This window comes from Thamnophis sirtalis, unplaced genomic scaffold (assembly GCF_051295495.1).
Source record: "Thamnophis sirtalis isolate CommonGarterSnake01/CBP01778 unplaced genomic scaffold, rThaSir2_p1.2 scaffold_1, whole genome shotgun sequence".
Classification (NCBI taxonomy): Eukaryota; Metazoa; Chordata; class Lepidosauria; order Squamata; family Natricidae; genus Thamnophis; species Thamnophis sirtalis.
The window spans coordinates 102154068-102226156 of NW_028261381.1; the positions used below are offsets into that span (position 1 = coordinate 102154068).

Consider the following 72089-nt stretch of genomic DNA (forward strand, 5'->3'; position numbering starts at 1 on the left):
ATCTAATGGAAGCCAATATTTGGATGTTCTATAGACTTTCTGGCATCATTTTACATTTTAAGAATGTGATTCTTGGTACACAATACTTTCAGTATACAGAAATATAATAGCAGTCTTTTCATTTTACAACATAGTATATAATAAGAAAAGCATTATTTTTTTAAAGAGCACAATTTTAAATCTTATCCTTTGGACATAATAAATAAATACATCTGAAATAAATAGGTCTTACAATATCAAGTAAATGATACAGTAAAACTTTAATAAAACCTAAAATAATGTCATTGATTTATTTAATATATGTTTTTATATAGAAAAGTACACTCTAAAAATATATATAATATATAATTTAGACATGCATTCTGTCTCCTTGAACATGTGTACACATACTGACAATTAGTAAACTAAGAAAAGATCTTTCCTGTTCTCCAAATATTTGGGGATGGGTTATGGGTTGTTATTAATTTAGAAATAAAAGTGCTACATTATCCGGGTAATCAGTGGAGGCCATAGCCAAGTAGATTTGAGTGTAGACTTTTTTAAAATTCTAGAATCTATTCTGCTATTTAAACTTGACTTTCAGATAGGTTTATGTTAAACAATATTCTAGAAGCTGGGCATTTCAAAACATAGCCTTCTACTGCCCTAACTGTACTCTTAACAATTTTGGTTTGGTAGCTCTATTTGTTGAGAATTTAAGGAAAGCAGGTGGACATTTGCAAAGAGTCCATTAACAAAAGGCAAGACGTGAATCAAATATAAACATCGTAGGCTGTCTGTCCTGTCTTCCTGATACTATAGTATAATAGCTAAGTAGATGGCTAATATCACAAAAAGAGACTTGAACTGAATATATGCTCATTGAACACACTGAGTGTAATCAAATGGCCCTCTCCTATTAGCCAGGTTTCTTACAACTATTTGTCACATTTTGTAAGACTTCTTGTGCCTTAGTAAGAATAGAAACTTAAACACATGTCTTATCTTGCTGAAAAAGACTAGTGTAACAGGAATATTGCATGCTTATAGTGACTTTCTTTTATGTCTAGAAAATGGATCAATGAATGCCCTCTAAACCTCACTGAGCTGTTGAGGTTCACTATAATTTTATATGTGCCACTATTAAAAGCTGAATTTTAGAATTCAGTTTACATCCATCTTAGACATTATGGTGACTTCAGACGTTTTCAGTGCAGTAAAATACAAAACAACCCTCAACTTTTTGCTTTACATTTCACAACAATTGAAACCATTTCTGGAATAACAAAATCATTCTAATCATAAAAACCTAAATCAGTTTCATTTTTTTTTCAGTTTCAAGCAAAAAAAGGCCAGAAGTGAGCTCCAAATACAAACAAAACTAGATGAATTCTTATCTTCAATTTAAAAAGTTTATCCATCCCTGCTAATTAGATATTGTTAAATGCTAATCAAAGAGAGAACCAACCTACACGGAAATGTCCTGTTTCCTACTTAAGCAGGGACTTAGACTAAAAGATCTCCAAGGCCCCTTCCAACTCTGTTATTCTGCTATTTAGTAGTTATTAAAAGTAGTGACTCTGACTAATGCAAAAGTGGTCACTGATAATGTTAGGATGCACATCTTTATGGAATGCATGCTAGAATTCTGCAACACAGATTTACTTACATTGGTTCTCATTTTGGTTGAAGATTAAGGCTCATATGCCAATTTAGACAATAGGTCAGTGTAGGGTTTGAGGTGCACACATGTATACCTTCAGTGTTTGACTTGAATTGTCTGTACAAGTCCTTGCAATTTTCTTGACAAGTTTTTCAGAAGTGGTTTGTCATTGCCTCCTTTCTAGGGCTGCAAGTAAGTGATTGGGTCACAAATCACCCAGCTGGCTTTATGTCTAAGGCAGGACTAGATCTCACAAGTCTCCCATGTCTAGTTTGATGCCTTAACTCGTACATCAAACTAGCTTTTTTACATAAAGATTATTGTCACATAGTGATTCCAAGTCTTCAACAAAAGATTTTATTGAAACTTACCTGTAGGTGCCTTGGATCAGTACTTTCATATGGGGTCCCCAGGTTTGGTGGAGATGTAGTTCTCTTTATACAACATTAGATATCTGATTGATTGATTGATTGTAATTTAAGTAGGAATATTTATGAATCAACTGACAATATTTATGAGCAGGAAATAGCTGCGTTACTTTCTGAACAACTGGAAGCAATTTTATTATTTAATTACATGTATATTGGTTTTTTTTGTATATTGTGTATGCCCAGGCACTAACAGTTGCATGCAAAATATAAAAATAAATGCAAAATAAAAATACTCAACAATTAAAACACAATATAGAAAATCATAAGTGGATATATAAGTCATAGTAAATTAAAGGCAGTAATTAAGTTCAATCTAAATCAGTGGTTCCCAACCTTTTTTGGCCAGGCCGCCCCACCCCTTCCCCCAGTGACATATAATTCTTACTATTCAAAAAGTGAACTCCTACTCACGCGGAGGAAGCCTAAAAGTCCATTAACTTGGTTTAAACAAAGTTCCAAAGAATATGGCGTCTATGAAAGAGAAAAATAAAGGAACGAAATATAATAGAAGTACTGAGGAACTTTAAAAATAATAGTACCAAGGGATATGAAAAAACTGCAAATAAAGTTTCAAAACATATAATAGAGAACTGAAATGCATTAATATAAAATAATTCTATTTTTTTTAAGTTTTTATTTTACACACATAAACACATCAACAAAAACAAACACATGACTTAAGACAACATAGGAACAAGAAGTTCCATCATATATCATACAGCAGTTCCGTATCGGTTTCTTTGCAGTTAGTGTTTTACCTTTCTGTACCTATATAAAATAATTCTAATGAAAACTATTTCTGTAATACTTTGATCATATTACTATACATATTAAAATAAAGGTACCTAACAAATTCAAAATTCAATTTGAGCTCACCTCAAGATCATATTTACAACTCAATCCTATGCATGTCTATTCAGAAGTAAGTACCATTGTCTTCAATGGGCTTACTCCCAGGAAAATGTTGTAGGATTGCAGCTTTAGTCTATTTAAGTTAGTGAGATCCTTGTGCTTGATGCCTGCTGCAGAGCAATTTTATATTAGGCTCCAATTTAGTCAGCTTCATTCTCAAGTGTCCTTATTCAGTGATAGCCAGTAAATTTCTTTTCTTCAGTAGCAAATCATTTACAGCACTAAAGTCGCATTCAGCTAAATATGAAGATGGGAATCTGCAGCTTAGTGGAGAAATGCTTTGGTAGTTCAGTAGTTGGAGGTGAATCACACAGGCCTGGCAAGGCCTATATATGTGTGACCCAGCCCCAGATTGCTCTGAGAAGAAAAGTCTTGTAAAAGATAGCCTGGGAAAACACAGACTAAAAATAACTCTAAAACTAACAATTTCTTACTTAAAATTGGGTCTTGTTTCTGTATCCTTACTGCTGGGTTTCCCCCAGCAGCCATCCACTCTATCTTCCCACAGAGCAGCTATCCCTGCAACAGAAAAGCCCACTGGATAGAAAGAGAGATTCTGCCAGATCCAAGATTCTTACTGGGAACACATCTGATTGGCTGGCAGTTGCTTTCTAACACCCCCCCAAAAAAACTAGGATATCCTTTTCAGACCAGACACTAGGAAATGCACTTTAACAATGACAACAATTGGTAAATTAAACAAAGCTGTTTCATCACAAATATACAAGAACAATTAGCAGGCTTTCAAAAATTCAGTTAATCTAATTTTCGAATTGCCCCATTAAAAATCAAATTGTCCCCCTGTGGGACATGGGGCCCACATTGGGAACCACTGGTCTAAATATGTCTGAAGTGTAAGTGAATTGCTGATCAAGGATTAATATTTTAGCTATTTTACTAGAAATAATAATAAATCTTTTTTTATATTTTCTGCTAACTAAGTATGCAAGTATTTTGTTTTGAGATTTTTAGTCCTGTTATTGAACTTTTGTTGAAAGTCAATGCACAATAAATCTAAACTAAAGCAATAATGAATAAACTTAGAAAATATACAAAAACATTGAAAAATAAACCAAGTAATGTTAAAGAACTGGGTTTTAATTAAAATCTGTCAAGAGAGTGGAAGAGATCAGCAATTATCAGTCTCGATGCAAATGCTTGTTTGTCTGGGGGGGAAAACCCCTTTCATATATAATGGTATGGTCAAAAAAAAGATTGACTGTGAGTTCTATAAAGGAAATGCATCTATGTAGCCTTTGGGTTTCTTTAAAAATAAAGTCTGTGATGAAGGAGGGGTGGAATTGATTTCTAGCCATTCCATGTTATGTAACTGTAATTAGAGGTTTTTCTATATAAGAACTGGGAAAAATTCAATGTATGTTCAATATAGGTAATACTCAAAAAGGCTAGATTTTGTGTGTACAAATTTACGATGATGTATGACTGAGCAAAACACTTTCAGGGAACTTTTTATGAATCAACTCTTTTATGGACAGTGGTCTCTTTATTTTAAAAAAATAATCTCCAATCATTCATTATCCAAAGACACAACTTTAGTGCAATCATATCTCTTTTTCTCCAAGTATCATAAATTAGTAACCCTTCTAGGTCAGGATACACCTACAAAACTGCTACAGGTTCTTTTGACCTATAGTTAGAAGGTAGGATGCCACTCTGTTTACATGCTGTTTGATCTTACTCTGTTTGAGCTGAAAATTACCCACAAGTAACCCAGGCGGCATGTTGCAGAAGAGAAATGTTGGCTAACAGAGAAAAGCTATATTTGCTATTATTATTCTTCATGTTGAAGAAGCCCCAATAAACTTCTGAGGAGCCTTAAGAGAACCTCATTATACAGTCTGAGAACCTCCGTTGTAAAGTTTCAAATGCATTTTGAAATGTTCAGAAGCCGTGTTTATACATCTAAGACCATTTTAGTCAATGTACTTCACATTCTTCACACCACCCTGCTCCCATGATGAGTCATATTCCTTCATTTTTGTAACTTGGAAATTAATAACACTGAGTTTAATAGAACATATTTCCCGGAATATTGGCTAGCATTGCATTCTGCAGAAATACATGTTTCTGAAAATAGATGAAAAACAATGGACAACATGGTAACTGTATAAACTACAAAGGCATTAGCATAATAAAATATAAACAAATGTATTGAAAGGCAACCATGGAGCAAAAAGAAAAAATAACTAAAAAACAACCCTTAGGCCATAGTAATTGAATTGTTCCTTTCTTATGAGATTTCAATCTCATTCCATTGTTCCTCTGTTTGTCCTTCATTTCAAATATTTTTATAGTATGGTCAATTTCCAAGAAATATTATTTTGCAAATGCATCACTCGCTGCTTAAACGTCAGTATGTAAGAAAAGAGTCTATCTGGCCAACATCCCATTTTCGTAGTAGCCAGTCAGACAGCTGTAGAAAGTCTACACAGAGGATAAAAGAACAATAGCTTTTGTTCCCCAAATCACCTTTTTCTTTTGATGAATAGAAATGCACTCTTAACATTGACCTCCATTTTTATTTTCTAAGTAAAACAAAAATTGATTATATATCTTAAGTCCCACTCCAAAGTGTTATGAAATAAATAGTGTATTATTGGTGTGGCTGAACTATGTTTTACTGAGTGTGCTTAGGATCAAGGTGCCAGTGGTTCCCCTGTGCTAAATAAACAATGTGTTGGTGAGGAAAATTCACAGATACTGTGTCTACAACTGAGACAGATCACCCTGACTACCTGTTTTGCGAAAAAGAAAGTGGTCTTAATGTGTTTGGTTCACATGCGTAGCATATTTCTACTGCAGTGATTCACTTAACCACTGTGGCCAGAAAGATTGTAAAATGGAGCAAAACTCACGTAAGTATCTCAGCAGCATAAAATTTGGGCTCAGTTGTGTCATAAGTTAGTAAGAAAGGACTATTTGTATATGAGACATTAACATTTAGAATCCAATGGGCTCCAAACGTTTTAAATCATCTTTCCATCATTTACTGACCAATAACTAACTGAACTCAATTAGGTTTGATGTTATGTGTGTATTTCTACAAATCTTCTGGTTAATGATTAAAAATATTTGCCTATGTTGGACGTATCAACTCATATCTTATTCTGAAAACTATGAAAAAATGAATTGCAGAACAAGCATTTCTAAGGTGGTTAAGTCAGATGCATTCTCACAGTCCATTTCTCCTTTCACTCTTCAGAATCTCCTTTAATGAACTTTCACCGTTCTTTCATTCTTGCCTTCTTGTCATTTCTCTTTCCTTTTTTTCTCTGATTACTATAATGTTGGCAGAGTGATGGAAGTTCAAATCCAAAATAACTGAAAGACCAGTAAGTTGGGTGGGGAAGGAGGTATATTATATCATCTCCTTCCTGAAGACAAAATTATTTCTATCCTTAAGTATCAGTCTGTTATTTCTGATCTTAAATATTTTGTGCAGCCTATTTGATTGCTTATTTAATTATTGTTCTCTTTCAGTGATATTTACATATTTCTTTAGTCAGATATTTTCAGTTAACTGTTGCCTTAATTTTATTGCTCCAAAGAATCTACAAATCTACAATCCTTTTGTTTTATATACCTATATACCTGCATCATTTACTATTTTCTCAAAAATGACCTGAAATACTTACACAGAATTTTTTATCTGTCAATTATCACTGATAATTATGCCTAATATAAATTAAAAACCAAAATGAATTTACTAATAAAATGTTAGAAATATAAGGATTTTTTTTTATAAAGTGGTGCGATCTTATCAAAGAATATTCTCTCTTTGTAATTTCATTATGTTGATAATATAATCCCAATCACTATTTATTTCCACACAACTTCATTAGAGGCTTAGACTTAGATAAATTGAGTCTCAATTTACTGTAGATCCGCCTGAACTGGTTGATCTAAATGCCTGGACTCATGTCAAAAAAATGTCTTAATAAAACAAAGACATCATTAATCTATATAAAATGTCTCTCAATACTGAATGAAAATTATAATTCTTCTATATTGGAATAAAAGATCAATTTCCCTTGAAATTGGTAGTTGGATTGTTTGTCCTCTTACCCTTGTTGTTTTCTCTGTCCAGCAGTGGCTCTCCAAAATCTTAATTTCATCTAGTAAAGTCAGTCAGAATTGGATTTTGTATCGTGCACAAACATGTGTTGAACCAGTGAGATCTGAGCTTTATGAACCAAAGATCTGCTACAAAGATCTCTTGTCATATATTTTTAATGTAAGTACCGTATAATAAAATCGAAATGGATACAGCATAATAGAAGTGGTGTGATGAGTTTGCATTCACAATTTAAATTAATGATAACATTTTTCTGAAATACAAGTCCTCTTTATATGCTATGTGTAATGAGTAAAGACATTCATGTGAATGACTGACTCATATTCTTGGACAGAAGGTTTCAAGTTGCAGAACCAACTAACATCTATATGTATTAATGATAACCATATCAGCTTTAGGCTAGTAGGCCCATGAATGTTCTCCATTCAGTTTTAACACATGTCTAAATTCTTCCAAATTGACAGGACAAATCATCCCCAAATATCTTTAATGGCAAAAAACTGGTTTTAAAAAAAAGAATGATAGCTGTTTAGTCTCCTCCCCTTTCTTCCTGTCTTTCGAAATGCTTTATTTTTTTTTCCCAACACTGATAGAGTTTTGAGCCTAATTTTTTTTACTTAAGCATGTTATTTAAACTCATTAGAGAATTAGTATTGATGTGGAATACTCTTCCCTCCCTCCCTCCCTCCCTCCTTCCTTCCTTCCTTCCTTCCTTCCTTCCTTCCTTCCTTCCTTTTTTTTTAACATAAAGGCCTCTGCCCTACTCTGGATATTCTGGATTGTTTTTACAATAAATTTATCTACTTGAGTAAGAATGGTCATGGCCTTAAGTTGGAGGAATAAGTGAGAGTCTTGGTTTTGCTATTTCTTTGCCATCATAGAAGTAGTTTTATTTATCTTATCTTATGCCTTCTGTCTTAATTCTTTGGAAAGCAAAGAATCTTGATAAACATAACATGCTGAGCTACAAATAAAATTCTCTTTGCTCTTGAAACAAGTTATTCTTTACACTTTGTTTTTTCAAAGGTGAGATACAAATATAATAGAGATGTTATTATTTAGAAGTCTCTCAGATGTTTATAATAAAACATAAATTCAAAATTAACATTGGACATATTACAAAGCATGTAATCCAATAAAGTCAATTAAATAATTAAAAGCTTTCCGAAAAAGATGCACTTCACTGGCTTTTTAACAACCAATAAAGATGTGAGGTCTTTCAACTCAATAAGGACAGTATTAGAAAAAAAAATTGAGGCAGTTACTGAAAAGACTCTAGTATGAGTCATCACGAGATAAGCCCCCAGAAGCTAAATGCACCTCGACAAAGATCTCAGTGAGTGGGATGGAGGTTCTCTCAAGTAGTTTCTGCTTCCAACACTGTCCACTTACTAACCTTGTAACGTCGCTGGTAAGAAAACATGAACTCATTCCAGGGTTCTAATATCCCAAAGAGCATTAAAATGTATAAGAGTGGTGTTATGCTTGATAGCAGATCTGTTTCTTAAATTGTGTAGAAGGATACTCTCTGGTCAGATCAGATCAGTTTAAAACTGGATTATCTGAACTGCAAGTTATCCTTCACTCTGCAGTTTGATTTGTAACAGGTATAATATTAATGATAATGTTTGTAATTCTGTATGTATGTATGCCTTTTTTTAATCCAATAGAATCAGGTTAAATTAAAATTTACCATAGGATGTACATTCATCAACTTTACACAAAATTGCCTAGATGGTTTCTTCATGAGTTGGAATAATAGAAGGATGAATTAGTAACCTGGATGCTAAATATTTTGTTAGAAGGAAGAAGGCCTAGCTGTATGTTCCCATACATGTGATGACCTTAGTAAAACTTTTAATCCAAGAAATTAGTATGAAATCTTACAGTCCCTTTTAAATCGTTTGCTTGCATCAAAAAGTCAGAGAAGAAAATGAATGTTTTGCAAGATTTCCCTCACCATTATTTGCAAGATGATAAATACTTTATTATATAAAAGGGAGAGAGGGAGAGAGAGACAGAGAAAGAGAGAGAGAGAGAAGGAGGAGGAGGAAGAGGAGAAGGAGGAGGAGTCTGCCCAAAAAAGATTTTATACACTGATTTTGGTGAGCTTGTTTTAGATTTAAGGATTTTTTTAGGAAGCTTGCATTAGTTTAATAGTTTATGCTACTTTCCCAGAGAGAAGACCTCTCTATGTGAGAGAGATGAAGAAATGAGAAACGTCCTGAATGAGGCATGTAGAGAGATGCTATGTCACTGTATCTCATCACAGCTGCATAAATATAAAGACTGGATTATGTTTTTAAAGTCAAAAGCCCTTCTTGTAATATTTATCTAGGTGCATATGGATATCCTAATGTTTCTGTGGCATCATTGATAATGTTAATGTCTCTTCTTATTTCAATCATTGTGTGTCTAGCAAGAAAAAAACAGTATTGCAAAAAGTTAATAATAACTGGCATCATTAATAAACTGTGTTTGCCCATGCAATTTAGATTACAGATAGCTTTCTACGTCTTGTCTGCACATTTAGTTTCTTTCATTCATCTAGACAAGGTGTGAAGTGAGTTCTTGGAAAAGTAAGCACTTTGGTGCATCATTCACAATATATAATTTTAATTTAATTTTCATTGGATCCACTGATCTTGTTTCGCTTGAGAGCATGTGTGTTTTTTCTAATCGTACATCCTACATTTTTTCATTTTTACCTGAATCCATTTACCAACTCTTTGCCGAGATCCTTAAAAATATCTACACACTTCCTTGAAATTGCTTATCATTTTTGGAGGAGGATGGGGAAAAGACAAAGGAGAAAGAAACCTATTTTGCAGTAAAGATTCTGATTAAATACTCATGTGGATATAGAGTGTTTTCTCTCTACCACCCACACCTATCTTTCAACCTCAGTGTTTGTTTTTCCTGTCAGGGTTTGTAATCTGGGTCTTTGCAGGTATATTTCTTTTAGTGGAGTTGAGGGAAAGGAGTTTGTATGTGGAAGAAATAACCAATTTGCCAAATAAACTATATAATTTTTTCAATAACATCCTTTCTTTTGGAGTAATTGAAGTTGAATTGATAGGTGAACATTGGTCCTCTGGATTCGTGCACTGTGTACCACTGAAACATCAGATTTCACCTTGTGGGTACAGACATACAGCTGTTAGTTATAATTTTTAATTACAACCTCTCCCTCCCTCTCCCCCTCTCTCAGTGCCTCTCCATCTCCTCCCCCTCCTCTCTAATCTGGATCATTGCTCTCTGTAGCTGATTCCGTGGGAGACCAAGCAGAGTGCGTGGGTGCAGAATATAGAAAGCCAGAGCCATAGAATTTGTTCTTTGCGTCACTCTAGGAGACAGGGCTGGTTGCCTGCAAATATACAGAATTAATCAATATATGGGTTTTGCTACTGTAGAGAGATAAAAATATGAAATGTGTGTGCAGTATAAGAGGCCCTATGGATAAAAGGGAGAAATGTTGAACCCTATTTTTCCTCAAGATTTTTCAATGGGTGGGTGAGAATAAGGGAGGTGTATTAAAATGCATTCACCACATCCTCTGGTTTGTTTGATAAGTATGTACTACTTCAAATGTTATATTCCCCCCCCCCCCATTCTTCACCTTACAGCACATGGGAATAAAAAAAAGGTGGGATCACATGAAATTTCTGCAGAGTGTATGTATTGGATGTATAATAATCATTATATCCTCATCAAGTCATTTCCACTAGGAGTATGTGTTTTAAATAAATCCAGTCCCCCCCACACACATAGCTTTTCATCCACACCTTTGTCTCTCCATTTCTTCCAATGCCTCCCTCCCATTGTGCATTATGTTGATGTTTGTGTGTATGTGTATATATATATAACCCAGCGATTTAATTGCAGGAACGGTGCAAATGTAGAAGTAGATGCAACCCTTAAAAACGTGGCTCTTGCTAATTAACTCTTTTCCCTCGATCTCAATTGCTTCTCTGAAAGCACAAAGCTCCGAGCATACACCTCTTTTATGATGAACTGGAGCCTCTGAAGAGGAGAATCTGAACGTGACGTCAATAGCTGATAACTGACGCAGCCTTGGAAAGGAGTCTCAGGCTGCCTTCTTGCAGCCTGAAAGTCTTAATGGTTCTATTCCCCCCCCTCATCTCTCTTCCTAGTGATTTACTAGAACGCAATCGCGTATATACACACATTCACGTTTTTGAAAGTGTATGTGTGAGAGTGCGTGTTTAGAGAGGCTTTATTCTCAGACAAAGGATTTAAAAAAATGGGGTGGGGAATGAAGAATGTTAAAAACAACCTCTCTTTGTGCTGAATATAATTCCTTCTGTGCGAGGTCTCTCTCTTTTTTTCCTCTGACAAGCAAGCAAGCTTGCTTTAAAAACCACATCTGTGCATGCTGGTAAAGTAGTGCATGTCTGTTGTATGCGTGTTGCTATTGTTACTGTTATTATTCCTGTTAGAATCTACTTTATAAAGACAATGCCAAGAGACACAACAATGCTCGCAAGGCAACAGGCAGAATCATTCTCAATAGAACCGTGAAGTGTGGGGTGGGGGAGTTGGGGGGGGGAGGAAGGTTGAGCAGTAGGATAATATGGAAAGCGATCAATATCGCCCCTCTAAATTCTCTGCAATGTTGCACTTAAAACAACTCTTAACGGTGAAACTGAATTGTGGAGGGGGGAGGAAGGTAAAAGACTTAATGTACATTTGATATTTTGGACATAACGTTCGAGCGAAATGCCTTTGTGTGGATTTTTTTTCTCCCCAGCACTTGCTAAAAATAGCACCAGGGTTTTGATCGTGTTCCAGAAATAGACAGAGAGTTGCACTTGTATATAAACGCCAGCGCGGGTGGAAGAAAACCTGGACATCACCGCAGTATATTTTGCCTAACAACTGTCTGGAAATTAATTGTTGGATTTTTCCCCCTCCTCCCTCCCTCCCTCCCTCCCTCCCTCCCTCCCTCCCTCCCTCCCTCTCTCCCTCTCTCTTGTCTGTATGTGTCCCCCCCCCAACAATCACCACCACGACTTTTCCTCCATTCCCCTATATCATTCAACTCTCTTCCCCTCCCATCCCTATCAAAGGAGTTCCCGTTTGGGTAAGTAGTAATATTTCTTGTGCATGCGGCAAAGAATATGTCTGTGAATCTTGACTATACTGTGTGCATGCTTGGATTTATTTCGTGCCTCTATTTTTATACCGGAGCAGGGTGGTGGAAGAGGGAGGGAAAATCGCACTTGTCTGTTTAACGAATTTGGTGCATGCACGGAGCCCCAGACACAGGGAATTCTTGCAGAAAGGGGAATCACCCTGTCGGTAAATCTCTGAATCAATAGCAAACTGCAACTCTCTCGATCCCTCTCTGTCGGCGCTATAGAGTCCCTCTTTCTCTTTCGAGCTCTACTCGCTTCCCCCTCCTATTTTCAGAAAGATGGTTAGATGCAATCTAACGGTAAGATTTCTCTTAGCTTGAGAGAGAATTAGCAAGATAGAGGAAACAGGACGAGCGGACAGGATAATTTTCGCTGTAAACTGCACTCAGATGAAAGGGTTAGCTTGCTGCTTCTCATTCGCAGAAAGCCACCCGAGCATTCTCTGCCTGGGAGCTGTCCACAGCTCCGGGTGCTGAAAGAGCGAGCAGCCCGCTTTAACTTTCGCTCCCCGGGAGATTGACCACTTCGCCGAGCAATCGTTAGCAAACCCCTTTTTGCTGACCGGCGAGGAGAGCCGGTTGCCTAATAGCGATGGGGCAAAGGAGCAGAAAGTGCCAGCACTGTCCTAGATTGTGACTTACGTGCCAAGAGCCTTCCTTTTCTCTCAGGTGCGTAAAAACACAGTTCTGGTTTGATTTGGCTATCCTTTTCCCGCCCATGCATTTGAAAAGAGCCGACACCTGATGATGGTGCTTCTCAAAGAAGAGTCTATAGGTTGTTTCATTTGGACTCACCCCTTCTCCTCCCACCTCGTTTCACCCCTCTGAAATGCCCACATCTCCTGCCTATCCTTGTGTGTATGTCTTTGTTATTCCTGCCCTTCCTTCACCCCTCTTAGAGACTTCCTCACCAAATGAGTTGGTGGAAGAATGGAAAGTGGAGGCAAAGCAATGTTGAGAATTTATCGTAATTTATCAGCAGATACAGGATACAAAGCCCAGTCATTCCCCGGTAACTTCTTAAAGCCACGGTTGTTATTTTTAGGTCCTGACCATGCTACCACAGAAGCCTTTCTGGTTAGCAGAAGCCCCGCCGTCAGAAGAATCTGCACCATAGAGTCACCCCAGGTCTCACATTTATAGATCAATTTAGCTCAAAATTTGACAAGAAAGGGAGGGAGGGAGTGGGTGTGTGAACACTTTAGGAAGGAGCCTGAAATCAGCCCAAAATGAAGAAACTAAGCACCTACCATATGCAAAGTTCAGCAACACCTAATGGTTCTGCAGACCCTGAAAGGCAGACTGGAATGTAAGATGCTACAGTAGATAACAGATAAATAGTGTTTGTTAAGGCAGTCTTGGCTCGCGTTGCCTGAAATAGCTTGGACAGTTCTTGCTACAGAAACAACACAGACGTGGGTCAAGTATTAAGAGCACAGCAACATTGAGTGATGTCCTAAAAATATCGAAGGAGGCGTCCATTCCCGGGGCTTGCTTGGTCCCATCACAAAAAAGCCGGGTGGTCCTAAGAGTAGACCCTTTAGGTACCTAATATTCTCTATCCAAAATCTGCAAACTAAGAAGCCTTTTGCTCCGTACCAATTCCCACCCTCCCATCCTCTCGCCATAGATTTCCCCAACCTGCCTGCACTTTTGCCAGATCACACACGGGCATCTCCCAGGTCAATGTATAAGATTACCCTTAACTGGATCTTATTAAATAATTCAATGGCGGTGGTGTAATTTCGCTTGCAAACTGCACGGATTTCCAAGTCGTGACTGTAAAAGTGAGTAATGTGTGCTGGCTGCGTCATGGCTCCAGTCACAGATGGTTCCAAACTGAGGAGAAATCGTGACTTCGGCTTGAGACGTCCCCTCTACATGAAAAGACCATCCAATCAAAACGGCGTCGGGGGAGGGGGGGCACTGGACTCCTCCGAGCCTCTGCCTTTTTTGCTCCCCCATCTTTGTGCGTGTGTGTGTGTGTGTGCGCGCGTGCGTGTGTGTCAGGTTTTCACATTCTGTGTGTGTGCCTATGTGCGTGTGCTCAGAGAGACTTGTCGCAACAAGTTGCAGAAAGAGAACTGAGACAGCGAGGGAAGGGTTAATCTTTAGGAAATCTTGTGCACTTAGCAAGATCGTGACCCTCCCACACACTACAGTAGTTTAAACATACCTGGAGGAAGGGGTGCTTGCCACGAGTTTCCTTTTTTTAAAACAACAACAACAAAAACATACACACACGCGTGCACAGACATTGGGGGGAGGTGATGCCTGTACCTCCAACAAGGATTATTCCTATCATAATTCTCACCAGAGGCCGCTAAGCGCCCGGCGAAAGAGGTAAGGGAAAGGGATCCTCAACTTTGTGGTCCTCTCTTGGGTCCTCGCTTCCCCAGTCCAGAAGGTGTCGAAAGCAAAGCAAGCTGAGCCGCAGCCGCCTTAGCCGCAGCAGCAGCAGCAATAAGAGCACTACTAGAAGGGAAAGACGAAGCAGGTACCGCTCAGTAGGAGTTTGCCTCTTGACGGGGCTGCGCTGTTGCTGCTGCTGCGTTAGTGCTGCATCTGCTGGAGAGCTGTTGCTTGTCAAGGTGGATTTGCCGAGGAAAAGGCAGCGAAGGTAGGAGCTTTCGGGTCTTCTAGAAGAAAGAATCTCTCTCGGTGCGCTTGGGGTGGGGGTGGAGGTGGGGGCGGGAGGGGAAAGTCGCTGGGAGGAGGTAGTCAGAAAGGGGTCTATCAAGTTTCTTGGGTCCCCGGAAGAGAATCTTGTCTTATTTAACTTGGCGACGAACTTCGTGGAAAAGTGTCCGCTGCCTTTCACTGCTGTAGACCAGGCACCTCTGCGAGGGTTCAGTGCCCAGCAAGGGGGGGGGGGGAGGTGGCGGCGAAATCAGTTCGATGTCATCTCCTGCAACTTTTCGCTTGGCAGGCGTTTATTCCGCCCACTCCTTTACTCCATCTTCGGGCTCTTGGGGGGGGGGGGTTGGACAGACGCTCAGAAGCCACTGATGGGCGAATGGCACACACATCCCTTCGAACTAGCCACGCTCCCCATGCTGAGGGACCTCATCTCCAATAGACAGTCTTATGGATCAGCTATAGCCATTGGTTGACCTCCGCCAGTGGGCTTCCCTTGGGTGGAATGGTTCGGTGCAAAGGAATCAGGTGAACCTACACGGATCTAAACTTTTTGACTTATGGTCTTCTTCATCATCATCATCATCATCATCATCACCACCATCCTCATCATACCCATTTGGCTCACCTGCTGGTCCTTCGGGTGCGTTTTGTTGTATTGTGTTCATCTTTAAACCTTGCTACTCGATATTAGGACTTATGGCTATTTCATCTGGAACCCTAGTCTATCCTAACCCACCCCACCTCACCCCATCTTCAACCCCCGGGGCAAGCAGAAAGAAGAAGAAGTCTAACAGGCATAGCAACACTATGGATTGTGGTCTTATCTGGGGTTGTTGAATAATTAGATATGGAAATGTTTCTTCTCTTTCCCCCTCCCCTTTGGAGAAAAAAGAGGGAGAGCAAGGGGGGGAGTAAGGCGCCACCTGATTGGCGAGTGACGATTTTAGCTCGCACCAATGAGCGGCGGGCCTCGTCTCTATTTATTTAGTGCTCAGGGGGAGAGTTTTCTCTTTACGCAGCGTCTGTGCACAGCGGTAGACCCTCTGCTCAGGAGCAGAGCGATGGAGGGGTGTGGGGGAAGCGCCTTCGGAACTGCCTGGCTCACAGAGCCCCTTGCTTCTGCAACCCAGTGCTCTCGGCCCCTTCAAGGGGACAGCGAAGGAGGGGGCTGGATGTGAAGGGCTGGGCCAAGACCCCCCCCTCCATTCCACCCCTCCTTTCTTTCCTTCCCCTCCTTTTACTCTCCCGAGTTGGTATTTCGGCTTGGGCTCGCCGAGGTACTCGGTGGGGATGGAGCTTGTGTGAGTGAATGGACGGTGGGGCGCGGAAGGTGTTCCCTAGTGCTTGAGAAACCAGCAACCCTGCCGCCTTGGATCTATACACACATTTTTTTTCCTCTTTGGTGGCAGCCGGATGGATGAATGTGGAAGCCACAGGAGACTTTGTCCTTCGCGAATCTTTTTGCGGTCTGGGCTTGCTGTATATAAGTACCTAGCCGGGAAGCCCTTACCCCAAAAAGCATTCGCGGAGGGCGCTTTCGCCGAAGGAGCAGCAGCTGCGCGACCGCCGAGACTTGGACTTTACCTAGATTCTGGGCTTTCCCTTTGCTTTCCCTCTGTAACCCCACGGACCCTTCCGTCGTGTGTGTGTGTGTGTGTGTGTGTGTGTGTGTGTGTGTGTGTGTGTGTGTGTGTGTGTGTGTGTATCGCGAGGATTAAAACGGCTCGTCCCAGTCCCTACCATCCCTTCCTTAGCTTAACTTTCTGAATAGACTTCGGCTCGCTTTTTTTTCCTCCCGTGGATGATTTGCTGGTGCCTTTTAATTTTTTATTATTATTTATTATTATTTTTTAACCGCCGAATAAAATGCAATAAAAAACTTTCGCAAAAGTTTGGAGGACGCCTCCCTCCCCCCCCCGCTTGAAGGGTGGGATGTGTTTCACCCCCTTCCACCCCGTCAGGATTAGAATTGATGTGCCTTTGATCTCTCCCCGTAGAAGAAGAAATGGAGCGTCGTCTGGGTTTAAAACGGGGGAGATCTCCAAAGGGGAATGGGTGGGAGATTTGGGGGATCACCTCCTAAATAATAGTGTGGGGGGGGGGAGACGAGAAGCAGCCGCTGTCGAGGGGAGCCTCAGGTATTAGGCGGTGCCTTTCCTTCCTCCGCCTCACTTCCAACCTCCTTTTAGATAACTTGTCTCTAATCTCCCGAGTCGCCCTTTTTCCAACTCGAAGCGATCCTGAACTTGGTTTAAAAAAAGAAAAAAAGGCCAGATCCCGCGAAGAACTCGACCGAGGCGGCTGGGACCGAAAGAAGCCGCCTCAGCCCTCCGCTATCTAGCGACGGGAACTGCTGCCTCGCCTTTCCTTGATCAGACCAAGCGCAGCGAGGAGTTGGAAGCAGCTCGCTATTGCTTTCCCTTTCTCCTTATCGTGGCCACCCGAGAGAAGGGCGCGTGAGGTTTCCCCTTCATGGTTGTCCCCACCGCCTCAGAAGACAAATGGGGAAAGAGCTCCGGCCGGGAGACCGGACCAAGTGAGAGGGAAGAGGGCGAACAGCAAGGTGCCAGTGGAATGCCCGGTTGTCGCAATCGAAGGGCCTATTGGTTGCAAAAGCCTTCTTGGGAGGGACGGTAGGAGGGAAGGAGGGGGAACCCAGATATTCCAAAGACTCTTTCTCTAACTATTGACAACTCTCAGGATCCCCCTTCCTCCAGCCAATAGAGAGGGGAAAGTGCTCCGCTCGAGGCAGGAGTTTCCCTCTGGCTCAAGAGAGAAAGCTGCAGTGGAATCAGGGTGATTGGCACAACCCAGGCTTAAGGGCTGCTCCTTCTCCAGAGATAAAAGGCCATTTGACAACCTGAGATGGTTTCAGAAAAGAGTAAAAGGCCAACTAAAGGGTGAGCAGAGAAGGCTGGGAAAAGGAAAAAGGGAAAAAAAGCATCTCAGCTTCCTTTCCCATCCTTGCTTCCCAACCTTAGCCAAGATTCGTGACTTCTGAGCGAAGTAGACAGAGAAAGGTTACATCACGAGGACCACTCCATTCTGCAGCCCAGCCTGCCTTTGCCCACAGTGGTTTCCTTTTGCATCTTTGCCTCCCAACACAACCTTCCGCACCATCAGCCTTGCCTTCCTTCCCATTAGCAACAGGTCCTGTCTGCAGGGGGCAAAGTGTCTCCCTCCCTGGGCAGTTCTTAAGAGAAAGATGTATTAAAGAAGGAAGGGAGAAAGCGAGGAATGCAGAGACAGGTCTCTATTTGTGAGGCATATGGGGCAGCAGAAGAATCTCACCTGGGGGGCAACAGGTGTCTGAAGAGATGCGTTTAAAAAACAATCCAACTTACCCAATGTTAGCTTCTTGCCTTGGCTTCTCAGTTCTCACATTGGCAGCCAACTGTTGCTACCAGTCTGGAGAAATTACTGCAGTTGTGGGGGGTCTGAATACCCTTTTCCAGCTCCAAATACCAAAGGGCAAAAGCAGATCCTGAATTCTTGCTTCCTTTATGTCCACTCCCCCAGTTTTTCTCTTCGTCTGTATGCTTTTAGTATCTGGAAGGGGATTGCTCTATTTGGGCATCATTCCACTATCTCTGCTCCATAAAGAACAGCTGCCTATGAGGCCTGAGGTGATAGGCAACAAAAATATCCACTTTGCCCCTTTAAAATCTCCCCACTTTGGGGGGTATTTCACTGGATTGCATAGTTTTATACTGGATTTCTCCTCCAATGAATAAACTGAAACACAAGTCTCACTCATCTGGCGTACAGAGAAGGCCTCAGCCTCTATTAGCTTTTCTCCCAATTAAAAAGTCTCATATTTTGCAGACAGAGGCCTAAGGAAAAGCTGGGGATGCATGATAGGGGCTGCTGGATTCCTCCCCCTCTACCCCTCCCACATTTCTGGGGAAGAGGTTGGGGGATGGCTAATCGTTAATCATTCTGCAAAGCTAACTTTTGTGCTGTTCTCGCTCACTTGTGGGGAGTGTTTCTTTTTCAAGGTGAAAAGTGACATTAGGGGAGGAAATCCTCTTCTATTTCTGTCCCCCCCCACACACACACACTTCAGGACCTTCCCCATCTAAAACCATAGAGCACTACCTTCCCATTTCAAATGCTTGCCACACATAGCCAAAAGCTAAAGCGAACTGTCTCAAGGTTGAGCTAAGCTGAGTCTGAAAGAACCAAACTGTATCTTGGAAGAAATGGACGAAAATATACTCTGACTTTCTCAATATTCTTTATGCACTTCGTCTCTTCTTATTCCCTCCTCCCTTGCCCAATGTATCCTTGAAAGAAGTTTCCAACTGTAGTGCAATATTTCTCACCTGGCCTTAATACTTCCTGCCTTTTGTCTTTACTCTTTTGTGATGCCTGCAACAGAATTTTTTTCTCTATGGCAGCAGCAAAAGCTATACGCATTAAAGTAGAGTGCATTGTGCTTCCTTGCAGGTGGGCCCCTACATTTGGCCTGAGAGAGGCCTTTCACAGAGATCCTATCTCCAAGGAAAGAAAGCTGAAGAGGACTCACCTAAGTTGGGAGAATGCAGGTGAGAAAGATGCCTATGTCCCCACCAAATTCCTAACAGACTGAGTTGAATTACCACAAAAGGCCACTAAATAGCACCTTGCTTTTTTGATCAGTCCCATTATTCCTGGAGCAGAACACAAGGAACCATCCTGAGATTCGCTAGCTAGGACCAGCTTGTGCCATTTTTGGTTGTTCTCAAGGTAGATCATCACTAAGGTTTAGGCCTTTAAAGAAAGTAATGTATGCTTCCCAAAGATTTTGGGAAAAGAAGAAAAAACCCACAATGAGAAAATTTACTGATGACAAGATTTCTTTTTTTCAACTATCTTGGAGATGGAAATGTGGAGGGGAAGGATGCTGACATAATTTCAAGTTTGTTCTTTCCTAAACATAAAAAAACATTCAGTCAGCAGGAAACTGAATCCACATCGTATTCTCCCTTTTCCTTGCAAACCTGAAGTTGATCACTAAATTTTGACTGAGAATTGTCAGCATTCTTTTCTTATTCCCTAGAAATGTAACTCACGTTTGAAGTTAAAACTCTCAGCAAAAATGTCTGCCTTTCCTGCCCACTTCTTTCCTAAAAGAAAGTTTTCTAATCCCAGCCTTTTCAAAAGGCCTTATTTAAATATGCTAGGATATTAGGCTAAAGACTTTCCCCATAATTCTCAAATATCACTTATTAACTTATTCAGCAGAATGCAAGCTAGATAGATAAACTAGATTATCTAGATTTACTAGATAAAAATCAAGCAGAAAGAGATGGTTACTCTTCGTTTGGCCTTCTGCAAATGGAAATAAAATGAGCAGTTTAATTAGCTAGGGAGGGCTGTCCTTCAAAGCGGGGGGTTGTAAGGCTTTCTCAATTTCTTGGTTCGGCATGTGCCTGTAAATGCTTTTCAGCAGAAATAATTTATTAGGTGTCTGGGTTAAGCCCAACTTTCTATTTTTGTTTAAGAACTGTAGGGCAGATAAGAGTGTTTGTGGATTAGCTAATCCCATTGAACCATGGTCCAAAATAAAAGATCTGGACCCTCCTACTTTGAAATCCTTTTGCTGCATCACCATTTGAATGGTCCCACTTCCCATGGATTAAAAATATACCTGAGATGCAACCTTAATGGAAGAGGATTTTCTAGAGACTGAACTGACTAGGATTAACATGTACATGGACAGAGGAGAAGGAGTAATCCAAAGTATTAATGTACATCATGATTTCCATTTGCAGCAGCTCCTATCCCCAGACTGGTTGTTAGTTCATAGCAAAAGATCTAACCCAGGAGTAGTATTGTTCAATTGCAATTTAAATAGGCTTCCTGATTCTGTGAGCAAATTTGTTATCACAGAGAAAAAAAATTAGGCCAAATCATGGGATTTGTTCACTATCCATAAAACAAAAAGGTTTATCAACAAGATGCAATCTTGCTTACAGATATTACATTATTAGAGTATATCATGTTTTTGAACTGTAACCCAGCTCAGCTCCAATTGTAACTGGATGAGATTGCAGCCATGAACATAGTTACACCATGAAGGGATTGTTTTATGCTGACCTCTATGTAGCTTCGAGACCAGTGGTTAGAAGATTTCACTTGAGACAAAGAAAATCTAGGAAAATTTATTTTACCTGAGTATCACTTAGAAACAAATTGTAGTTATTTTCGGTCAATATCTTCAGAAAAGTCACAGTTTATCTTAAAATCTAGAGAAGTTTGGAATGCTATTCATAAGCAAACCAAATTTAATTCATTTATTAGATATTAACCTGCTTTCATATTCTATCTGTTTTTTTTTAAAGAGGAATATATCACTTTGTTTTGTGGGTCAGTTAAAAATAAACAGAGTGAGATATGATCAATTAATTTTGGGTTCATAATTATCTTTAATTGAATATTTAACCCTAAGGTATATTTAATATGGTTACATTTGGGATTCTCAGACTTAAAGTAAATGTTTTTCAGGATCTCTTATATTAGAGACCATTGCTGTCATTGCACCTTGGCCCTTAATTGCATAGGAAATCATTATCTTATAATGCACAATTTCTGATAATATACAGAATGATTTTTAATGCTTTTATAGTCTACTGGAATTGCAAATATGTTGCTATTTACTGCATTGTTTGGGGCCATGCTTTTTTTTACAGTCTGAAAGACTTAGACATGACAATACTTAACATCATCTGCCATTGTGATAAAAACATTGTTCATATAGTTATATATAGAAATACAATGCTACGCAATACCAATTCTATTCACGGTTTCTTGGAAATAAGTCAGTCTGATTTGAAAGGGAGTTATTCACAAGTACATCTCATAGGACTGCAACTTTGATTTAAGACAGGAGGACAGAATATCAACTATCCAGATTATTTTGGTATTTTTGGTAGAGAAATGTGGAATACATTGCATTGAATAAATATTTTTAGAATTATTTTTTTACCCTAGTTAACCACATTCCCGTTGATGAACTATATGAGTTTTTTGCAGGAGAAATAAGATAGAACTTTGCAGGTCCCTTAGAAACTTGCATTTGAGGTGCTATAAATCTCCTTTGTTTTGATATTCCTTTTTATATTGGTACTATGAAGGAATTTGATAACAAGTATAGGGCGTAATCTCAATACAATTAAAGTGACATTTCTTACTTGGGAGAAAGCCCATTATCCACAGTGAAACCTGTTTCAGGATAATAATATTAGGAAATATGTAGCTGTTTTGCCTTGTAAGTTTGCTTCCCCACCACCATTCTCCTTAATGGCACATGTAATCAAATGCCATTTCTGTCTTCTCTCTATTGCATTGCTTTGCTCATTTTGGGCTGTTTTTCCCTTCAAACACTTTGCGCTTCTTTATCTGACAAAATACCACTTTATTTATTTCAAGAAATTCCCGTCATCAATCTTTCTCTATCTATGAAAAAATGCTTCAAGAAAAGAGAGGTACAGTTTGACAATGAGCATTCAGTATACCAGAAGAATAGGTTTCCCTTGCATTTGATGCAGATTGAAGCAGGATTATAAATCTATCCAACTGTGATGAATATATTTCTTAGCAAATCTACTGACCGAAAGATCTATATTTATTTCACCTTGGTTGAGGGAGAATTACAACCTTATCAGTGCTGACAAATTCTTGCATCTTAATTTCTATCACTCCCCCTAACTCCATCCTTGTTCAGTTCTCAGTTCATCCATTCAAAAATTTCTGTAGGCCATTCCTAATTCGTCCTTTTTAAAGCTACACCAAGAAGCTGATTTTGCCATATTGTGTAAGCTTCTGCTTCACATGGAAATAAATTGAACTGATTAATGATAAACTTCAACATTTTAAATGTATTATTCTTGAAAATCTGGGAATTAGCTTGAAAGTCATAGTGAGTTTGGTTGTTGTTTGGGAGGGGTTTCAGCACCTTTATATTCTCACTGAACGATTTATAATTCAAAAGTGCTGATTTCTTGTATTTAGTTCTTTTTTAAATGACAGTGCGTACGTTCCATGAAACTATAATTTGGCTATCTAATTTCTGCTCCCCTTTGTCCAATAAGAAAACTAACTGGTGTACATGAGTGTCCAAAGCACTCTGTAAAAATGTACAGTAATTCTATGTTTCACACTTTTGAACATCTCACACAATTTACACCATTAAAATCAGAAGCAGTTGCATTCCCATATATAGATTATTTCCTTTTTCTTTTACAGAACTGTAAACTCATTGGAGTGAAGACACATCTTATAATCCTTCTTACAATTAATACCACTTCTTTAGGTGGGCCAGGTTGCCACTTTACAAACTACAATATGCATCCCTATTTCCTAACTAATGGGTTCCCATCGTCAGAAATGTCACACACTTTTCTGCTGACTCAGCAGAGATAAGTAGAAGACAAAAAAAATCAACAACAATCTTTAACTATCTCTAGTAGTTGTCTCAATATTATCTAAATGGTTAGCATTAGCTTAGTTAAATTGGGACTTCTGGTTTTGTTGTTTCTGCAAACCATTATTTTTTTAAATGCTGCATAGCAGTATTGCTCTGGACAAAAATTAGGCAGCATTAGTGGTAGCAAAATAGGACATTTTTAACTTTCATACGTTAGTACAGATTGTACAGTATTTGGATGCAGAAGACTGAAAAATAAACTAAGAAAATTTTGGTTACGAAAATTTGAGATTTTTTTAAAGAAAAAATGCCTTGGATATTTAAAATACAATTTATTTTAAAATTAGGGATACATGCAAAAAAGGTGTATATGTTATATAGACTTGGAAAAAATGTATATTATTTAATTTTCATTAGTATATACAATATGTATGTCAACAAGTGTGTGCAATACATAGATATAAGAGATCTTTTCAATTAAATGTAGTTGAGGCCTTTTCAGTAACTTGTTTTTAAATTTATCAAATCAGAGTCATGTAAATAGCTCTGAAGCCAGATTTTATATAATTTTATATATCTGAGATAAAGTATAGAATTATAAAGAAACATAGAAAATGTAGAACAGGATCCTTGTTCTTAAAATATAATGCAACAAACTATTTCTACAGCATAGCAAAACAATGGTCCATTCATATCATTTCATGAGGTCCCAGCTGGGTTTGTATAATTTAAAGCTGGAACTAGACTAGTTCTTTAAAATGGCCATCTTAATCAGTTCATAAAAATCAGTTTGTTAAATTCCAGGATTTCTTTTTTAAAAATTAAGTAATAAACCTCTTTTCTTTATTAGTTATACTTCCATGATATAATTGTAAGCTGTTTCATTAGAACATGTTTAGTAAGCATCCATTTCCCCAATCTTTTGGAATTTTATTTATTTGTATTTAACGTAGGGCATCTACAGAGGTCATATAATCACTGATATACAAGTATAAATTATATATATATATATACAGGTCTTGGCGTATTACCTTGGCGTGAAGATCTGCTTACCTGTAACTGTACCTGCATACCTGTATCAGTGAAAATCTACTATATATATATATATATATATATATATATATATATATATATATATATATATATATATATATATATATATATATATATATATATATATATATGTGGACTTCTTACATATGAGATAATCTCTTGGTACATGTTATTGCATAGCTCAAATTTACAGTATATACCTTTCTCCTTCATAGGGAGCTATTCCTTGGCATTTTGGTAGTTTTGAATAAGTTTGCATTACATTATTGCTAGTATATAGTGAATTTTTCTTCCTTGAAGAGGGCGGTTTTTTGCCCTCCAGAAATCAATTTAACTACTTGTTTTGTGTTCTTCAACATGGAATGCCAATGGATATTGATATGATGTCTTTTGATGCCCTAAGTGGAGAAAATCATCCCAGGGGAACTCTCTCAAGTAAATTCACCACAAGTTTCCTCTCTGAACAATCACACAATTAGCTTTGTTAAGAATTAAATTAGAGTCAGCAAAATGAAATTGGTCCATTTGTTTAATATATACAGGACTGAGAGCAATATTAAAACAATTAGGAAGGGGGAAACTCTTATTTAGCTGTCGGAGTATACATTCTGTTTTGGGATTTACATGGCTGATAAAAGGCGGGGGGGGAGAAACTTGTTTCCCTTATTTATTTATTTTTGCCTCATTCATTAGACCATTAACATGCACAGAATTGAATAATAAAAGGGAAACTGTTTCCTTTAGTATAAAAAATGTAGCTGGATCTTTTGAAATATATCTTCATGTGACAGGTTCAGGTTAATCTGTACAGAGGTGAAAAGACAGAGATATTGTTTCGGAAAACCTGTTGATCAATAGTATGGAAAATGGATGCAGAATGCACCTCTGTCTGTCAGTACTGACATCTCCTAATAAGTCTGTGGGAGAGTAAAAGAATGAAGAGATGTGGCTTGTCAGTTTAGGCAGAAACTAGCTTGAAGGACTAGTGGTCTGACAATCTAAGGAAGTGATCAGTATGTTCATTCCATTCCATTCCTGAGCATTCCCTCTTCATTTTATTGCCATAATAACAACCTGGCATAGTGGGCATGTCAATGATCCAAATTCATGAAATGACTGTTTATGGCCAAAGGAAAATCTCTCGCTGTTCCCAATCTGGCTCAGTCACTAACCATTATAGGGTAGTCATTCTCTCCATAAAGCCCTAAATGAGCTTCTCTATTTACAATAATAGCATTGCCTTTGAAAACCGTCTCCTTATCTGGAATGCTTTTTTCATGGTAGAAACAAAGGACCCTAACTTAGATAATAGTTTGTAACACTGAAAACCAGGGCCATGAACAGATAAACATTTTTTTAAACCTATGGAAAGCAAATGCCCTCCCTCCCCCAGTGTTTAAACTTCAGATATACCTTTGTATCTTTTTAATTTGCAAAAAGTCTAATTTGACTTAAAGGTTGACATTCTCAGAAGTCAATCTCAGTCACTTGTACCATTTTCTAAAGATATTCGTAATGGTAACACACTGTCCTATAACATTGCTATTGTCCCTGTTTCCAGGTAATTTATTAGCTTCGCCCCAGTGCATGTGGCATTAAAAATAAATAGAAATAAAATGCCTTGACCTTAGTTGGGCTGGATGTTTGTCGTCCCTTAGCTTTTTGTCTTTTGGGTGGTCCTTTCTTCTTAATCTTTTCTGACCTAACCATCATAAGCCTGATGATTGTATTAGACTAGTAAATGCTTCTCAAAGTAAAGCTTAGGATATATGTAGGAAAACACATACATGCTGCATAGATTCCTGACATCTCTTGTTTTATAAAGACATAAAGATAGAGGCTAGCGTTTATCTGTGATACAAATGGTGGCTGTAGCATATTACTGTTGTCCACTGGAATTACGGGAAGTCATTCAGAGAGAGTAGTGAAGGCAAAAAAGAATTCAGCTGTAATGCTGCTAAATAAACCTCTTCCTTTATTTTGTTATGTTTTGATGGCAGATCATGCAAGGGACTGAAACTGAATGGGACAACAATCCTCTTTCCTTGCACACAGTGTTATTTTGGTCACATAGCATTTTTGCTCAATTGTACTCTTTCTATGAGGCTTCCATAGCTTCATTCTATGTTGTGTTTTAGTTGAATGCAGTTGAACTATGAGAGAGATAGATGGATGGATAATAGATAGATATAATAAAACAATGTAATATTTTAATAGTAGTTACTACTAGTAGTAGTTACTACTAGTAGTTATTAGTTACTACCATAGTTACTATAGTAACTATAACAAAATATGCTTTCAGAGATGGCCCAGAAGACAGTATTTATCTTGAAGTAATCCAGTGTGTGTTCTATTGACATGATTTAGGGTCATGTAAATCATCTTATTACTGTATTAGATAACTTTCTCTGAACTGTGTCTCATCTGAAAGGGTGACAAAGCCTACTGTTTGTTCTGACCTTCATCTTTGGGGGGGAAATGTTGGGTTAGTGCTAGGAACACCAATGTGGTTGGGGAAAAGATAAGGAGTAGTGGAAAACATATTGGAAAATATATATTATTCTTAAGAAAATCCATGGTTTGCTAAATACAAACTAAATAAACTACATGAAATAATAAAGTTTTTCTACATTTTTGCATTCATCATCTAACTAGCTGAATGACATAGGATAAGGGGGAATACAGTTTTTTGCATCCTAGTTTTTATGTATCATATCCTGTCAAGCAATCATTTCACGATTTGTAAAACATGAGTCCAAGAAAGACAATGATATTGGAAATTCCCTCAACAGTTAATAGACTTAAACTTTGGCTTGGTATATTTATTTGTTTTTTTTTCTTTTTCTTTCCCCTCTCTCTGCTTTTTCCTCTTTATTTTATTTTGTTGCTTCTTGGCCAAGATTCAAAAACTATCTTAAATTCCTTCCGTTCTTAAAAAAAGAAAAAGTCCATCAGTCAGCTTTATGCCATCCAGTTTCTATGCTATGGTTCCTAAGTGTTACATTCACCAAATGATGAAGCGGGAGAACTAGAAAACAGAATCAAAATGTCTGACTCTAGTGGATTAAGAGGAGAATATAAGCCACTTAGTACCAATTTCAGAAAAGCAGAGTATCACTTGTACTTCTACTTGAGATATACGAGGGAGAAGAATGCAGGATTTTTATGGGCCTTAGGTCCAATCCAACATAAATTCTCTTATTTCTCATGCGAATAGCCAAGTCAGATAAACTATCTTGCCCTGAGTGTTGTTTATTAGAGATTGGAACTTTAAAAGTTAATACAAGAATGTTTGCCTCATTGGTTAGAGAAGGTGTCAGTTTTACATGAAGATGAATAATTTTTATACATTTTTACCAATGTCAGAGGGGGAAAAAGGGTTGGGCAAATCATTGTTAGGTAAAACACAGTCTGAGTAGTTTTTAGGGCAGATGAAATAGCACATAATATTTAACGAGACTAATATTTGCTAACTAATTGCTGGTAACCCCTAAAATACCTAGCATCCAGTAAGTCATTTAAGTTTTTTCTTCTCCCATTTCTTTATATCTTTCATTAGCTGTGAAACATACAGTCACTAATGACTCCTCTCAATATTATTCATACATGTGCAGTGTTAGTAGCCACAATCTGTGTAATAAATTTATGTATAATAGATGTACATAATAGAAAGCTCAGAGGATCAATAATAGACTACTGAAGTGTCCTGAAGTGCCTGAAAGAAGAATATTCGTATCCTAATGGTATTATATATTTATTGGATAAAGTTGTCTGTACTCTGTGTAGTCTTTGCACAATTTCTCTCTCTTCAGTGCACTTGGAACCTATCAACATTATCATAAGAGTGTACATTATAATGAATTAATTGTCTTATTAGCGATCCATCAATTTAAGGAGTGATTTAAATTTAATTTCTTAAGATCTGGAGCGTCCCCACCTCACTTCAATACAAATAGGATGCTTCATATGATCAAAGGGTTACACAAAACTTTTCTTGCCTTCCAAAGGCATTTGGAAGAGGTTGGTGAACTTTAGGCTTTGAAATGGATTTATGTGGGAGAATTTAAATTTCATTGAAATCAGTGGCAATCAGTGGCAATGTTACTTGACTGACTTGCTATATAACATTGTTGGAAACATGCTTAGTAACACATGCAAAAATGCATGCATGTGCAGATTTATGTACTGTATAGAAAAATTATTTTGGTATAAACCGAACTGCACTGCTTCAGATTAAATTGCAGATGAGTGAATTAGAAAATGTTGAAATATTGCTCCATTTTACAAACCTCTACCTAATAGTCTAGAAACTCTGTACTTAAAATGGTATGTAGAGGAGGTAGAGAATATTATATGGAGAAAAAGAAATGTGCCACTGAGCTGTTTCTATCTTCTTGTTTCTTTCTAAATAGCAATTTTCTCATTTCTGCCAGTGAAATTAGAAAAAAAAAGCAAAAGCAAATGAGACTAGTTTGAAAACAAGGAAAAGACTTGACATGTGTTTTCTGTTTACCAAATACAGATACCAACTATAATCAACCAGACAGCCTCAAACAAAGCCTTTTATGTTGTATTTCTAGCTATAAACACAACTAGAACTTCCAACTAGTCTCAAACAATGCAACTACTTATTTAAAAAAACAATGTCTTATTCCTATTTCAACTCCAATGAACTCTATATAATTAATAAAAATCTCTTATAATCCCATTTTGTGACAGACAGCACATATGGTGATGGGTCTTTGATACAGCAGACTAGATTTAGCAGGAGTCTAAATTTATTCAAGAAATTCTCTTTTGCAGTGAAAGATAAAAGATGAAAGATGTGGGCAGAAGTTTGGGTGTTACAAGTAGAGGGCATCATATATGAATGACATCATCATTAATTACAGGCATTTCAGACAGAAAATTTTCCTATTCTGGATGGCATTTGGATTTGTGTTAATAGATTCCCTATTAGGTTTCAATAATATTTGATAAATGTTTATGTTTAAACTTTCTCTTGGTGTGAATAAGTGCTGTTTTAGAAAAAGAGACAGTAAATTCAGGAACCATACTTGTACAGGTAAATATCATATTGTTTGTTGATTGCAGTCATGTTCACATCTCCCAAGAGATAGATGCCCAGTTTTAATCATGATAAATTTGTACTTGGAAAGAAGAAACTGAATTGCTACTATGCCTAAGTCTCATCTTTGGAGTTGGAGACTGAGAAAAAGTAGACTCCTCCAGTCTACAAGGTGTGTTTAGAAATATAAACATGATTTTTTTAGTGCAACAGACCATCAAAGAAATAAACCAGGATAAGAGTCTCTTATATAATAATATCACCGGGATTGTTACAATCTTTAATAGTATGATCACTGTGAAATGAGGTTCAGACTTACTGTAGATTTGTACATACACAAACATACCTACCTACATACATACTGTACATACATACTGTACATACATACATATATACATACATATAAGTTATAATTCTGCATGCTCTGTGCAAAATATACTTCAGGCTACTTTTACAAACCCAGACCTAGTACAGTTGAAACAGAAGAAAAAAAGAAAGCACATTAATTCAGGTATAATTGTATCAGTAACATGATTTTAAGCAATGTTATTCATTCTAAACTTTTGCTTATTTATTTATTTGCATGTAGGCCCATACAACTAATTGATTGAAAACAAAGCCATCTATAGTACTTTATGGTTAACCAATTTATTAATGCAAAACAGTAATTAGGTGGCCATATTAAAAGAAGAATCCCCAGTAGGGCAAGATTAAGCTAATAATAAAAGTGTCAAAAGTGGGCTAAAAGTTAGATGTTGCCGTTTTTTCTTAAATCAGGAAAAACGGAAAAGAACAAAATATTAGCTGAGTTTCAGTTCATGGAAACATGATCTGAAATATAGAAGAAATGTATTGCAGAATTTGACACATGAAATATTTCCTTTTATGAATCATATTTGGGGGGGGGCAGTGCAATAATGAAAGCATGAAGGGAAAAAGTATGTATTTCTGCTTACTTTTTATCACATCTCAAGCAATGGAAAGTGGTACATTTGCTGACTCTATCCCAGAGATTACCAAAAGGACATAACTTAATCAGAAATTACTACTTTAGGACTGACTAAAAAAAGCAAGATTATGTATGCTTACTTGAAGGCAAGGTTCAATTTTTCAATGTGACTTATTCTAGGTAAGAATTACAAACTACTGCAGTCTTATATAAGTTAAGATTTGCAGATATATATTTTAGTCTGGTAAAAAACTGCTCTTAATATTAAATTACATATTATATAATGCTACAAACATAGAGTATTGTGGATTTTCAAACCTAGATCGGTTTTGGGAAGCAAAAGCTTTGTCAAAAATATTAGACAAAGCACATTCTAATCCACAGAATGTATTGCTCTTTATTGTATTGCCCTTTAAAGAGTCCAGGATTCTTTTTGTTTTTAACTCAGCACAAATTAGTACCTTCTAGAAATTATTATCTATAATTAGCAATTAGAGCATACAAAATCAATAGTTATATATAATTATTTGCAGGACTAAATCATAAATCATAAATCATATCCATTCCATTCTGGAATCAGGCATGTTGTAACTGGATCCAGTCATGTTCGTTCAGAATTACTAGCCCCTGTTGGTTTGAATTCAGAATAATTCAGAAAAGAAGGCTTAAAATTGTAGCCTGTGATAGGAGAGGGTGCAGATATTTTAAGCATAGTTACTTTATTTTTATGCCTTCCTTTGAAGAGCAGGCCTCATATCACCTTGCAATGTTCTTTGAAGATCTTTCAAATTTGATTCACAACATTTGCAAGGGGACTCAAGAGAGCCTCAGAAGTAATGGACAACTTGTGTGGTTCCTTGGATCCTAATCTTAGTTCTCTCCATTGCCTTCTATGCACAAGCTATTTAATAATATTCTAGTGGGACAAAGAAATCCTTATTTACTTATGTAACAAAGTACTTCCTCATTCTCATAACTGCTTATCACCTGCAAAGAGCAAACCAGCACTATTATGAACTCAACACTATTTATTAAGGATATTTTCACTATTATGGAGAGGAATTATCCTAAAAATTTTCTAGAATAAATGTGCTGCCCCCATTGCTAATCCCTACCCTGTTTTTATTAACATTGAAGGTAAAGATGTCAAAGCTCACAGATTTTATATACCTTAGAAAGGTAATGTCGGAATAAAGTGGAAACACTAATATTAGTGCAGCTAAGAATCACTTATATCTTCTCATTCATGAGTTGGGGTGGATAGGATGATATCAATGTCATGGGAATACCTAAATCCTGTTTAGATTCTACAATCACCTGAGGAAACGAACAAAGCTTTAAAGGCATGTAGCATTTTTTTAATGGTGGCTCTTCCCTTATTCTGTAAAATATTTTCCCTTCCCACACTCTTGAGCACAAGTTTTTCCAGAGGCTATTTAACAGCTGGGAATAAATAAAAAGTATTTTATAGATTAAACAATTTCATATACTTAAAACATTTATTATATTTTATTAAATCTGGCAATATGAGTATGGAAACAGTTTCATTTGCAATATTGCACTATTTAGCCTCAGCTCTTGTAAAAAAAGAAGAATTTGTTTTATCTGGTAAGTATTTTTACTATATGGGACAGAGTTATGGGCTTAGCCAAAAAACCTGAACCACCATTTCGGCCCATCTAATCTAAGCACTGCATTGTTTGATAACATCTATACTCTTTTTAAAAAAATGAAATTAATGTGGTTGTGTATGTATACATTTGTAAATACCCACACACACCCCACACTGACCCATACAATACTTCTTTGAAAATGAGGCGTTTTTCATAACAGGTACTGTCCTAATATAGATTTTGGATATTTTAAAAAGGCTATCAACATCACTTGTTTTCTTTTTATGATTATATTAATTCATCAAGTAAATAGTAATTAAAATGTCTTGCAATATAGTAACACTAAAATACAAACAACAATATATTTGGAGTAACTAGGAGGAGGAAAAAAACCTTACTTGTTTCACAGTGTGTCTGAAAACCACATGTGTATATCTCGTAGCCATGATTATTAGCCACGTCTTCCCTTTTGGTATCCATTATTTGCTGTGTTATTTACAATATAGTATTATAAAACTTCATAGAGTAAATAAATTGTCTGCTGCTGTAATTCTATCCATTGTTTTAGTAGACAAAGGAGGGTAGAAAAAGCAGACTAATAATATACATTAAAGACTTGATTTAGGATATTTCTATTTCCTTAATGGTTACTGCTGTAGATCTTCAAATAATGTATTAAAACACACACACAACAGTTTTTTTTAAAAAAAGTTAAAAGAGTATTTTAATAAAATATTTCTAGTGCAATTATTTTATTTAATTGAATTGTATTAATTGAAATAAAATAATTGCAATTTAAATAAGCAAACAAACACATTGCTGTAAAATGCCAAAAGAAATAATAGTTAACACAAATATTTATTTTTTCATTGCAGCTACTATGAAGGCAAATCTGTTTGCTTTCTAATTTATCACTGGGCAAAAAGATTTCCCTGATCTTTACATAATCTGTTAAAATTTCCCATTCCTAGTATTTAGTATTAGGTATCACTAACTTTTCTATTTCTGATTAATAAAACAATTTCTGATTAATGAAAAAGATCCCAGGCAACTAGAAATGCAGTCTGAATATATTAGGCTTAATAAAGTTATTCTTGCACCTGCATTTTTTTCTGCCACATTTTAGCTAATAGAATTACCTACTTTAAAGATTGTGTCCAAACAAAGCTAAACGGAATGATTATGAACAAGTCTTTCCCCGCTGCAGATTTGGCATAACTGAGATTTAACTCTCTTGCCTAGAAAGATTGGCCTCTAAAGTTCTGAGATAGGAAGCTACTGAGTGTTGTTGTTATTGTTGCAGGGCTGGCTAAGTCCAGAAATAGTGAGAAGACATATAGAAGTGGTAGCACTAGAAAAGTGAAGTGTCTGTGTTTACTAAAACCTAAACATTTTACTTATTATCCAAAGGTATGGGAAGGGGAATTGGAGCAACAAACACCTGGCAGAGTCAGGGCCAAATTTAACTTCTTGTCTGAAAAATATATAAGCTTTCCTTCCTTCCATCCTTTTAAAAGTCCCAAGGAAGATGTGTGTGTTGGGGGAACGTAGGAATGATAATGATAGACATTGAAATGGTTTCCATTTCAAGATTTACTCACCTGGAAAAAGAAGCTGAGTTGGGTACAGTGTAAACCTTGTCACTTTTGGTGCCATTGTAGTTTATTTACCAGTGCAAACAATAGCATTAAACAAATAATTTTCACTGAACTGTAGAGCTCAATAAAACCCTTTTCTCCTGTGCCACCTTCTTTTCCTGAGCTGCCTTCTTCAGGAATGTTATTTATATAAAACAGTATGTTAAACGTTTAGATGCATCGAACACAGTTACACCCAACTTGATGCTGTCCAAAGCTATGGGAAGGTTGACTGATTGTATTATATATGTTTCTTATTCTTACTTTCTCTGATTTTCTAAATTTCACCCTCACTTGTTCGGCTTGATTACCTCTTCCTCCATATTTGCACTTGTCCTGGTTCTATATGGAAAACATCTACCTTAAAAAACAAAAACAAAAAAAACCCAAAGCGCTCTAGATGGAATGGCTTGCTGACAAATATATATCTGCTGCCTCTAAATGGGGAGAGGCATGAAATAAATTAGCCAGTTCAAAACCCAAGTGACTATACTGTATATTGCAAATCTGGGAGGATTTTTTTTTAAATGCTGAAGCTTAAAAAAGAATGTTGACCCTTGTTCGGTTCATGGGAAGATCTCACCAGATAGTAAACATATGCACTGATTATATAGGATGCTGTGGTGACTGTTTTTCACAACAATACACATTCGTTTTAATGCCTGAAAAGAAGCTTTAGATGCAGGGCTCAACACCACAAGTTCATTAATTCTATGTAAACCTATCATAAGAAAAGAGCTTGCAAGAAAGCAAAAATCTGTGAGTTGCTGGGTCTCTTTTTTATCTCTTTTCCCCTTATTTATATATTGTACTGTACCTTCTTTTATGTGACATCTTTGCTAAATAACATTCAAGGATAGGCCTGAGTTTTACCATCCTTGAGTCTTATAAATCTTATGAGTTTCCAGTGTTAATTGTCAAAGTAAAAACATTAACACAGTACAAAAGGATCTTTAGTAGTATTCATATTACTTGTGTAATAAAATATGGTATTTCCCAACTCCTATGTACTATTTACAAATACAAGACAAAGCTAAAGACTCCACATGAGGATTCATAGAACCATTGTGAGATATTCAGTTGTCCCATGGATTGTTGTTTTTCCTCTAAATTTTCTTTTGGATTATATATTCTGCATTTGTATTGTTGGTTTTAGTGGTTGTATCCCATAGACATTGGGGCAGCTTATAAATTTAATGAATACATATGTTAAGGCTTATATTTCAAAGAAGACAGTATTTGTCTGCAACATTCATCTAGTGAATAGAATCTAATGATAATATCATATTTATGAAACTAGTTACTAAATTTTTATATCAGTGAAAATATATTTTTTAAATCATGAATTGGTTGGTATCCTCCATTTTGTTGGTGTTTTTTTTTAGCATGAATGATCAAACTAATGTTAAGGATGAATTTTACTTATTTTAAGATTAGATTTTTAAGTTTCAGTATTCAGGAAAATTATATAGCTGAACTGCAATAATACTTTGCAAACTTGAGTTTGTTACATAAAATCTAACAGTTGTGAATATTAAAGTTCTTGCAACAAGTTACAGTTCATCATATGTATAATACATTGATTTTTAACTTCACTATTATGGTTTTTAAATTCTGGCTTTTTTATTTTTAATATTTAAGAAGGCTTTTGTATTCCTCTATAGGGGCAGAATGGACTGTATTATGATCAATTGTCACAAAGAATTTAAATATTTTGATTTCTGCTATTTTCCTTGCTACCTGGTTGAAATTTTGATATGTTCTTCCCCACATCTTAGTCTTCTGCACAAATAAGTTGGAATGTAGAGTAAGATGATAATGCTTGAAAAATAACTCTCCACTTTCTCTTTCCTGGGCATTAAGCCTAGTTTAAATTCATGGAAACAACAACATCAGAGACGTAAAAATAGCACTAAGAATATTTGTTGTTTAGTCACGTTTAATTTCTATAGTAGCTGTAGTAACTACTATATTGAATAAACCAACAGTGCAGCAGTGCTCTGGATAAAGTAAATACCTTGGTTTGTGTCATAATTAGAGAGATGTTGGGTTAGATCACTTGTTTTGTACCTTAATAGCCAATTGGATAATATGTTTTCTTATAAAATTCTACTGTGTTAGTGTTAGTGGATAAATGTGATAAGACTGCAGCATAAGAGACTGTGAACAATCAATGGGTCTTGTACACAGGTTCTGCTTGATAGAGGTACAAATTCTATGGCTTGTGGTGTTTTGGCCATTTCTCTTGATGTATATTGCTTTTTTAAAGTATACTTTTCGTAGTGCTAAAGAAAACATTTCACATTGTTTGAAGACATCCATTTGATTCATGATAATCTTCCATGAAGCTTGTAGTTTTCTACCCCCAGATCTGCAAATATTTTAATTATAACTTCCTCAAAAATATGCGATCCCAGCAACATATGTTATGATGTAGTATATATAGTTCTTTTCAATGTTCAAGTACATTTTTTGCAAGTGTCTTTGGAATCAGTTAAGCATAAAACTTAGTAACTATTGAGTAACTTGCTTTGTACTACAATTAATAGAGGCCAGTATATACCTGATACGATCATTTAAAATGCATCAGTATCAGAACTGGTTATGTGTTAACTTTATATCAATTCTTTTTTCTAAGAAGCATTCAACTTTTTTTCCTGCCACCATTTTGTCCTCTCAAATAAACTAGGCCCAATATAATAGCTGAAGCTGCCAGTGAATTTCATAGCCGTGGTGACTATATCATGCTTCACAGCATATTTAGACAGCCATTCAACCCAACCAACTGAATACGTCGTTAAATCAGCCAAGCCATTAAAAATATAGCTACACATTTTAAATGAATCCCATAATATTTTTAGTTCCACATGTCAGTTCTGGTTGGGACACCAACTTTTTTTTAAAAAAGTTTTTTTTTTCAAAACAAACACAACACATAAAATCTTTCTTTTTACATACTGTAGAAAGTGTATCAATTGGTTACAAAAGACTTTCGTGCATCTCTTTCACAGTCATCAAGCATAATTCATATTAACTCAAGTATTTTAACTCAGATATTTATACATGTTACCGACATCATACCTCCATTTTCATTTATAGCAGTAGACTTATATACCGCTTCATAGGCCTTTCAGGCCTCTCTAAGCGGTTTACAGAGAGTCAGCATATTGCCCCCAACAATCTGGGTCCTCATTTTACCCACCTCGGAAGGATGGAAGGCTGAGTCAACCCTGAGCCGGTGAGATTTGAACCGCTGACCTGCTGATCTAGCAGTAGCCTGCAGTGCTGCATTTAACCACTGCGCCACCTTGGCTCTTCTGACTATAGTTGTTTAAACGTCCTTCATCATAAAATATACCAAGATTTAATACATAACCACATACTGGCATTTCATTTACTATTTCTTAAATCCTCCAATGACACTGAATCCTTATGTCCTATTCTAGCTAAACATCCATAATATTTAATAACAAAGTTTTCTATCCTTCTTTCCAAATTATTGTTTACAATTTACATCTCATTTTCTTATGTTGTACACATACACACACACACACACACACACACACACACACACACATATATATATATAATCATTATCCCTCCTTTATTTAACTATATCCTGCATCATATCATTTCCCCCTAGTAATCATGACTTAACTGAATGTAACTTAATTCTTTTTTTTAATTATAATTAACCTTTATATATAATCCAAAAGGGTTTCTAATCTTCCTTTCATGGGTACCATTTAATATTCATATCCAGTTATTACTTATCATAACACTACACATTGTATACATTATTATCATTATCAATTATTTATTTAACTGTATCTATTATCATTAAATTTCGCTAAGTTTAGCTAGTTTTAAATTATACTCCTCCATCTATCAACCTGTATCTTTCCAGTAACAAAACAGTGTCATATCTTCTGCCATTTGTGGCATCAGTCCTCTAATCATCTCCTTAATCAACTTTGTATGGACTCCTCTTAGCAACTCTTTGCTTATAAAATGTCTCATGTGATTTCAAAACCCTTCTTCTGTTTCCTTAATCATCTTATCTTTGATTATCGGTGGTGTTATCAAAACTATTGCTAATAAGATTTCTCTCTTTAAATCCATAAATTCTTTTATTTTTTCCTCTTCTGAATCTTCCCATCTGGGATAGGTTTCCCCTCCATTTAATTCCTCTTTCAGTATTCCACTCTTTCTGTTTTCAGAAACAAACCAATCACCATAAATATCATAATATATATTAATTTTCCTCTTCGATTTTTTGGATTTTAACCACCACTTTTTCCATTTGATGAACATCTTCAACATCTCCATCATATTTTACTGTTAGATGCACTAAATAATCCAACTTCTTCTCTATCCTCTCACTTATATTTGATAATTTCTGTATTTCTGAGAGTATCTTTTACAGATTTAAAACTTCTTTCTGGTGTTGAAATTGCGCCATGATTTCCAGCTGACAAACACTGCTGCTCTAGCTTAGAAGGTTTTAATAAAATTAAGCATCACAATAACATTTTGGTTGAAAATCTACTTCAAGGAAACATCTGTATGTTTTTCTTCTTCTTTTTATCACTTTCTGTAAACAAGCTGTGAGTCCTTGAAGTGCCAAGCCAGGATAATCAGTGAAAAAAGTATTTTGTTTCCAATACACAAACCTCTAGCCTCTGAGTAGCAGAGTTACAATATTACAATGTTACCATTTCTTTGTTTCTTTTTGTATCTTTTTGTATTTCAAGTTAAAAAAAAGGTCTGATTCTTAAATGAGTTAGAAAAACATCCACAGTAATGAAAGAGGAGAGTTTTATCCATAGATTACAGAGAAAAGTCAAAGAAAAAAAAAATAGAAGGAAACTTAATCTGTTCATTTTAAAAGGCTTGCATAAATTCCATCCGTAAAAATAGTATTTAAAAAGTAAGATAACCCACTGTTCAAAACCAGTCCAAATTTAATTCCACCGCTTATTTCTTCTATTCTCCAATGTAAATTAATTTTAAGGTTTTTTTTTATAGGCAGTCACTTTTAAAACAGTAAAAATTCCTCACCAGCTGAAAACACTTTCTCTTTCCATATCCTTCTGTTTTGGAGCCGCCCCGACTTCATCAGCCATTTGGCTGGATTTTTTGTCACTAGCTTGAACAGCTTTTCTTGGATCAATCAGAGACTTTGCGGTGTCCCTGTGATCAGCAAGATGCATTCTTCCTCTTCACCATCTCTGCGGGATGGTTTAGGTCCGTTTGGACCTCCCAGAGACAAAAGTATTGACTGCGATCTCAGAGCATTGAGATTGCACATCGTGTCATCGTGACTTCGGCTCCTCCCCGGGACACCAATTTTTTTAAATGGTTTGGTAACAGGTTCAGTTGGTTTACAGTAAGTGATGCACTTATCAGGAAATAAATGATCATAAGTAGTCTCTAGATTTGAAGTAAAATCTCCTGGCATAAAAAGGGGCCAAAAAACAATAATCCCAAATTCTGTTTCTGTCTTCACATGGAATAATAATGGCAAATGCAGTGCTGTATCTATAACATTTAGCTATTTTTTTCTGTTTTACCATTAAGACATACTACAGCCTGTCTTTTAAGCATGGATAAAAATTCAGTTTCCTTGGCTAGTAAATTATAGGTAATATCTATTGCAATATCATTGTTGCAGATTCAAAATGCCAGTATAAAACTTTTGTACTGAATATAAAGTGCGAAGTACAAGTCCGGTTATTTTGGTTTGAAAATAGACTACTAAACAATTGAAACCCCTTCCCTAGAAAAAAATGTTTAAATCTAGAAAATCAACATATATAATTTCTTCTTCTTTTAGAAGATTTAGGAGTATTTTTATACCTAGTTTTTGGGTTGCTTCTTTTGTGCTTTCACAATATTGATTGCTGCGCAACTGAGTTAATTTATTTTGGCTTAGTTGTAGCACATTCAGAATCAAAGGGCTCCATGGAGTTCATGGATAACCACTTTACAACAGTAGAAAATCCTGGGCTGTGCCATTCTGCAGAAGTTCACTTGCAGTGGCACACTTCTGATTTACTACTGTTTCATCATTTATTATTATTTAAATTGTGAATTCAGGGATGCTGCTGTGATACTCTTCCATCAGTTTAGCGACTATAGCAACTTTTACCAGTTCCCAAAAAGCTGGATACAATGTATATGGGTCAGTGGTGGGATTAAAAAATTTTACTAGCTGGTTCCACTGGCTTGGTGGGCGTGACGTGACTTAGTGGGTGTGACTTGGTGGATGTGGCATGGTGGGCATGGCAGGGGAAGGATACTGTAAAATCTCCATTCCCTCCCCACTCCAGGGGAAGGATACTGCAAAATCCCCATTCACTCCCCACCACACTAACTTGCTTTCCAGCTCCGTTCTCCTATGCAGAGCAACAAAAGAAAACCCAGCCGATCAGCTGGGACTCGGGAGGCAGAGAATAGATGGGGGCAGGGCCAATCAGAAGTGGTATTTACCAGTTCTCCAAACTACTCAAAATTTCTGCTACCAGTTCTCCAGAACTGGTCAGAACCTGCTGAATACCATCTCTGATGTGGGTGCTCTTTGATAGCTATATTTCTGGTCTTCTGCTGGTCACCTAGAAGGAGCATTGATGGTCCATGTGGCTTTTCAGTGTTACAGGGTTAGTTGCATTAAGGAGAAGAACACATTGGTTTGGATTGTTTTTGAAATTTGAGATGTGAAAATGGTGACAGGATGGAAAAGATCTAGAACTGTGTTATCTATAAAGACATGGAAAAAGTTGATAAAGATAACGATGCTGGTTATTGATACCATTATAGCAGTGCTTGCTTTAAGATGTGTGAACTGGCTGAGAACTTTGGGAATTGAAGTCCATGCATCTAATGTTGCCAGAATTGAGAAACACTGCTATATAGTACCATGCATCATTGAAAAAACCTTTGTGTCTTTACACAGGAAAAAAAATTAAGAGAAGACCTCTACACCTGTTTTCACAATTCTGAAGTAATCCTATTCAGAAGAGGTCTCAGACCAGACCTCACCTTCTTCAGGGGACAGGATCAGAACTAAAGAGTGAAACTTGGAAAGAGTTGAGTTCAATTAGTCAATGGTTATGGGCTCTTCCAAAAATATATTTTAAAAGAGTTTGAACATCATCCTTTCAGAATGTTATAGATCAATATTTCTAATTTTTTTTCTTTCTCTCAGGATCTCTTCCCACTTTTAAAATTTATGGAGGATCTCAAAGGAATCTTTGTTTATATGGGTTATATTTATCACTATTTACCCTATTAAAAATAAAAGTAAATGAATTACCATTACCACATGCCACAAAGCTTTGGTGGGATTTTGATATTACATTATTTTCCAATGTAGGTTGGCAAATAATTTTGATTTTACTGATGCCTGAGAGATTCTTGAGGACTTCCAGGGGTCCTTGGACCACATTTTGAGAAACACTGTTATAGATGCTCTTGCAAAATAGCTGCTGGAAAGCTTTCAAAATAGTTGCCAGAATAACTAGCCCAAAGCATCAACATATCCTGTTTCCCCAAAAATAAGACCTCCCTGGATAATAAGCACAATCAGGCTTTTGAGCGCATCTGCTAAAATAAGCCCTCCCCTGAAAATAAGCCCTACCCAAAAATATTGCAACACAGCAGCAGCCATGAGGTGGCCACTCTTGCTGCCTCTTGTACCTCAAAAATAATAAAACCTCCCCCAAAATAAGACCAAGCACTTATTTCAGTGATCAAAAGAAAATAAGACCCTTTCTTATTTTCAGGGAAATACATTATCTTCTTACTATCTGCTTTCCCCTCAAACCCTGTCAAATGAAACACTCTGTACTAATCATCAACCTTTGATTTTTTGCAGGGCACATAGACATACTTATAGACAAAATACTAAGGTCTGATGGCAAGCATTCTCTTTGGGATCTCCCCTCCTAGGAAACCACTCTCCCACACCCAACAAAGATAGCCCATACTCTCATGGACTTCTGGAAGCTGATAAAAACTTGGTTGTTCCTGAAGGGTTTTGGAAATTGACTCAAGAGGAATTACCCAAGTCAATATTATTTTAATGATATATAGTAATGCTGGAGGATATTGCTTTACTTTGAGATATGACAGCCTTCTATTGATAGCAAGTAAAATATTAGTTATAATGTCAAAAACCAGATAGAGAAAAGAGCCTGGCAAGTTTTCAAAATGAGACATCCTCAGGAATACTGGTGACCAAAACACCATGTGGGGACTTCAGCTGTAATTGAATCATGCAGTGATTAAAGAGTTGACATGTAAGGTCTTTTCCATGAGATTATGATTCCTACATTGATCTGTTCTTTATTTGATTGATTGATTGATTGGTTTCTACATTGCCCATGTCACTAATACCGTGACTCTGGGCAGTTTACAGGATAACAACAACAACAGCAAACAGCAGCATGACAAAGTAGCAACAATGATGTATTGGAAGATCTGCAAGAAATGCCATTTGCCTGCATGTAAGAACTCATGAGACTGTAAAATAGACAAGTAATAGAAAATGAAGAAGCTGAAGTGATCTGGGACTGTAGAATTCAGGCAGACAGGTACCTGACACATAATACCCCAGACTTAACAAAAGACAAAAAAAGTATGTATAGTGGATGTGGCAGGACCTGGAGGCAGCAGAATAAAAGAGAATAACAAAATACAAAGTCCTTCAAATAAAAATAGAATGACTGCTGCAAAAGACAGCAAAGGTAATACCAATAATAATAGGTAACTTGGGTGCAATCCTAAAACAACTGGAGCACCACTTGAACACTATCGGCATTGGCAAAACTCACCATCGGTCAATGCAAAAGGCAGCTTGACTTGGAACAGTTTATATCCTGCAATGATACCTTTAACACCATCAAACATCACCATCTACCTCACCCAGGTCATTGGAAAGGACTCAATAGGTGGACAAAAATGCAAACTCCAGTCTGAACATCTGATTATCGTACAATGAACCACAATAATAATAGGCCCAAACATTTGAACTACAAATGAACTACATCTTCCACAAAACAACATGAACTTATAGTTCAATTACTAAAATTATACCATTGGTTTAAGTAGCTTTAAGTAAAGAGTCATTACACTCAGGGAAAAGTGGTCTATTTGTGGAACTTCCATGCTCAACTGCAGCAGATCTTTGAGAAGCAGATTCCAGGAATAAGAATAGTCCTTATTTTAATGCTTTGCTTATGAGTTTTGAATGGCATCTTACCACATTTAGGTATTGAAAACTGAACTATGTGCATAATTGGTTTCATTTGGCAGAACAGTTAATTGGGTCTTATTTTCCTTCCCATTGATTCAACCCTTATCAGCAAAATACCAGTAGGATCTACACTGGAGCCTATTTCATTTCTGAAGTGCCATTATGCTGACATTCTGAAGTGCAATTGATTGGTCTGGAATCACAAGTATTTACCAGTACCTATTACAAATGTTCATATACCATCTATTAGTACAAATACTTGTATGCCACTTACTCTCACGAACCTAGTAAATGTATGCTCCACAGAGTCATACTCTAAGGTTTAGTTCATAACTGCATAAGAAGTAATCAGATGTTGAAAATTTCCCTTTTACATTGGTATTTATAGTGTAAGCACATATCATAATAGCCCTATTATGCCATGCTGATCTAAGAGACCAAAGGGAGGGGGGCTATGCTGTTAGTTCATGTGGGCTGTTTTAAAGAATGGAAGTTTCATGTGAACCTCCATAGGTGAACAGGAGTGCAGATTTGTTTGTCTAGATAATATAGTTTTTAATGTAATCCAGTGGATCTAGTTTGACTTTCTTCTTTATGGTCAAGTTTGGTTAATTCAGATTTTGTTACCTCTCCATTCATTCCATTACCATTTCAGGTTTCTCTCTCATTCTCATTCTTTTTTTTCTCTCTTCCTCTTATACATGTAGCAGATACATGCACAAAGAGCCCTGAGGGTATTTTAAAAAAATCACCACATCGTTTTGGCTTAAGGTCAAGGAATAGGAGGGATTATAGACATATTCTACAGCTTTTAAACCACTTCTAGTGGGACAAGTAAAAATAATGCTAAATTAGAACACATGCAATACAAAGAGATTCCAATAATTGAAATAGCTTTTGTAAAAGTAGATTGGGGAAAATGGGGTGACAGAGGAGCGATCTCAGGCAGGAAAATGGGTTAACAAGCATGCTAATCAAACATGAGTGAATAAAACATTACAGCAGATACTGGAATTATGGTTGATCTTCTCCACATGTTGTGAGATTTCACCATGTCTTCTGATGTTCATGAAGTGCTCTGCTAGTCTTCTGCCTGTCTTCTACATTGTGGCTCTTAACAGTCCTTGCCTTGTATGTGATATGATGACTCAACCACAGTTTCAACTGGGATACTATTAGCATCTTATATCAAGCCAAATCCAAAAATACTAGGGAGTGAATATGCATAACTGAGTATTATTTACTTTTTGATGATACATCAATCCAAACCAGAAGATGATTTCCCCCAGAGACTTCAGGTAGAACCAGATAGAGAAAAGGTCAGAACTCTGAAGAGCATCATAACCTATCAATTTGAGCTCTCTGTCCCAACAATCGCCTTCTCAACCCACCCACTCAGCCAGGACTGGAATCACAGTAAAACTTTGTCTCCAACCTTTGCAGATTCCCCAGAAGGGTATGAATGTTGACGGTATTGAAGGTTGTTGAAATATCTAAGAGGATAAGAATGGTCATGCCATCTCCATCTAAGGTTTACCATAGATCACCCATGAGAGTGCTTTTCAGGACATGTCCAAGTCTGAACCCAGATTCCTATAGGTCCAGATATAAGTCTCATCATGTTAGGATTACGTTAGGATGCTACATCAAGTATTATGTTTCCTTAACCTTCACATAGTGAATTTGCAGGAAGTGAGGCACTGAACCAGTGGAAAAGGAGGAGATTGCTGAGTATCATGTGAAATTTTGAAATCCAAACGCATTGAAATCTGCTCACAAATTTCTGAATTAATATTACTTGTTGTCTTCCTTATCTCCATATACTGTCAGGCTAAAAAAAGCCATATTCATTTTAGGATGTTTATCATACACAAAGGTAACTAATATGAGAAAATGTCAGGAAAGACAAGAAAATTTCTTGGAAGTTATTTTTCACAACCTATATTTATGGATTTATTTCCACAGTTCAATAAGACTCACAATCTTAAATGGTTCCAAATCATTCAGTAGCGGGCATCAGTCACTACTACGTCTTCTAAGTTCACTTTGGACAAAAACTCTTATCCCACCTTTAACCTTCCCTTTTTTATTCAAGATTATTGAGGAAATTATGGGGCTGCAGTGGCAAAGGTTTTGAGGAATACACATTTTTTGGTTCTCCCTATTCCCTCTATTAATAGGGATAGGGATAGTGGCTCAGTGGTTAATACGCTGAGCTTGTCAATCAGAAAGGTTGGCAGTTTGGCGGTTCATTTCATTTCATTTTCATTTTCATTTATTAAATTTCTATGCCGCCCAATCCCGGAGGACTCTGGGCGGCTTACAGAAATGAAAAAAGATTAAAAAGAATTATTAAAAACAATTGGACACAACAAGGTTAAAAAGGGAAACACAACAAACACCCAATCAGGAGGGGGCTGGACCTCAATCAAGGGGTCAACAGCCCCAAGCCTGCCGGAAAAGCCAGGTTTTAATGGCTTTGCGAAAGGCCATGAGAGTGGCTGGGGCCTGGATCTCAGGGGGCAGCTCATTCCACAGGGCCGGAGTGGCAACAGAGAAGGCCCTACTCCTAGGCGTCGCCAGTTGGCATTGTCCCGCTGACGGCACCCGGAGAAGGCCCATCCTGTGCGATCTTATTGGTCTGAGGGAGGTATGTGGCAGAAGACGGTCTCGCAGATACCCGGGTCCTAGGACATGTAGGGCTTTAAAGGTGACGACCAGCACCTTGAATCGTGCTCGGAGACCAATGGGCAGCCAGTGCAGCTTGCGGAGGATAGGTGTGATATGGGTGTACCTTGGCACACCCAGCATCGCTCGTGCGGCTGCATTCTGGACTAATTGCAGTCTCCGAACACTTTTCAGGGGCAGCCCCAAGTAGAGCGCATTATAGTAATCCAGTCTTGAGATGACGAGGGCATGAGTGACTGTCTGAAGTGCCTCCCGGTCCAATTAGGGCCGCAATCGGTGCACCAGGCAAACCTGGGCAAAGGCCCCCCTGGTCACAGCCAACAGGTGGTGTTCCAAGGTCAGCTGCGAATCCAGGAGGACCCCCAAATTGCGAACCCTCTCTGAGGGGGGGCAATTTTTCTCCCCCCCAGGGTTAAGGATGGACTGGATGGATTGTCCTTGGGGGCAACATCCACAGCCATTCGGTCTTGTCAGGATTGAGTGCAAGTTTGTTCACTCCCATCCAGACCCTAACAGCTTCCAGGCACTGGCACATCACTTCCACCGCTTCACTGAGTTGGCACGGGGCGGACAGATACAACTGAGTATCGTCCGCATACTGGTGGTATTTAATCCCGTGCCGGCGGATGATCTCGCCCAGTGGCTTCATGTAGATGTTAAATAGGAGGGGGGACAGGACTGACCCCTGCGGCACCCCATAATTGAGGGGCCTAGGTGTTGACCTATGTCCTCCGACCAACACTGACTGCGACCTGTCAGAGAGGTAAGAGGAGAACCAGCGTAAGACGGTGCCTCCCATTCCCACCTCTTCCAGCCGTCACAGAAGGATACCATGGTCGATGGTATCGAAGGCCGCTGAGAGGTCAAAGAGCACAAGGACAGAGGAATGCCCTCTGTCCCTGGCTCACCAGAGATCATCGGTCAATGCGACCAAAGTGGTTTCGGTGGAGTAGCCAGGGCTGAAACCAGACTGAAGAGGGTCTACATAATCTGCTTCATCCAAGGTCCGTCGGAGTTGGAGGGCCACCACCTTCTCAACAACCTTCCCTAAGAAGGGGAGGTTGGAGACTGGGTGATAGTTTTTAAAAATAGCTGGGTCCAGAGAGGGCTTCTTGAGGAGGGGTCTCACCACCGCCTCCTTAAGAGGCCGTGGAAAGGATCCCTCCATCAAGGAGGCGTTCGTAAATCTCTGGAGCCAGCCTCATGTTACCTCCCTGCTGGTCGAGACCAGCCAGGAGGGGCACGGATCCAGTAAACAGGTGGAGGCACTCATCGCTCCCATGGCCTTGTCCACTTCATCAGGGGTGACAAGCTGGAACTCATTCCAGAAAGTCTGAACAAGACCCTCCCTCGGTATCTCGGCTGGTTCAAATGGAGTCCAGGTCTGTCCGAATCTGAGCGATTTTGTCTGACAGAAACTGAACAAACTCCTCAGCTCAACCCTGCAAAGCATCCCCCATTTCCCCCCCCCATTCAGGAGGGAACGGGTTATCCTAAACAGGGCGGCTGGGCGAGATTCTGTGGACGCAATAAGAGCGGAAAAATGTGCACATTTTGCTGCTCATATCGCCACAAGATAAGTCCTAATAAAGGCTCTTAGCAGTGTTTGGTCGGATTTGGAGTTACTAGCCCTCCAGCGTCGCTCTAGGCATCTCTTTTGGCACTTCATCTCCCGGAGTTCCTCAGTAAACCAAGGAGCCCTCCTGGATCCACTGTTGCGGAGAGGCCGCAAATGCCCAATCCGATCCAGGGCCCTAGTCGCTGCTATGTTCCAAGTGGCGACCAGGGACTCTGCCGGATTGTGGGCAAGAGAGTCAGGTATCTCCCCAAGCTCCTTCTGAAAACCCAACGGGTCCATCAGGTGTCTGGGGCAGAACCACTTAATCGGTTCCTGCAGTGGGGGAGTAGGTTCCAAAAATCAAGCCTCAACAGGAAGTGATCTGACCATGACAAGGGCGAGATGTCTATATCCCTTAACTCGAGATCACGTCTCCACTGCCCCGAGAGAAACACTAGATCAAGCGTGTGTCCCGCTCTATGAGTCAGACCCTGAATTACTTGGGTCAAGTCCATGGCTGTTATGGAAGCCATGAACTCCTGGGCTCCATCAGAGCGTTTGCCTAAGGACGGCAGATTAAAGTCCCCCAGTACTAACAGTCTGGGGAACTTAATCGTCAACACGGCTACTGACTCCAAGAGTGCAGGCAGGGCTCGAATCCCTAGCGCCGCATAATAGAGGGAGCACCAGTTACTTGTCCAGGTTTCTGCCAACCTAGCACTTCAAAAGCATGTAAAAATGCAAGTAGAAAAATAGGAATCACCTTTGATGGGAAGGTAACAGTATTCTGTGCGCCTTCTGCATTTCGGCCACATGATCACAGAGACATCTTTGGCTCTTCGGCTTTGAAACGGAGATGAGCACCGCCCACTAGAGTTGGAAATGATTAGAACATTTGTGTGAGGAAAATATTTACCTTTATCTATTCTGTCTATACATTTGAACTGTACACAGATTTATTTCAAATATTCCTTCGCCATCTATTTTTTCTTTATTTTCTATGCTGTGAGTACTGAGTCAAATGTTATTATTTATTAAGTTTAGTATATCTAGATTGCAAAAGTATAGATGACCACTAAGTGGCAGTAAATAGATATGCAGGTCTCCTTTTGGGCTAGTCACAGCCAGTCCTAAAAATCTATGCAAAAGCTATCTAAAGATGGGATTTAATTCAAAGACCTGTCAACATATCTTCATATTGCACCATCTTTGCTTATTATTGCCCATTGCCCCATTTTGAGTTGCAGATGTAACAGATGTTTTGTAGTCACATTTATGGATTCATTTATAGGTGTGTTTAAAAAAAAGATTGAGTTGTCCTTTGTCGTATGGTTAGAAAGAGGGGATCCAAGTGAGATGGGATTTTTAATATGGCAACTGTATGTGTTGAGGTCATTCTGGGAAGTCCGAAGTTACGCAGGCTCAGCTTCTTCTACCCTAAAATCAAATTTGCTTCCAGAAATCACAATGACAAAGTTGTCTGTTGAATTCTTCACAAGATTAGCATTCACTTTGTATTCAGTCTATTGAATGAATGCCCCCTACTAATAGCATTGCCAGTCAGAGCAGTCTACTTTGAGTCCAGTAGTGGAAACTTCACAGGACAGTGAAAAATTAGAGACTTCCTCTTGCTACCTCTTCTTATTTCACCATATATGAGTTAATTTCCTCCAAGAGATAAGAAGAGCAGAAATTCTAATCTTTTCAACTGGGGACTGGGGCAGGGGGAGGGTTCGTTAATATGGAGGATTGTCTTATGTAGTGAGTGTAATGAGTAGCCAAGATCTTCCTTCCTGAAAATAATTAAAAATTCCATGCACTGAGAGTAGATAGGTTATATAGGTCTTGGAGATAAGTGATTTTTAAGTTTGGGTACTTAAGTACCTTACCTTTTCTGAATGGGATAGAATTCATCTTGCAGGAACATGGTCTTGAAGACTCACCTTTCTCTCCTGGTTCAACTGGCCAAAAGCACCTGCTACCAGGTCTCACCAGTACAGCAGCCCCCAGGTTCTGAAACTCCTTCTCCTACAATGATACCAGTTATACTTCTTAACCTTTAAATTGACCAAGTGGTGCTATCAAAGTTATGTCACAGTATCTGGAAGTTGTTGGGATCTTGCTTAGAGCATCCTCAGTAAAACCAAATGGCTGTGGGTGTATGGGCCATTTATTGCCAAGGAGCTTCCATATGTAGCTCTGGATGGGATAGCATTTACCTGAACAAAATTGATATGCAATTTTATGGCACCCTTGAATTCACAGTTGCTGTTTGAAGAGCAGATGCTAGCCAAAGAGCAAATGGTAGTTTATGGTCATAAGAGTCTTTCCACAGATTCACCTCGTGCACCAATTGTAACTATTCTTGAAGCAGGATATCCTTTTCACAGTCACTCATACCTTATACAGTACAACTGGATTAATGTAATGTGCTTTACATGAGACTTTTAAGAACCTACAACTGGTTCAAAATGTTGCAATAGTTATTTTTAAAAGGTTTAAACATCTCCCCTGTCTAATTGTGACCAATTCAAGGGGTGCAGTACTCATCTCTGATTCTCAGCTGAGAGAGCCTACTGTCAACTCTCAAAATGACTCTAGCTGAAGCATATTTTTCTTGCTTTGTTTCTTAATTGCCATGCTTATGGGGGGACTTATGGAATGTAGAATGTTTTCCTCCAATGTTCCAGACATAAAAAGGATAAGGCTCCTGAGAACCAAGGCCAAATCAGTGTGCCCTAGCAACGGCAGAAGGAAGTGGTTCATCATCTGTTTGGTTGGTTAACGTGACCTGTGACACAAGGGGGGTGGGCAGTATCTATTCTTTAGTTCTTTAATTATACCAAAATGCGAGAATCATTCAGCGTTGGTTTCACATTTGACCTTTCCGATATGATATATCCAATAAACAGGATTTTTGAGGAAGCTACGGTCTCAGAGTCTTGAATTAATTGTAAGCATTACTCAGAACTATGACACCTACATTGTCTGAAAAATATTTCTGCATCATGTGGCCAGCATGAAAGTACAGAATGCTGTAACTTTCCACCAAAGTACCTATTAGTCTACTCACATTTGTAGGCTTTCAAACTGCTAGGTTGGCAGGAGCCGGGGTGAGTAATGAGAGCTCACCCCATTACGCAGCATTTAGTATTGAACCCAGGTTTTTCAGCTGACAAGCCCAGATTTTAACCACTGATCCATTGTGCTGCCCTTGTGTAAATAATATACTCATGTAACCATAACTTTGTTAGGTGCCATGATTACAATAGGAGTTCTGGTACAATTCAAGGTGCTAGTGATCATCCCTTCATAGCACAAGTCGTAGATATTTATGGCTTGTTCACTGCCTAAAAAATCTGATCAGGTTGGTAGGCTCTGAACTCATCAATTAAATAATGCTATTTTGGAATCAAGGAGTCATTCCTTGTCTGTGGTAGAATATTATTTCCGATGAGATTCATATAGCTCTGGCCTAGGGTAGACAGGTGCTCACGAATCAAGATCACGTGAAGTGTTAATACCACTTTATAATGCCTTGGTAAGGCCACACTTGGAATACTGCATTCAGTTTTGGTCGCCACCATGTAGAAAAGATCTGTAGATTCTGGAAAGAGTGCAGAGGAGAGCAACAAAGATGATTAGGGGACTGGAGGCTAAAACATATGACGAATGGTTGCAGGAACTGGGTATGTCTAGTTTAATTAAAAGAAGGACTAGGGTAGCAGTGATAGCAGTGTTCCAGTATCAATATCATGATAGCAGTGTTCCAATATCTCAGGGGTTGCCACAAAGAAGAGGGAGTCAAACTATTATACAAGGCACCTGAGGGTAGAACAAGAAGTAATGGGTGGAAATTAATCAAGGAGAGAAGCAACTTAGAACTGAGGAGAAATTTCCTGCAGAACAATTAATCAGTGGAACAGCCTGCCTCCAGAAGTTGTGAATGCCCCAACACTGGAAGTCTTTAAGAAGATGTTGGATTTGTCTGAAACGGTATAGGGTTTCCTGCCTAGGCAGGGGGTTGGACTAGAAGACCTCCAATGTCCCTTCCAACTCTGCTACTGTATTGGCCTAGGTGGCCTTTAGGAAGGAGCTTAAGATGTGATTGTTCCAGCAGGCTTTGAGTTACATATAGGCTCACTGCACCACAAATGGTGTAAAACATTTGATTTGCTCTTCCCAGTAAATGGTTGTTTTTTTTATTGTGTTAATCCTCCATAAGTGGCTCAGTTATGGATGAGCAGGTGGCCATAAAATGAATTAAATGAATGAATAAATAATAAATAAATTGTTTAAATAAATGAACAAACATTTTTTCAAAAAATATACATATATCATTTTTATTTGATTTTTTAAAAGCATTTATGGTAATTAAATTTGTGCAGGAGAAAAGAATACGAATTAAATAGAAAGTGTTGTAAGATATAAAAGAACGAAGAGGGGTTCCCTAATTTAAAATTAGCTTGTTGTTTAGTTTGGAGGAAAGAGTGGATGTTGCTGAGAAACAATAGCCATTTGGAGTTAGAAGGATATGAATTGAGATTTGGATGGCATAGATATTTATGGTACGATAAAGCTAAGATTAGCATAAATTTTAAAAATTTTTGTTAGACATACCATATTAAGAATATGGATATAAACTCAGTTTGTGTTTGAAAATAATGTAGTGGCTGACACCACAAGACGCATTTTATAGAAAAGAAATATTAAGTAAACACAAATGGCTAACTTATTGTAGCATACGAAAACTAGAATTTTGCAAGAACAAGAGAAGATCTGGTGACAGAAGAATATTCTTCTGGTCTTGTGGCCATGCTGATCAGATGGCTTTCTTACGTGTAATTACTAGAAATAATTAATAAATAAAAGAATTTTTGGGTTTGAGCATTATAAGAGTGAGGTTTAAATAAAACTGTGTACAAATGATGAACATGTTATTGATAAAATGTGTAAATGTGTATTGAAATTCAAAAAAATGAAAGAATGAGTGATTAAATGGGCTAAAAATCTGATTACAGTAAATAAATGGATGGAGTGAGAGAATTTGTGATTGAAAGGATTGAACTTTACATTATGTTATAATCTTAAAGAGAATTGTTTTTTAAAGAAAATGATGTATCTTTGGTATATATCACCAGATAAATAAAACTGCAAACCAAAGTAGGAAACCAATTTCATTTGCCATGTATGGCTGAACTTGGACCTCTTTCAGCCTTATTTTATAGAGTTGTTGAAGATTGGACAACAATCATGACACCCATGGTCAATATTTTGAACTTAGTTGCAGAAAAGTGGAATACTAGTTAATGTAAAAACAAAAACTAACAACAATCATATATAGTGGGTGGGGGTGGGGGAGGTCCTGTTGTTCTCTTATTGTTTCTCTCTGTCCAATAAGAAGACGAGATGAAGAGTGGCAAGTGGTTGGGATATGATGAGTAGTTTAATTTCTCTTTATATATTTATTTTGTTTAGGCATTACAAAATAGGTGCATAAGAGCCACTTTGACCTAGTAGTAGAGACTGAGTTCTAGTCCCTCCATAAAGCCAATTGGGTGACCTTGGGCCAGTCTCCTTGTCTTGGCTCCAGGAAGGAAGCAATGGCATTCCCGGAGGGGGCGGTTTAACTTGCCAAGAAACCTATTCAGAACGTTTCTGAGAATCAGACATAAAAGAATAGAAGAAAAATAAAAATAGGTGCCTAAAGGGGATACTATGATCAAAAGCCATAAAGTCCTATAATTGAGCACTAAGTTTCAGAGGTAATGCATCAGTATAGGAATTGCTATAGATCTAGGAACTTTAAATTTGAAAGTAAATTTAAATATTAATTTCATCTCTAATTAGGGAAAGAGCATATATTATGCACATATATTCTATATATTAAATCTATTCTTTGTTGTACTTTTACACAACAGATAGCTCTACTGTAACATCTACTGTATTCTGTCTATATATTGGAAAAATAAATAATAAATTGCAATTTTTTCATTTCAAATTTTAGATTCCCCCCTCACAAAATGGACTTGAAAATATTCTACTTGAGATTTTTTTTTCTGTAGCCCAGATTTATAGATCTAGAATCACAATAGAATTTGAAAACTTCTCTCAAAGCAATAATCCATGGGAAGCTGAACACAAAGCTTTTATATAAAGTCCTTGTACTTCTACAGCAGCCATTTGGCAAGAAAACACCTAACCATATAGCTAAATGTCAGGGCTAATATGAATCTGAACTAAAAGAAAAATATTCATTCGAAGAGCATATCTATTAAATGAATTAATTAGATTTAGAAATATATGAATGTGACAAATTCCCTAATATTGAATAATAAGGTTTGTATTCAGAGTATATGTTGATCACTGAAATTAGGATAAAAGTTTTAACCTGTTTTATTTTTGTAATGATGATATATTTGATGATGATTTCTGTTGTTATTGGTAAGCTAAAATTAAATTCATATTTGAGAAGATGCTTGTTTAAATTATTTGTGCTTCTTTTCATATCTTGGTAATCTATAGTTACAACATCTCATTATCCATTAATTTAGGACAACATTATCAATATTAGAAACAGTGTACAAGCTAGCCATGGGATATACCATATTTTTTGGATATAAGACGCATCTAGCTTTTGGGGAGGAAAACGGGGGGGGGGTGGAATCTGCCTCTGCCTCCCAGCTCCTTGCAGCAAACAACAAACAGTACAGATGATATACACTATTTGTGGTGTTACATTTCAGACTATATTTGTACAGATGCTGTTAAAATTGATGTGGCTTTCTAGAAGTATACATTATGCTCTGCTATTTAAATGAAGATACAATAGCACTGGGCCTCTTCAGATCAAGCATGTATTTTAAAAAGCTTCTTTATTTTGTTAAGTTATCTAGAACAATAATAAAGCGGTCTTTAAAAAATAAGTCAAATAATTTGAACATTCTATAGGCATTTATAGTTATTGACTTACCTCCTTGCAGCAAACAGCAAACAGCCTGTTTCAGTTTAGCCTGATTAGCTCGCGAAAAAAAATCTGCCTCTGTTTCCTAGCAATTTGCCTCCTTGCAGCAAACAACCCATTTCACTTTCAATTTCAGTTTTAGCATGGGCCTCCTGATGATCAGCTGTTTCAGGCTGCAGGGATTGTCATAGTCTATTGCCGCATCCACAAACCCATTTTCCCCATTTGCTGCAAGGAGGTAAATTGCTAGGAGGCAGAGGCCAGTGGGTGGGGGCCAGTGGGTGGCAGGGCTATATTAGATGTATAAGATGCATCCAAATTTTCACCCTCTTGTGGGGGGGGGGAGTGCATTTTATACTCCGAAAAATACAATACCTTTAATTTACCTGCTGGAGTTCTAAATGTTTGAAAGCCTTGAAGAGTACAAAAGATGAGGGTGCTTTCAAAGCTAAGAAAGTATTACAATTATTCTTTTAGTCTTCTAAATTCCTAACCAGAACTCTACCATGATAATCTATCTATTGTGTTATGGAATGTTATTCTGAGCTATGCAAAAGGAATTTTATTGTACAGTATGACAAATTGTATAAATGACACGGTGACCTTACTTACTATCATCACAATCTGAAATCAGACAATTCAGAAAGACTGGATGTTTCACATGTATTAGGCCAAGTTCACATATCCATCAATTGCAAGAACCTAAGGGGTGCCTTGGATCAAATCAAAGATCCACATAGTGCAGCATTTCGTATCACATAGTAGTCTTCCAAAGGATTCTGGGAATTGAAAAACATAGCACATGCATAAAAAGTTCTCTTCTGTTCTGACTCTCCAGCAACTAGCAACATTTAAAGCCTTCTGCCTGTGACTCGAGGCAGTGTATGCAACCATCAAAACTAGTAGCCACTCATAGATACACCCTACTAAATTTCTGTAACAGTCTTGTAAAACAATATAAATGGGTCTTCCTCAACTTGGCAGTATCAAATTCCATTATTTAGCTATATGTACATTTTATCAATCTGAAATCTCCCTGTTTTCATCTTTAGTGGATCATTTTGAAGTTTAACAGGGAAAAATGGGAGGGAGGATGAAGAAGAACAAAGGAGGAACACATTTCTTTGCCTGGATTTTCATGCCAATGTTTTATGTACTTTACCTCTATTGTGATTTCCAATATATGTTTTCACCCTATGCTCAATCTATCTATCTGGTCACAATTTTTCCCATAGGATAATTATTCTAGCACCCTATTACTTTATCGTATTTGGGAAAGTTATTTTTTTGTTATCCATCCCTGCTGACAACTGTTCCAGTTTTATATTTATCTTTGATCTTTTTGAGGATGCCTGTTAAACCTTTGTTAATATGAGTTGCTTGAGCTGAAATTCTTCTAGGTTTAGTTCAAAGTTTCTAGGCATTAACAGACTGATAGCACAATCCATCCTCCTTTTTGCTTGTTTTTTTTTAATCATTTAGTCACATTATCCATGGCTTATATGCATATAAAAATGCATGAATGATTGTGAGACATGGCCATTTTACAAACAGCAATTGTTATAGTTGATTCGATCTTAGGGAGAGGCAGATATTCCTCTCTCTGGGCACACCCAGAATATATCTGCTGAACAAAACTCCGCATTGGCGACAGGAAGGGCATCGGGCATTATAACACTCTGCTAGACTCTATCTCACAAGGTATTATGGGGTTGTTAAAAGAAGATGATGATGAATTGTTGTAGTCCATTGAGCTAAATAATGTCAAAATACAATGTAAACCCAAATCTAACACCAAGCTCTATCTCTCTCCAGGTGGGTCGTCATGTATGAAATATCCTTTTCAATGATGACCCTCTAGTTGAAGAATGTTGTCCTTAGAAATGTGGTGTCTGATTTAATGTCTTTTTGAAGCAGGCAAAAACTTCTTAATGTTTCAAGTTTCTAATTTACATGGTAGTTTAGTACTATTTTAGTTTTCCGAATGCTTATTTTTCTGCTTTTGCATTTTATAATGTTGTAGCATCGTGCTATGTTTTCAGCATTTTCTACTAAATGGAACCCCCACCCCTACCCTTTACAGTGTTAAATTGGTGTAGGAGAGTTTTTTTGCAATATATACCAATAATATACCGCATGATGATGAGTTTTCAGCCAAGTATAGAACGGGTGGGTAAACCATTAGTGATTCATTATCAGATGTCACGTTTTGTAGGAATTGTCATGTTTAAAAGTGTTTGCAGTTCTTTTACAGTTTGATCATGTATTTCACCAAATAATTCTGCTCAGAAATCTGTACTTCCCCTTTTAACTAATCGTGTTCCCTACTGTAAGGTATGATTGAATTCTCCAGTCATCTATTGAGATTTCAATTTCAATGCATGTCAGTATGCTGCTGTATCCCTACTTCTTACCTTATCTTGCTGGATGGTACATTGAAAAGGCAACCTCAGAACTTAAAAATAGTTACATTAATACATGTCCATCCCGCTATTCCCTTTTAGTGTATAGTAAATAATATTTTGCTAAGCAAAAAATGGAGTTGCCGATGGATTTTAGATTCCATTGCCTATTTGACTTTGATCAATTGAAGGTTTCACATAATGCTTTCTAATGAAATAAAAGTTGTTTTGATTATCAGCCTTGCTTGTACCTGTATCAGATCTGGTGCACAGGGCCATCCTGGAAACATCAAAGGACCAGCCCCACAGTACCTCTAGAGCAAAAACCAGTGAAAATCAATGAAAATATCCCCCTCCCCCTGAGCTCTGTTTTTGCTGGCACTGGGTAGAGGAAGCCTTCGCAGCTGAAAACAGAGATCATGACCCATTTTCACTGGCAGAGCACTTGGGTCACCACAGGTGCCCCTGACACGAGTGACATCAAGCTGGCCATGCTGATCCTGGCCACGCCCACCCCAGCCCTCCAAGGTCAAATACAACCCTGATGCAGCCCTCAATGAAATCAACTTTGATACCCCTGAGCTAGAGCATTTGCTACTAGTAATAATGGCGTATTTTCCTACTAGTGATAATAGGATGTTACAAGCAATCAATCCCTAGTTTTATCCCAAATAGTTTCATGCTATTCCATTCAAGAGAGGCTCTCTAATCCCAAAAGTATCTTGCATATCAATATAATCATATCTATATGCTATTGCTAACATCTGAGGAGCATGTACCCTATTCTGACAAATAAAATAGAATTCAGGATTGTATACAAAAGTGATCCTTGCTAGAGTGGATGTACAGTTATTTATTTATTTGCTTATTTATTTATGAGGTTCATCTACTGCCTCAATCCAGATGGACTATACCTGGTGTGCAAAGGACTATACCTTTGCATTGGAAATGCAAAGTTCTATAATAAAAAATAATAAACACCATACAATAACAACACTAAAACTAGTATTGATGCCAATGATTTCACAGTCAATTCCCAGAGGCCTTCCAGAAAAGCCGAATTTTTCCTAATTTCTGGGAGAGGGAAAAACTTTTAAGAGAACTGCCTATGGTGGCAGAGGTAACATTACAAGATAAGTTCCATCATAAAACTCAGTTCTAGTAATGACCAGGGATTTGGAGTTGTTTTTTTTTGTTTTTTTTGCAAGTAACCAACAAAAGAAAAAAAAAGTTTGTCAAATTGTTTTATTAATACCTGACATTATAGATAAGGTTTATATGTATTGCTATCTACATAATGCATTCATCAATAAGTCTTTGACCATTCTTGAACATATTAAAATCCAAAGCTATCTCTTTGTCAAAGCAAGATCTATTGGTGGAAATTTACTGCAAGCACACAAATACATTGTGAGCAATCCTTTAGAGAAGAAAGACACTACAAGATGGAAACTATTTTAATGCCTATTACATGTTAAGAGATGTAACAATCCATTTGATAACTAAGATCATTAGGCCCAAAGAGGTATCTTCTTTCATTCTTTAATGACTTTATAGAAAACAGAGAGGAAAAAACTCATGTCAACTCAGCAGAATGTCACTCAAATGTCTCCTGATAATCCCTGATAATCCTTTTTATATCAAGAACTCCAGAGCCTTCTGAGAAGAGTGGAAACAAATAGACTAGCATACAGTACTTTAAGATTTTCGTCTGGGCATAAAAGAGGCTTTTATAATTAATTAGGTTTGTATATTTATTCTATGTATTATCTTTAAACTTTAGAATTCATAATCAAAGTGCACATTCAAAATAAATCTGTGAGGAAAATATAAAGTATTACACTTGGGAGTCAACTATTTATCACCTATAACACCTATAGTATAACACCTATAACACAAATTATTGAATATCCCAATAAGACAAGATATCAGTACATAAGATTCTTTCCCACATATTTTTCATATAATATTTTAGATACCGGTATAAGTGTGAGCATGTGTGTGTATGTAACAGCTATCTTTATACACATGCTAGCTGAACATAAAGTAGCTAAATGGGGTGATCACCATGTAGCAGATTAGTTTCTTGCTAGAATGATTAGAACTTTGGTTTGTTTCCTAATATTGTTCTGGGATAGCTCCTTTCCCACTTGATGCAGCTCACTTTAAATCCGTGATTTATTTCAGAGTCAAAGACTATTATAAATAGTGAAACATAGAAAAGAAATAATTATTGAGACAGTTTTGTGTCAGTGAAGGCAAGTAAAGAAATATTTCAGAATTTTTTTCAATAGGGCTTTCATAAAAAAGATGTAGTATTTCAAAAGAAAAAGAGACAAGAAATTCTATATTTTGTCTATAGATATACTCAGAGAATTATCTTATGTTATTTTACTGAATGAACTTTTGATGTGGCCAAAATCCTTAGACAGATGAGTGATACCATGGATAACATTGAGCAGAATAAGATTGTTTGGCTCCAGAACATAGAGAATAGGTAAAGAAAAAAAAAGATGGATGTGAAAATTACTTTTTAACAATCCTGCCTTCATTCAGGAAGTCCATAACAATTTTCAGTCGATTGCTAATATCTTCTTTCTGGGAGGTTGTTACTGCTGTATTATTACATGCATTTTTGGAGGCAACATCTATAGACCTCATTTTAGTCTATTTTCAGACCTGATTTTAACATAGAAAACTGGGACAAGTATCCTGATGAATAACAAATGTGGGGAAAAAATACAGGGAAACTGTTTTGCTGAAACTCTTGGTAGCCTTCAGTAGCGTTGGCCATAATTTCAGTGGTGTTGATGGTTTGGTGTTGCTCAAGATTCTATCTCACCTAAATTCTTAAATAAAGCTCTTGAATAAAGTAATGTGGAGAAGATGCAGTGTAATCAAAGAGGTACTAACATCTACTTTTACTTTTCCTTTATATAAGATACTACTTGTAGTCCTAGGAAGGAAGGAGAACAGCAACTAATAGGAGCAGTAATAAAATATAGCAGTTGGTAGCTGGTTTGCTTGTCAGTAGAGGTGATAAGTGGAATTATTAGGCCATGTAGTGATTATTCATACTGCTTGTTTTTCAACCTGTGGTAGAGGTTGCTTAAATCTTCTCAAATCTTCTTGCAAATTGATGTCACATAAAACCATTTTTAAGCTGTAAGGAGAGTGATAATTGTACACAAATAGTTCTATGATAAAGAAATGGTTCATGAAGTCAGGTCAAATTCTTCCATTTTAATTGCTCATGGATAAATATTTTTGTATTTATTATTCTCCTTGAAGTGTCTTGAGTGGTAGATAGATTATTAAGAATAAATTAATGAGGACATTAAAAAAAAAGAATGAATTCGATTTTTTTTTTAAAAAACCACATCTTCAACAGAAAACTCCAATCTGCTTTCTCAAATGTTCTAACGATACTTATGTGTAAGTATGATTAGAACTGCATGCTTAAATATAAATATGGTTAGAATTACCACACATATTTTTGTAACAAACAATAGCCCAATCCTCAAATCAGATAAGACAAAATGTGTTCAACTCAGTTCACTTGCATTAGAATAACTATTGAGTAAAGTTTGAACACATCCAAATGAATATATCCTACTTTGTGAGATATAGTCAGTTTCTCATTGAAGTTAGTTTTGCATTCTTACAGCCATTCTCTTCTGCTCTTGTTATTTGTGGACTATTAAAGGTATAAGAAAGCAAACTACTCATGAAGAATTTCAGAAATGATACAAATTGATATATTTTGGTCTAAGTTGTGGCATAAGGAATTATGTCTGCAATGGAAAGAAAGGCATTGAAAGGCATTTATTGAGAGTAAGGTTTTCCACCATTCTTAGCATATTTTTTTAATGTTCCTGTTTTATCAGAAATTCATTGGATAAGAAAGAAAAAAGAATTCAAAGGCAAAACATAAACTGAGAATAAAAAGTATAGAAGCCAAAAAAGGGAGAACGGAAAGAAAAAACAGGTATTCATATGACAAAAATTTTAATAGCACTGTCATGACTAAACCAGCTGAAGATCAGTTTTTTTCAAGTTCACAAAAGCTTTCCCAAAAATAGTGGCTAAAGGACAGACTTCATATGTGAGGCTAAATTGACATTATGCTTTTTTTTCATAAAGTAGTACTGTTTCCCAATCCCTTTAAATTAATATTTAATATTAATTACATGTTTCACAATGCTGCATTGTGGATCTCCTGTTCCCATTCTATATTATTGGGTATTATATAGTCCTGGAACAAGACTGCATGACTAAATATGATGGAAAGAGATCTTGACGTTGGATTGCCATTTCCTGCAGCAGCTCTGAGTCAAGGATTGCCTGATTTTGCTTCTTGAAAGCCTTATGAGCTATGATGTCTCATAGGTGAATATTGTAGATGGACAGTCAAAAGAAAGAAGTATCAGAGGGGCCCATTGTTAGTTATTATATTTGAATTGCAAGCACATGAGCAATTAAAAGACAAAAAGCTTACAGTACTTGCTATAATACTTTTACAATAGATCTAAAGTTATGTCTACAACAGAAGAAACAGTAACCCTTGCCTTTAAGAGTACATTGATTATCTTTGCTAGTAATACATTCCAAAAAGGCATAGTTTTAAAGGATATTTAATGAAAATACTACTACTGTGATTGTTTAATATAACCTTTTTAAGTATAGTATTTGGAAAATGTAATGTGAGGAATCTGTTATTTCTAATAGATCAGAAATTTAAGAAGGGAAGCTCCCCCAGTATTTGGCCACCTTATAACAAAATTGCAATGGGTATTTGCTAGAAAGCCTATATAAGCCAATTCAAAAGAGGAGTAGAATAGAAACAAGAAACAAACATATATAGCATATTCTTCTTATGGACTTGTGAATAGTGACAATGCATGACTAAAAGCAGGAAAGCTATTTTTAAATGGAATAAATATTCTAGCTAATATAATTTTTAAATTCAGAAAATGAGTGTCACAAGTGGGAATGCAGACTAAAGACTCCTTAAAAAGTTAAGTTCTAAAACTTGACTCTGAATTATTGTAGCTTTTCACAAAGGTGTCTGCTTTACCTGTTAATCTTAATTTTAAAATATTCCTATAAACCTGAGGTCCAAAGGAACAAAAGGTAGTCAAATGGGGGGGGGACTCATGGAGAATTGGTTTTAAGTATAGTAATGGCAGTGAGGTTATTATACTGCATGCACAAAGATGGAAGAATACAGAAATAGCAACAAATTGACCTGTTTGATTTGGGAAGGAACAACAACTTTTTTTAAAAAACTGGAACACTTACAGACATCTTGCTGAAAATTGATAAAAATGAGCAGGTGATTTCTGTATCTACCAACTAAAAAGAACTGTATATGGGAAGAAAGGAACTACGTTATATAACTGTGAAGAAGGAAGCGGTATTAAGTATGCCCATAGCTGCTGTAAAGGCGATCAGAAGTCTTTAAGTACTTTAAGTATCTCTTTGCCTTTTTTATTTGCTTTCAATTGTTTTCAACACTTTTAAAATCGTTTTTCTATTTTAGTTTTCTTCTATGTTGTTTCGTGTTTATCATTTAACTTTGTAAAAAAAATCTTTAATAAAATTGTGTGTCTGTGTGTGTGTGGGGGGGTGTATTATATAACTACAAGAGGTATACCTGCATGCCCTTTTCTTAAAATTAACCTACTTAAGTGTAAATGGCCAAAAGTGCTTTTTCAAGAGGCAACTGGACTTTCTGGCTTTTCTTTGAAAATGTTTCACTTTTCATCCAAGAAGCTTCTTCATCTCTTTTTTTTTTAAACGTCTTCAAAGAAAAGCCAAGAAAGTTCAGTTGCCTCTTGAAAAAGCACTTTTGGGACAACCATGACCTGCAAAACTGACTCTCCATAGACATTAAGTGTGAATGATTTTAAAAATACCTAGTTTGTGTAGGGTTCTATTTCTCATTGGGGTAGTACTAAATAAAACAGACTCCTTATAATAAATTCAAAGTCAAAGTCTGGATTTTCCTTTATTCTCATGTTACATTATTTTATTAGTTAATAATTCATCATTAATAATAAATCAGTGTGCTGTGGGAGCCAAAAAAGCCAATGCAATCGTACATTGCATTAACAGAAGGATTCAATCAAGATCACATGACGTACTAATACCACTCTATAAAGCCTTAGTAAGACCACACCTAGAATACTGCATCCAGTCTTGGTCACCACACTGTAAAAAAGATGTTGAGACTCTAGGAAGAGTGAAAAGAAGAGCAATACATATGATTAAGGGACTAGATGTATGAAGAATGGTTGCAGGAATTGGGCATGGATAGTCTAGTGAAGAGAAGGACCAGTGTTCCAATATTTGAGGGGCTGCCACAAGGAAGAGGGGGGGGGGTCAACCTATTTTCCAAAGCACCTGAAGGCCAGACAAGAAGCAATGGATGGAAACTGATCAAGGAGAGATTCAACCTAGAAATAAAAATATATTTTCTGACAGTGAGAACCATCAACCAATGGAACAGCTTGCCTTCAGAACTGGTGGTGCTTCATCATTGGAAGCTTTCAAGAACAGACTGGACAGCCATTTGTCATTAATGTTATAGGGTCTCCTGCTGAGCAGGGGTTTGGACTAGATGTCCTATAAGATCGCTTCCAATGCCGTTATTCTCTATTCTATTCTATTTAGTTACTTAATATAGCACAAATAGTTATTTAAAATTATGAGTTATATTACTTGGATTTCAGTGACAGAAGATAATCCAGTAATTTCATTTTTAGATAAACATTTAATTACAATATAATTTTTTAGGAGATAAGGAATAGTACAAGTTTTGTGTGATGAATGAAGTGGAGTTGTCTTTGTCAAACAGTAGCCCTCTGCATGATGAGACTAGGCTATTTTTTAATTGGCACAATTTCTAAATACAGGTAGAATTAATTCATTTTAAATCATGTGTGTGTGTGTGTGTGTGTCTGTGCGTGTGTTGTATTTGTGCTGATATATAAATAAAGGGAGACTAGTATAGATCTATTTCAAGCTATTTAGCTCTCATCAGCTAGCTCTCATTAGCTAAATAGATCTATACTAGTCTCCCTTTATTTATATATCAGCACAAATACAACACAAATGTAACAAAGGCAACAGTAAAAATATTGGGTTTCTGTCTGGATGGTCTCTTGTGACGAGCCGATGGACAGAGAATGGAAGCAGTGAACTTCCTCCCATATTTGGGCATACCAGGAATTATGACTTTAAATATATATATATATATGTATTTGAATCACTCTGGGAAAATGAGAGATAAAGCATTTTTAAGTAGAACTTTATGTTGAATAGGCAGTATTAATGATAAACTCTTATCTTTTAACAAATTCATTTCTGCTCTTAAATTTGTGCCATCAAAATTTGAGAAACTCTTTTTATCTGATACACTGATTTGTTCAAATGAGCCTTCCCTCGCAAAGCCATGAGCTGGCATAAGCTAGGCCGCTGCGGCATCCCCCTTTGGGCCACGTGGTGTACGCCAGTTCGCGGCTTTTGTGAGGCAATGCCTGAAAGCCTTCCCTCATGAAAGTCACGAGCTGGCTTAGCTAGCCTCCCACCACCCCTGCCGCCCCCACCGGCCCTGCTGCCCCTATCAGCCCCACCACCCTTCCTTGTGCTTAGTTGCTCACCTGGGGGAAGCAGCAAGCTGCTGGAAGGTGAAGCAAAATGAAACTAAGGGAGGACCCACCGCGCTTTTAAACCTGTGTTAGTCACGGGCGGGTCGACTCCAGCCCACTCACAGTGAGCAGCGGGCTGGGCTAGTTTAGTGCAGACGGGTGGGGGAGCAAGCGAGCTGTGATGGAACGGGCATGGTGAGTGAGCGACAGGGCCGGGGCAGGCCTTCCAGAACTTACTTCCGGGTCCACCAGTGGAACCTCTTCTAACCAGTTCAGTAGATTTGACGAACCGGATCTACTGAACTGGTGCGAACCGGTAGGAACCTACCTCTGCAGTTTATTTTCAAATCAAACTTTCAACCAATCAGAATTCTGCCAATTCATATGTAGGACAGAACATGTGTTAGTTAAAAGCAGAAGCATGTTGATGTTAACTTTATATTTTAGACCTCTACCTGAGATTCAGAAACTAACAAGCATCACAGGAAATACTGAATAGAAATAGCAAATAATTCAAATAGACACAAACCTGCTTTTTGTCTTAGACTACACAAATTAGGAAAATGGACAATTTTCTTGAAAACAGGAGCAAAACATATGAACTGTATCCTAACCCAGATTAAGCAATTTAGGTGATAGAGAATAATCTTTGTGACTCTTTAATTGATAATGTGCTATCAAGTCATTGTGTCCACTTTTAGGAATCATAGAGATAAATTTTCCCCATGAGAAAATAATCTATTTACTTTCTATATTATTACTGTATATAAAACCACATACTGAAATTATTTGGACAAAATGAAAGTTGAATATAAATTGTTAGTAAAATTCATTTTGAATTCTGTAGATATCTGCTTAGATGAGCAAATAATACATTTGTATATTAATAAATTCTGTTATAATTTCTAATTGGAGAAACATTTAATCAGACTTTATATCTTTTGCATTTATATCTCAGCTTTTCTGAGATCTGAAGGGTCTGAGCTAATCTTATGCCCACAATAATTGTGTATTAGTTTGAGCTAAGTAAACTGGGCAAAATTTGTCCAATGGCTTTGTAGACAGGTGAAAATGAGAACTAACTTCTAGGATTAAGTTCTACATTTTAACCACTGCATTTTACTAGCTTTTTGGTTTGAATCAGCCCGGCTTGTTTTAGTCAGTTGAATTATTGCTATCCAAGAATATCTGAACATATGCAAGATGCATAGCATTTGGCCTTCCAATTTACATAAAATTCTTTGTTCAACATTTAATAATTTCAGTACCTTGCAGAAGTTGAGATATTTAAGCTTAGATTTGAGAAAAAACAACAACCCAGAAGTTACAAATCTCTAAATTATAGGCTTATGCACGTGCTTCTCCATCCAAAAAGTTTTCTCTGTGCTACAGGCCACTACTGTGCATTCATGTTAATACCTGATCTATTCCCAGAAGTGGCTGAGAGACTGGAATGTGACTGGAATATAAGACAAAAGGAAAACTTTAAAAACAGTGTCGGTGGAAAATAGACAACATATTTATCATTGCAATCACAAATAGTACTGCTCCATCTTTCTCCCTTTCAGGCCCTGGGAAATTTTGGATTTGGTGATTTAATAATAAAACAGACTATGGGCAATTTAAAAATGGTTAAAAAACATTTAAACCAAAGAACAATTCAAAAAACATAGGAAGAGCATACAACAACAGAACAAGGCAAAGAAAGCCAAACTTGGAGAGGAACAAAGAAAAGGAAGAAAGGAGGCATCAATTATCCTTTCTAAAGGCCTATATGAAGAGCCATGTCTACAGGGTCTTCAAAATACTAATAGGGTGGAGGTCATTTCGGTCTTGGGAGGAACCTCAAGCCAGAGGACAGGTCCTGCTGCAGAGAAGGTGTGCTTTCAGGCTCTGATAGTATCATTGTTTAATTGATGGAACCCAGACCCAGCCAACCCTGCTCGATCAAATTGACCATATTGTCAATTAAGTAACCAATCCCTATGCCATGTAGGGCTTCATAGGTAGTGACCAACACACTAAATCCTACATAGAAGCAAACTTGGCAACCTGTGCAGCTTGCAAAATAGAGTTGTTACATGGGCATACTGAAGCATGCTCATTACTGCCTACGATACTGTATTCTGGATCAACTGAAGATTCCTGTAGTCTTCAAGGGCAGTCTCATGTAGAGTGCATTGCAGAAGTCAAGTCAATTTCCTCCTCATTGGAACACTGAGTTTTCACATTGCTTTTATTACAATGTAATAGAATATACAATATAAACATCTACAATGTTTATATTGTTTGAAACAATTATTTTAAATTTCCAAATGAAACATCTACAATGTTTATATTGTTTGAAACAATTATTTTAAATTTCCAAATGAAATAGCGTGATTTTCTGATCAAGTCCATAATCTAATAATAATTCTCAAATGTTACTCATCTTAGTGCAAATAAACCACATTTTTGCTCATTTTTCTTCTTCTTAAGTAGAAAGTCAATACTTTGGGGAATATAATTTTTGGAATCAAATTTTATTTTCAGCCTGTTGCATCCATATGTTAATTATTCCAAGAGAGCTTCCTAGAGATATAAATTAATGTGTTTTGTAATGAATGACTCCAAAAATATTAGTAACTTTTCTTCTAAATAAAGATCACAGAGAATCTTCAAAAAATTATTCAGCAGAAGCCTGCTTATTTTTATTCCATTCTCTCTCTTTTTTGTGTAACAGTAACTAAATTCTTCTGTGAAATAAAGTATACAAGGATTTTAACATTGAAATTGTCAAGCACCGAGGAATCAGGAGATTCAGGCAGTTCTAATGAGTATAAAAATTTATTGTGAGCTTAAGCTCGCTACAAGAATCTGAGCTCCTAATGGTCAATGGAAATTAGTAAGAGTTAAGAAAGGCATTCAAGATGGGCTGGACTTAGATCTCTTGTGGGTGTGCAGGGACTCATGACTGATGACGCATTTGACCCCTCCCTCAGGCTCAGCCTTGCCATCTCCTACAAAAATTCCATGGAAAAAATATGGCACTGACTCAAAGCACTGCATGCAGTAGGAGAGCTATATTTGCTTCCTAGAATGCCCAGAAATTCCAAGTTGGTAGATTTTGTCATTGTAGCATATATACATTAAAATAATCGTCCAAGGAAGGAAGTGTGTGTGTGTGTGTGTGTGTGTGTGTGAGAGAGAGAGAGAGAGAGAGAGACAGACAGACAGACAGACAGACAGACGGGGAGGAGGGGAGAGAATAGATGTTATGATTCTAAAAAAGCATAAGAGCCAAGGTGGCGCAGTGGTTAAATGCAGCACTGCAGGCTACTGCTAGATCAGCAGGTCAGCGGTTCAAATCTCACCGGCTCAGGGTTGACTCAGCCTTCCATCCTTCCGAGGTGGGTAAAATGAGGACCCAGATTGTTGGGGGCAATATGCTGACTCTCTGTAAACCGCTTAGAGGGGCCTGAAAGGCCTATGAAGCGGTATATAAGTCTACTGCTATTGCTATTGCTATTGCTAAAAATCCACAAAGCAACAAAGTCAATCTGTGTAATTAAACATTTACATGACACCTTAACTCTATCTCCTACATCAATGTTTCCCAATTCAATAACTCCCAGAATTCCTCAGTCAACAAGCCAGCTGGGGAATTCTGGGAGTTGAAGTCTAGAAATCTTAAAGCTAGCAAGGTTGAGAAACACATATTATAGTTGTGTACTTAGCTTGTTGTAATGCTTTATGAATATGTTGAAAACAATTTAAGCATTTGTGAAAATCTCTTATGAAAAGGAGGGTTAGTAATAGTGTTAAAGTTGAAGCATTTCATGCCGTTTTGCTTGAGAATAAATTGTACTGAAATCAGTAGGACTTGTTTCTAAAACACATGTAGCCTCCTGAGATACCTAAATGTATAAATATATCTTTAAAAAATTGTCATTGCTGTATAATAAGTATATTTAGTAAGACCATGCTCAATATTATCAAACAAATGTAAAACAAATGAGATCCTCCACCACCACAAGTAAATGTCATCTATTTGTACAGTGTTTAGTTTTCTAACCACTTAAAATCCTTTTTTTTTAAACTAAACATCCTTTACATAATTATTCTTCCAATTCATAGATTTGGAAAAAGGAAGTTCTTGACTTCTTTGAAAGCAGAAGAAGTAAGAAGCAAGCTTCACTGCTCAGGAATTGCATTCCATAGCTAGGAATAAAACTCTTTCTGAAAAGCTGCTATCTTTATTCTATTGTTTTGTTTTTTGTTTTTGTTTTACTTCAAAACCATGTTTCTCTGTCTCAGGATGTTTTTTTTTTTTTTACTTTAGTAGAAATTATAGAAAGAGTGTCTTAGCACTGTGACATTACCTAGCATTTGACTATCCTTGGTCATCACCAGGTCAATCCTGAATGAGATCTGTTGTCCTTATTTCAAATTGATGACCCTGAGCAAATTGGCTTTAGCTCAAAAATAATAACATTAAACAATTTGAGAGGTACTTTGGAACTCCTTTTTCTGTAGCCCCTTTCCTAAAGCAATGAATGGGAATGCTTTGGCTGCTGATGTAAGGTTTACTTTGAAGCCTTTTTGCTTTCAGTGACAGTATGTTTTTTATTGTTATGTAATAGCTGCAACTCTAATTTGACACTGAAATGTTTTCTCTAACATCAAAACTATAATAACTAAATATAGTTCCCTTCAAAAGGAGCCAAATACCTTAGCTGCATGTGTTAATGACCTAGAGCAAGCAAATATGAATTTTTGGAATAGATTTTCCATCTTAGGAAAGAGACAACATCTAGTGTTAAAATGGTGCAAACCAGCCATAAGGGCTATTACCCAGACTGGCTATATTAGTCTAGTAGCCGATGAGAGTCTATAGCCTAAGTCTATTTTAATGCTAAACTGTAACAACAGTAAAGGCTATTAAATGTCTGTTTGTTTGCCCCATGCTATTAGAAAATAATATAGTGGGGAAAACATTTGGTGATTTTTTGTGTGTGTGAATTTGGTTCTAGCACTGAGAAATCATGATTGAAATCAAGTGTTTCTTGGTTAAAGAAGCAATCTTGATCTGTTCTCTGGTTTTTTAAAAATGATAGATGCCAAAGATTTGAGATGTGTCTCATCTAGATATAAAAACAACTTCTAAAAATTCAGGACATAGCTATATCAACTATTTATTAAGTATAGAATAAAAATATCCAGAACTTTAAATATTAAACCTTCAAGTTTAATGACAAATTTGAACTAGGAATTTTCTATGAACATAGAACAGAAAGAAAGAAAGAAAGAAAGAAAGAAAGAAAAAGAAAGAAAGAAAGAAAGAAAGAAAGAAAGAAAGAAAGAAAGAAAAGAAAATGTAATGTATAAAATGTAGAAAACCTCATTTTCTCCATTACATTCACACAGTGCCTAATTTTAAAATCTCCCTATATGTTGTCTTAGGTCTTCCTCATTTTTTTAATTTAAAAGACCCTGATACAAGACTGTTGTTTTGTGAAAACAAGAAAGTTTTCCTATTTTTTAAATTATTTTTATTTTGGGTTACTTTGATCTTTTCTATTTTCAGATCTTTTAGATGCTTTTTTTTTGGATGTTGTAATCAAAAATGTAGAGGGTATTTTAAATAGGTCTGCACCATTTAAGCATATAAAGACAGTACTATATATAATTCCTTTATCTTCTTTTCAATAAACCCTCCAATAGGATTGGCTTTTTTAACTATTTGCTTAATGTTTAACCAATGTTTTTAGTATATAGCAAAATCAAAATTTTGAGACAATTTACCACAGTCTGCTTCAGTTTTTCTTCTGAATTCTTTATTATGATCTATGACCACATAGTATATTTTACCGTTCATAAAGACATAAAGAGAAAGAAAGAAGGAAAATGTAAAAGAGAGGGAAAAAGCAACAAAATACATATGTTAATAATAGCTGCTTTTAAACAAAAGGTTAAACACTGAGCACATGAAATAATATTTATTTTGTTTTCATTATGTTGATAAACAATCAGTTCATCAGCCAAATGAGGACAGTATTTCAAGAATGTAAGCCTGTCATGGGTTTTCTTTTCATTATGAAAGAGTAGTCTACAATTCAAAATTACATTTACACCTTTAAATCACACTACTCTGATTTCCCAAAACTAAATAAGTGTTAAAGCAAACTATAAGGAAGGTGAGACAAACCCATGTTTCCTTCACAATTTCAATGATTGATAGCCAATCTTTTAAAACATTCTCTGAGAGGTCTAGTTAATATTTTAAAAATGGATTAATTTAATATTAAGACCATAAGGGCATACTTAACATTCTTTATGACCATTAATAATTGATTTATTAATATTGAGTATTCCAACTGTTTATTCTATGTAACTGATATTCTTTCAACAAATAACCAATATCCCATTTATGAATAATCTGTAATTGTCTGTAAAAATACCAAAGATTTAAAATAATTCAAAACACATTTCAATGGTTCAGAAATTTTAGAAGTTAATGCTTAAGCACCAAAATACAAAACATCATTTAATTGGATAAGCTGCCATTTTCTGTTTTAGAAAATCCAAATTCATATTGTAGAAAGTTTTAACCAAAGTGTTTTTTAAAAATGACGCAATAATCTTGTCTAAGGCATTAATAACCTGATTAGTCTATGAATTCCAATATAAATAAATGAAATAAACTAATCTTCCCTTCTTATTCTGGTCTAATCCCAAAGTGTAAATTTATTGTTTGTGCAAGGATCAAAATTGTATTTCCATCCCTACTTCTTCTAAATATGCCAAAAAATAGTTAATGTTAAAAACAATTAACAATTATGACTAAGGAGACAACCACAACCCTACTATGAGAAAGTGACCTTATAATAGCTTTGTAATCATAACTTCTATAGTTTAATCACTTGAATTCCATAGAAAAAAGACAATTAAAATATACGCCCAGTGGTAAAGCATAAAGAGAGGAAAGTTAAAAGTCTTCATTGTAACTGTAATTTATATAAACAAGACTTAAGAGTTTGTTCTTCTCTGCTCCCATCCCACAAAAAATCATTCTTACTTTGTCAATTTACTTTGAGTCTCCTAAAAGTATTAATTTAGGAATTTTTCTAAATCCATATATTACATATATATTAAATACATATATTAACTTTGGAATAATATTCATTTTTCCAACATTTACCTTTCTCAGTAAGCTGCCTATGACTTTTAACCATCTCAAAGCAGCATTATTTTGAGACAAACAATTTGAAATATTTGCATTTACAAATATTTTTTTCCAAGAAAAATTACGTATCTCAAGTATTCAAATACCCAAGTAAAGCTGAAATTTTTACAGATTTCCACCAACACATCAAAACTCTGAGAAGTAGTATATATGAAACTTGCTCAAACTGAATTGCCTCAAACCATTCTTCTATATCAATAGATTTTAATATAGAACATTATAATTATTTAACATTGACATGAAAAAAGTTTGGTTAATCCAGCTGTTTTTATATCCAGAATATCCTTTCCATGTCTGGAAAGACAGTCCAGTTGTTCCAATGTCAAATGAAATATAAGACAAGATAAAGAGCACTGATGACAAATTCCATGAGATATCTTGATACACAATAATTCCATTCTAATAAAAGAAATGAGAATACCACATTGTAATCCAATTAATAAAAAAGTAGAAAATTCATATTAGAACCACACTTGACCCACAAAAGTTGAATTGCATCATATCAATGGTTTTATCTGCATTCATTGAAATCATCAGTGCTGACTAGCATTGCAAATTAGTAGTCTGACATTATATGTCACCCTTTTATAAAAGTAGATTTCACAAAGTAGATAATATAAAGTAATCTAAATTGTATACTACTTTCCAGGCTTACTGTTAACATTTGTGTAGCATTTAGGAGATTGAGTGATCATTTTCAGAATCTATAAATTCTTTATTAGTCTTTAAGATTAC

General features: G+C 36.8%; 1 long non-coding RNA gene across 1 annotated transcript; it reads left to right on the top strand.

Moving 5' to 3' along the window:
- The first annotated feature begins 14497 nt into the window (after positions 1-14497).
- LOC148049636 (uncharacterized) lies at positions 14498-41751 on the top strand. The gene is made up of 3 exons (XR_015697592.1): positions 14498-14859; positions 19329-19426; positions 41486-41751. It is a non-coding gene; the product is annotated as an uncharacterized LOC148049636 (long non-coding RNA).
- Positions 41752-72089: the final 30338 nt, after the last annotated feature.